The sequence below is a fragment of the Podarcis cretensis genome (genome assembly GCF_951804945.1).
Source record: "Podarcis cretensis genome assembly, chromosome: 1".
NCBI classification, from domain to species: domain Eukaryota; kingdom Metazoa; phylum Chordata; class Lepidosauria; order Squamata; family Lacertidae; genus Podarcis; species Podarcis cretensis.
In genome coordinates this window covers 76,681,720-76,753,808 of record NC_137170.1, presented here as the reverse complement: position 1 = coordinate 76,753,808, position 72,089 = coordinate 76,681,720, and the positions used below count along the sequence as shown (strand labels likewise).

At 42.9% G+C, this 72,089-nt stretch overlaps 1 long non-coding RNA gene across 1 annotated transcript; it reads left to right on the top strand.

Annotated features, from left to right (window-relative positions):
- Window positions 1-16,912: 16,912 nt before the first annotated feature.
- LOC307211525 lies at window positions 16,913-49,624 on the top strand. Its single transcript, XR_013836505.1, has 3 exons — window positions 16,913-16,975; window positions 47,914-48,048; window positions 49,560-49,624. It is a non-coding gene; the product is annotated as an uncharacterized lncRNA (long non-coding RNA).
- The last annotated feature ends 22,465 nt before the right edge of the window (window positions 49,625-72,089 follow it).

The following is a 72,089-nucleotide window of genomic DNA, read 5'->3' as shown; positions in this document are numbered from 1 at the left end:
TGCAGCCTGCTACCCCCATGCACACTGGGTGACTAGGCAGTCATGTGTCAATGCCCCTGTCCTGTAAATACCATTCATAAAAATTCACCAAAAACAAATTTGCTTGATAAAGCTGTGCTCTGGATCACAAGGATGATTCTGAATCCATTCAGCTGAACGTTCTTAGGCTGTGTACACATTACAATTTACTTTGGCTCCAGTGTGTTCCCCTCACTGGTGTTTAAAGATATGTGCACATGACGTAAGCCACAAGCCACAGGTGTCCTGTGGTGCCTTGAAAAGTACTGGTGCGTGGCACACCTTCGCTCAAACCACTTCCACCTGATTTGAACATGTAAGCCACTTTCACTTTATAATTAAGGTGTGTGCATTTGAGACAGCTATTGCACCTGTGTAGATCACAGTTTCATGAATAGGAGACTGTTGCAGGTGCATGGAAACCAAACATGCCATGTGCAACAGTTAAAGACATCCCCACTTCGTCTCTGCTATGTACAACCTTCCTGCATTCTAAGCCACTAAGAATGCCCAAGAATGCATCTTCAGATCCATCTTCTGAACATGAGAAGGCCCAAAGTGGCGCTAGCACACCTGAGTACACTGGGGCAGTGCATACGTCCTTCCCCACTATTAGTCTCTTTCAAGCAACTACTTGAATAGAGCTTCATTCTGCCTGGAAAGGGCAGGCTGTTCCTTCTTCCTTAACACACCTGCATTTGTCCAGCTTCATTGCCTCAGTTTGATTTAATTGGTGGGTTGCCTGCCAGCAGGCCTGCTTTTCAAGGGCTATCCCTTTCAAGCGCGGCCAGAGGGTTCCTTTTGCGTCTTCCATTTCAGTCATTGAACGGGCCCATTTAGAAAGAACTCAGCCACTCTTTAGAAATTAATCTGTTTGAAATAATATTCTTTCTCTCTCTTTTTTTGTTTTTCCAAGACAGGAAAAAGGAGGTTCATTTATGCCCTATCTTAAAATAATCCACAGAACTGGGTCTGTATTTCCACCATCTCAAAACCCTCAAACAGTGGAGAATTCAGCCAGGGAGTACATGCACCCTGCCCTTGGGGAGTTCTCATGCCAATTCAAGCTTTCAAAAGAAAAGAAAAATATCCCGATAATATTATAAGTGCTCAGTAGTTGGGAGAAGGGCAGAGAAACAACTTGGGGTGGGGGTTAGGGAAGAGAGAATGGCTGCTGTTTCTAGATGGTTCTTGAGGACAATTGAATTATTGCCTTGTCTTCTTATGACCTCTTCCTGTAAAACTCACTTTCTCTTAACCAGCTAATAAATGCTGGAAATGTGGTCAGTGGTAGCATTACCAAGAATAACCGCCCTTTAGCACATGTGGTGTTGGCATTTGGGATTTTCTTTGACATTTAAAGCCTTCTGTTACTTTCTCAAAGGCCAAAGGGATGAGGAGTTGTGTTGGGTGGGTAGAGAAACACCCTGCAATTGAGCAGGCACTGCTGCTGCAGCACAGTTTCCCTTGCTGGTTTTCTTTATGTATGTATTAAACTTGTTGCCTGACTCACTCCAAAGGCTCAGGATGAGTAGTAGCAATATATAAAAAGCACGAAACCCAACAGACTATATGAAATAGACCAAACCTTATAAACATTAGAACTCAAGCCTTTGATGCCCAGAATAGAGAGTGACAAAGGTCCTTCCTCTGGGCCTCAAGTGTTTTCAGCTGCTCCTCTTGCTTTTGAATCTCTGGACTATGACAGGTCTTGGAGAAAATAGCCCTCACCAGGCATGGAAAGGAGTTGCTCAAATGACTTCTTCACCTGGACTGCTCCCATGGGTGTTTCTCACAGTTTCAGCTCCTGTTAGGCAGATGCAAGAGGCACTTGAGCAAGCTGAGAGTGTTATGGGTTGTACAATCAGCATCTTGAATTGATACCCACCACTGCTTGCAGAAGCTAGTCAGAATTCTTTCTTCAGTTCACATTTGTTGTTGTTGTTTAGTCGTTTAGTCGTGTCTGACTCTTCGTGACCCCATGGACCAGAGCACGCCAGGCCCTCCTGTCTTCCACTGCCTCCCGCAGTTTGGTCAGACTCATGTTTGTAGCTTCGAAGACACTATCCAACCATCTCGTCCTCTGTCGTCCCCTTCTCCTTGTGCCCTCCATCTTTCCCAACATCAGGGTCTTTTCCAGGGAGTCTTCTCTTCTCATGAGGTGGCCAAAGTATTGGAGCCTCAGCTTCACGATCTGTCCTTCCAGTGAGCACTCAGGGCTGATTTCCTTAAGAATGGATCGGTTTGTTCTTCTTGCAGTCCATGGGACTCTCAAGAGTCTCCTCCAGCACCATAATTCAAAGGAATCAATTCTTCGGCGATCTGCCTTCTTTATGGTCCAGCTCTCGCTTCCATACATCACTACTGGGAAAACCATAGCTTTTACTATACGGACCTTTGTTGGCAAGGTGATGTCTCTACTTTTTAAGATGCTGTCTAGGTTTGTCATTGCTTTCCTCCCAAGAAGCAGGCGTCTCTTAATTTCGTGGCTGCTGTCACCATCTGCAGTGATCATGGAGCCCAAGAAAGTAAAATCTCTCACTGCCTCCATTTCTTCTCCTTCTATTTGCCAGGAGGTGATGGGACCAGTGGCCATGATCTTCGTTTTTTTGATGTTGAGCTTCAGACCATATTTTGCGCTCTCCTCTTTCACCCTCAATAAAAGCTTCTTTAATTCCTCCTCACTTTCTGCCATCAAGGTTGTGTCATCTGCATATCTGAGGTTGTTGATATTTCTTCCGGCAATCTTAATTCCGGCTTCGGATTCATCCAGCCCAGCCTTTCGCATGATGAATTCTGCATATAAGTTAAATAAGCAGGGAGACAAAATGCAGCCTTGTCGTACTCCTTTCCCAATTTGGAACCAGTCAGTTGTTCCATATCCAGTTCTAACTGTAGCTTCTTGTCCCACATAGAGATTTCTCAGGAGACAGATGAGGTGATCAGGCACTCCCATTTCTTTAAGAACTTGCCATAGTTTGCTGTGGTCGACACAGTCAAAGGCTTCATAGGATCATAGAATTTGTAGAGTTGGAAGGGACCCCAAGGACCATCTCATCCAACCCCCTGCAATGCAGGAATCTTAAGCAAAGCTTCCATGACAGATGGCTATCCAAGCTCTGCTTAAAAACCTCCAGGAAAGCAGAGTCCACCACCTCCCAAGGTAGTTCTTTCCTCTGTGGAACAGCTCTTTTGTCAGGGGGTTCTTCCTACTGTTTAGTCGGAATCTCCTGAAACTTCAACTGGCACAGAATTCAGCAACCAGCTTGCTCCTTGGGGCAAGATGGTTTGAGCATATGACACCTGACTGTACTGGCTGCCAGTTAGTTTCCCAGCTCAATTCAAAGTGCTGTTTTTGACCTATAAAGCCTTAAATGGCTCAGAACCACAGTACCTCAGGGAATGCCTCTCCCCATATGAACCGACCAGGACTCTGTGATCATCATCTAAGACCCTTCTTCATATGCCTCTTCCATGAGAGGTCTAGAGGGTGTCAACATGAGAACGGGCCTTTTCTGTGGTGGCTCCCCATTTGTGGAAGGCTCTCCCCAAGGAGGCTCACCTGGCCCCTTTGTTACATATTTTTAGACACCAGGTGAAAATGCTCTTCTTCTCCAAAGTCTTTGGTTAATTAAACCATTTATGGCCTTTTAAACTATGTGTGTGGTTTTTGTTTGTAACTATGTTATGCATGTTTGTGTTTTTATATTGTAAACCACCCTGTAATCCTCAGATAAAGAATTTGAATTAAATTATCATTATTATTATTATTAGTAGTAGTAGCAGCAGCATAGTTGATGTAATAATAATAATAATAATAATAATAATAATAATAATAAATTTTATTTATATCCCGCCCTCCCCAGCCGAAGCCAGGCTCAGGGCAGCTAACAACAATAAAACAATACAAAAGTACAGCACAAACAACACTCTAAAATCATTCATTATAAAATTAATTAAATTCAAGCCACTGGCCACCATTGGGCCAGAGCTCTGCGAAGATTGCCAAGGGAGAGAGTCAGGCTGTGCCCTGGCCAAAGGCCTGGTGGAACAGCTCTGTCTTGCAGGCCCTGCGGAAAGATGTCAAGTCCCGCAGGGCCCTAGTCTCTTGTGACAGAGTGTTCCACCAGGTCGGAGCCACAGCCGAAAAAGCCCTGGCTCTAGTTGAGGCCAGCCTAACTTCTCTGTGGCCTGGGACCTTCAAGATGTTTTTATTTGAAGACCGTAAGTTTCTCTGTGGGGCATACCAGGAGAGGCGGTCCCGTAGGTACGAGGGCCCTAGGCCGTATAGGGCTTTAAAGGTTAAAACCAGCACCTTAAACCTGATCCTGTACTCCACCGGGAGCCAGTGCAGCTGGTATAGCACCGGGTGAATGTGATCTTGCAGCGAAGACCCCGTAAGGAGCCTCGCCGCGGCATTCTGCACCCGCTGGAGTTTCTGGGTCAGTCTCAAGGGCAGCCCCTTGAGATGTAAAGTAGATGCACATTTCATTTTCTGGACACCTGTATCTGTATGCATGATATAGCCCATAGGCAATGTACTTATTAAAACTAATAATGAACTGTAAATGAACTCCACAAATTCACTCCCTAGTTTCAGAAGTAATAATAACCATCTCCGCAGACTTTCCATTGAACCAATAACCATGTAAATGCCCTTATGAAATATAGATATGAATATTGATTTGGTTTTCATCCTAGACTTTGATCTATGTCAGGAAGCTTCAGCTGAGGCCCATGTGTGGATCATGTGTTCAACAAGTTCTTACGAAAATCTGCTTCAGGAACTTCCAGGCCAAAGCACCCAGTGGGGAGTTTAGCACCCTTCCCCCTTTGCTCATTCTTCTGCCCACAGCAGACTCCTCAAAATTAATGAAGGCCAGATGTGAGTGTGTGGTCACTACATTTGCAGTAGGATTTGGCACGCTGCCCCTTGTCTTCTGTATCCTCAGCACAACTAACAGCAAGCAGAGCCTGCCTCCTTTAGCTGAGGTGGACCCATTTCAGCCTCAATGGCTCTGCAGTTTCAAAGAATTTCTGCTCCCCTCTGCCACATTTGAAAACCAGAAGATTTTCATCTCTCAGCCATAGATGTTCTTAGAAGCCTCTGGAAGCAGCATGCAGGAGGAGAGGCAGATGGATTTGGCATGACTCAGAACAGCTCACATGTTTGCCACTGGAACATCAATGTTACAACATTTCTTAACACGAGAATATAAGAAGACTGCCAATGGCCCATCTAGTCCTGCATCCTGTTCTCACAGTGGCCAACCAGAAACCCACAAGCAGAACCCAAGCAGTAGTATATGCATCATTATACAGCTTTGGGCACACTTTTTGTCATCTCAGAATTTAGATGAGGAAAGTGCAGTTACCCTTTGGTTGTGCAAATGTCTTCCTAAAATAGGCATGTCCAATATAGAAGCCAATATCCAAATGTGTATTTGATACATTTGACTAGTCTATCCACTTCTGCTTCTCCTTTTTCCTATTTGAAGTTTAGTTTGCTTCATTTCTGCATCACTTAAAAAAAAAGGTTGCATAAAAATGAATATGCATTTTTGTGAGGACAGTTGGTTCAGTTCACTTATTGCTTCAGGGAATTAGATACAATGAATTTCTCTCCCATATGAACCTCAAGCTGCTGAGAAATGCACTGCATCATTCAAAAAAGGACAAAGTTTTGTGCATAAGTAAGTTCTAGTCTGTATCTGAGAAGAGTGGCTCAGGGCATTTTATTTTGGAATTTACAGAGATTTCTCAAGCATCCTTACATTCCAGGTGGTTGTGGTAGCCTCATGGGAGGCCTTAAAAAAAATGACAGGAAGGTGGGTTATAAACATATTGAACAAACAAGCAAACAAACAAACATCCAACTCAGCTTCCCTTCTGCGCCTGTGGTTCCAATGTACCTCTGACCTTTAGGCAGGTTCTGCATTGGCGTGTGATCCATCTGGCCCGCAAGGGAAACTGATCCAGATGTTCCACAGCTGTAAGGAGAAATGACCATGCAGAACTGAGCTTGAGGATCAACCGCACTGCTAAGGTCCTGCTTGAATCCATCCTGTGTCTTTGAGGGAAAGGTATCATCCCATAAACATGTGGTAGCAGTTGGGCAAATGACCTCAACAACACATAGACACCACTGTTTCTCGGCTGCTTACAGAGTCTATCCAAACTCTTAGCTTGACTTGGAAACTCACTAGGAATATTTAATGAGCCATTTTACCCAACTTCTTCATCTACGTCTTTCTTGAGTTTCGGACACTCCCTGCATGGAGGACATCTATGCCTGTATTTGTCTGTAGGTAAGGGGGAGAAGGGAGTAACATTTAAACACTGAGCTCTCTCTCTGTTAGACACTCTCACTTTCTTTCTTTCTTTCAGTCACCTTGTTAGAAATACCTGTGGGTAGAAATAGCATTATTGGAACAACCGCTTTGAGTATGGTAACATTTTCCACTCAGATCCCTGACTTTTTATTTCATGTTTTCCTTGGACTGGCACACATGCAAACGGGTGAAAAATATTTTCAGCCAATGTCTCTCCAACAATTGGCCTTCCCCGATTCTGTCCCTAGAGGGCAGCTGAAATATAACGTATCTATTAATAATGTGTTCCAGTGCAAACACTATACTTCTATAGTAGGGAGTCTTGAAAGTTCGTCAATAACACACTCACTAAGAGTTGATTCACAGGGTCATTTCCCCTCCCTCCAGAAGCAAGCCGTGCTCCCGAGTTTTCCTTGGAAGGCTGCTGTTGTGGGATATTGGCATGGATGTTGCTGCAGCGATTCCTGGAACAGCAGTGCTGCTTTGACAGTTGGGATTGCTCCTGGCTGTGTGGCACGGTGCACTGCCACACTTACGGGGCTACCACATGATTGTGAGCACAAGTGGGGCCAGGGAAAGCTACAGTCAGTGGTGCAGCTAATGCTGGACCCCAGGGCCATACCCCAGGGGCTCCCCAGAGAGCAGCAGTGGATGGCACCAGATCTAGCACCAATCAGCATGCTGGAATGCACCAGAGCTGGCATCTTTTCCATATATATATATATATATATATATATATATATATAAAATAGGGGTAACTAGCTAGTTAATGAACATGGTTAAGTTGGGTCAGTTACTTTCTATAGGTCTACTTTGAGTAAAGCTTCATTGAATACGAGCCTTACTATCCTTTTCTACAAATTCTTCCCAAGTTTTAAAACTTTAAGTAGCTTTAAAATGCATGCAGAGCTAGTGCTCTACTCCTGAGCTGCATCCTAGGATTAATGGGTTTTTGGTTTTGTTTCTCTAGCATATCAAGAAGGTAGAAGTGGTTGTAAAGCATGGGATGGTTGTGAGGAGGAGCAAAATGTCAGATGTGCATTTATTACATCCAAGGTCTGTTCCACTGCCTACCATTTCTCATGGCGGGGAGCAAGTCGCTGATGGATGTGGCCTGAGGAGGGGGAATAGCTTAGGGAGAGTCCTGAGAGCCAAATAGAGAAGTCCAGAGAGGCCCAGATCTGTGGTGACCCACCACTGGTCTATAGAAATAAAATGCTGCTGTGGTTAACAATGTTTAAACCCTGATCCTACTCAGTGGAGTGTCAGTCTAGCCCTGGCTTCTGAAGGGGCCTCAAGGGGCATCACAGTTCTCCTGCTTCCACTCCCACCCTGGAGATGATGTAGTCTTTTATGGTATGGTATGGTATGGTATGGTATGGTATGGTATGGTATGGTAATACAGGGAAAGAAGGCTTCACCTAGCACTCGAATTAATGTTTAGGTAGCTCCAGCCATTGGCAAATGTACCCATATTGGGTTTTCCAATAATAATAATAATAATAATAATAATAATAATAATAATAATAATATTTTATTTATACCCCGCCCTTCCCAGTTCAAGAACTGGGCTCAGGGCGGCTAATGACAAATTTAAGACACTTTAAAACACTTAATTATAAAAGCAGCACAAAATACAGTATAAAAACTACACCGAACTTATTTGGGAAATGATACTTCTGATGTAGAATGGTGCAACTGTAAGTTTATTTATCCAGCTCTGGGAATGTTGTGCAAGTTGAGGAATTTGAAGGCATCTAATTAGCAAGATTTGACCCATCTGTCCAGGCTTGGTTAAATTTGCAGAAACATGAATAAGCATCTGCCTGCTCTCATATGAACCCATCCATTGACCTTGGAGGTCCTGCTCTCTGCCTTGTCTTTACGTGAGATCAGGCAGGCAGGAGAGTCAGAAAAGTGGGTGGGAAGATTCTTACGCAGAAAGTCAGAAAGTGGGTGGGAAGATTCTTACGCAAAGTTGTAGATATGCAGCCAGGAGGGTTGTCAGTGGCTTTTGAAGTGGCTTGTCTAAAGGTAAAGGGACCCCTGGCCATTAGGTCCAGTCATGACCGACTCTGAGGTTGCGTGCTCATCTCGCTTTATTGGCCGAGGGAGCCGGTGTACAGCTTCCGAGTCATGTGGCCAGCATGACTAAGCCGCTTCTGGCGAACCAGAGCAGCGCACGGAAACGCCGTTTACCTTCCCGCCGGAGCGGTACCTATTTATCTACTTGCACTTTGACATGCTTTCGAACTGCTAGGTTGGCAGGAGCAGGGACCAAGCAACGGGAGCTCACCCATTGCGGGGATTTGAACCGCCAACCTTCTGATCGGCAAGTCCTAGGCTCTGTGGTTTTAACCCACAGCATGGTGATAATGTCATGAAAACCTTTAGCCTGTGATCTGTGCATATCAAACTCCTGTTAAAGGCGTTAAGAGAAGGCCAGGTGATTTTCTCCCTCCCCGCCCCCTGTTTTCAGGCCAGTTGGCAGTTGAGGCAGCCAACTACTGCATGAAAGCATCTCTAGATTGTGGTCAGCGTGCTTAATGCTGGAGAGCCTGGGGTCCAGGTTAGTTGTTTACCTTCTCTCTTTCTGGCACCATCCTGGGCATGCATTTAAATGGACCAGAACCAGCCTAAGCTCAAAGGTAATTTAATGCTTAAAAGAATTAAGGCTTCAATACCAACCAGACATATTTGGGAATAAGTGAAGCTTGCTTCTCTGGAAACATGCATAGGGCTGGACTGCAAGCGGTTGGGTAGCAGAGGACCCCCCCCTCACTCACCATCAAAACATCGCCACAGCTGCTGAAGAAGCGAGGGGATGTTGCAATGCACTCAGCAAGAATGTGCCACACATTTGGGGGGTAAGACAGGAACTGATGAAACTGTCCTGTTTGTGGCAGGACAAGATGACGAAAACAAGAGCAGGGAAAGCAGTCGGTGCAAACCCCCAAAGCCGTGTATTTTCTCTGTTTGGTTGCTTTTGGAACAATGTGGCAACAGCCATCCAATATCCTAGGGCTCTTGTTTATCTGGGGTTTTTTTTTTTCGTAAATGAAAAAAGACGAAAAAATGAGAGAAAAACAAGTGTTGCTTCCAAACGGAGAGTCATGTGTTTTGATTCAATCTAATTATACAAAATGATATTTTTATAACCCCTGGAGTTGCCCCTGCTTCTTTGTGTCTTTCTTCATTTGTTTACGTTTATCACAGTCAAAGATCCAAGTCTTAGTGACTTTTGAAGGAAGGAAGGGGAGGGGGGGAACTTTGCTGGCCTTTGGTATTTGCTACTCTCCATTTCTTCTGGCCTTGTAAACAAACATTATGTTTTCCTTGCTTCACGGTCCTCCTTCCTACTTGCTGCGGCCTCTATTTTCATTCTTCTCAGGAGCACCTGAACAGCTTTCTAGAGCACTGAGGCCGTCCCTGGATGCATTGCCCCCTCTCAGCCAACTGGCAAGTCGGTTGGACAGCTCCCACGAGGCACAGAGCATATGTGGAACGGTGCTATGCGTGTTATAGGCACCATCAACTGGAAACTTAAGGGCCAAATATGCACCCTCAGACCCACTTGCTAGCCTTTGTGGCTATCCAGGGGCAAGAGAGGTGTGTGGAGGTGATTGCATTCCTATCTTGCAGTCCATTTCAGAGAAGAGGACTTGGTCTCCGCTCTTTAAAATGGCTCTTCTGTAAAAACTAGGCCCCATCTGCACTATACACTGGAAGCAGGATGGTACTGCTTCAGAAAGCCAATGATTTCCCCCAAAGAATCCTGGGAACTGTAGTTCGTTAAGCACCCTGAGAGTTTTTAAGAGACCTCAATTCCTCCCACAGAGCTACAGCACTCAAAATTGTTTAGCAGTCAATCCCTCTTCCCAAGAAACTCAAAGGATTGCAGCTGTGTGAGGGGAATAGGGACCTCCTAGCAGCTCTCAGAACCTTTAAGAAATTGACATTCCCAGGATTCTTTGGGGGGGGGAGCCATGACTGTTTAATATGGTATGTTACTGGTTTATATGTACAGTGCAGATGGCTCCCCAGCTGATGAGCTAGGGAAATTATTGTTGTGCTTACCTTTTTTCCTTATGGGCTCCTCTTCTGCATATTGCACACTGGTTGCTAACTCTCCTATTTGAACTCTGTCCCTCACATGCATAGTGTGTTTCACTGAAGCACAAGGCTTCTACTTGGCTGGTTGGGTCACATTTTTGTCTCAGGATATTGTAGGCTTGTCCTTGCTTGCCTGCTGTTTTCTTCAGCTGTGCATCCTTTTCCTCCTTTGCTGATTGTTTGGCCTGGGCTAAGTATTTTATTGATAGTTCTCTTAACAAGAATTGCTGATTGGCTTGCTTGATGCCCATGTATGGGTTGGTGTTATTCATATTAAATGCTGTTAATTGACTTACTGGTGTGCTTTAGGCTTCCGTCCATTTTCAACATGATTTAAATCAGGGATGGAGAACCTCTGGTCTTTCTGATGTTGTTGGACTACAACTCCCATCATCCCTGACCACTGGCCATGCTGGCTGGGGTTGATGGGTGGGACAGAGGTTTAAATGAACTATTCATTGCTGAACTGTCAATGTTACATTTGTTAAGTATTACCATTTTTGTGTGCTACTTGGATTTTCTATGAGCTACTTTGAACACAATGTGTTTGTAGGAAATGCAAATACAAATGTAACCATCACCTATAAAGAAACAGTTGGTGTTTATTGGGTTCCCCAGAAGACATCAGCCTCTGCTTGACCACAGGAGGGCAGTACTGCTCTACATGGAAATGCCATAGGGAGACGATGGGACACGAGAAAGATGTCCTTTTGCCTGTGGAGATCTAATAAATGACTGAGAAGTTTGGAAGGTAGGTGGTCTCATTGGCTGGCATCTTAGCATATCATTCATCCTCAGTTTGGCTGATAGCACTGAGGCACATCTAGTTCCAGATAAGGTCAGGTATAGAAGGCTTCCTAATTCTGTGTATCTTCTAAGAGAAACGGTCTGTAGTTCCTCTGAAGTTGCTTTTGCTTTCAGGCAAGGGTGAATGCAATTCATGGTTGCAAGAATGTGAATGCAAAAAAAGAAGAAGAAGAAGCTATTTTGTCAAGTAGTTTACGCTCTGCTTCTTGATAATATTTGTATTGCTTCATTTTCATAGAATAGTAGAGTTGGAAAGGGACCCTGAGGGTCATCTAGTTCAATCCCCTTCAGTGCAGGAATCTCAGCTAAAGTATCCACAACAGACCCAATCTTAGCATAACAGCCTCAAGTGAAGGAGAGTCCGCCACCTTGTGAGGGAGCTTGCTTTACTGTCAAACAGCTCTTACCACCAGAAAGTTCTTCCTGAGATTTAGCTGGAATCTCCTTCCTTGTAACTTGAAGCCCTTGGTTTGGGTCCTACCATCCAGAGCTGGATAAAACAAGGTTGCTCCATCTTCCATGTAATGTCCCTTTAGATATTTGAAGATGTCTATCATATCTCTTCTCAGTCTCTTCTTTACCAGGCTAAACATACCCAACTCCCTCAACTGCTTCTCATCAGGCCTGGTTTCCAGACCCTTGATCATCTTGGTCACCCTCCTCTGCACTTGTTCCAGCTTGTCAATATCTTTCCTAAATTGTGGTGCCCAGAACTGGACACAGGACTCCAGGTGTAGTCTGACTGAGGCAGGATAGAATGGTACTATGACTTCCCTTGACTGGGACGCTATACATCTGTTGATGCAGCCTAGACTAGCATTAGCTTTTCTTTTCTTTTTCCTGTTGAATCACACTGGTGACTCATGTTAAGCTTGTGGTCTACAAAGACACTTAGATCCTTTTCATTTGTACTACTGGCAAGCCAGGTGTCCTCCATCTTATATTTGTGCAGCTGGTTGTTCCTGCCTAAGTGTAGAACCTGCCATTTGTCCCTACTGGAATTAATTTTGTTCCTTTGGGCCCAGTTCTCCAATCTGTTAAGGCCATATTGAATCCCAGTTCTGTCTTCTGTGGCATTAGCTGCCCCTCCTAGTTTGGTGTCATCTGCAAGTAAGCATGGTGCTTTGTAGATCTGGTATGACTCTTTGCAGCAGGTAGTCCTAAATTCTGAAAAATGGCATTGAAGCTGGAAGATCTCATTGAAGAGATCTAGTTTAAGTCATGCTGATGTGGAAATAGGAAATTCATTTGTTCTGGAAAGTTCAGGTCCACATCAGGAATATTTGTTGCATATGTGTATTCCTCATATAAGAGTTGTGCACCAGCATGGAATGTGTAGTTTTACCTAATGCCAACAGTTACTGTGCATTTGTATTTCATTTTCCTGTATATTTTATTAAGTTGCATATAAACAGACATAATGTTCAGCCACATTAAGCATGTAACATAGAAGTGTCTATACACTGATTAACCTTTGATGTTTATGTTTTGAAGGCTGTTACATGTAGCAAAGATTACTTGCTCTGGAGCAACTACTCCCCATTGCTTCTGAATATTAGTGCTAACACAATTCACAACCACCACTTCTACACCTAAGCATGCAGTGGAAAATCTGTTACTCTACCACTCTGGAAATATAAGCGGGTCTGTAGCCTAAGTGATTATGCAACAGGCTTGCTGTGGTTCAGCTTATGGAAGGTGAAAAGACACCATGCTCCCTCACTATCACTACCTTTGCAAATTTTGTAGAATCATTGAAGAGACGGAAGGGTCTCAAAGGCTCATCTTAGTCCAACCACCTTTGCTGTCACCTTCATTCTTGACTTTGACTTTGGATTACCATATGGCCGGGTATCTGTGTGCCTGATTCTACAAACCAATTAATTCCCTGGCTCCTTTCCTTCCATGGAAATCCTAGTCATATATTTCCTCTTCTTGATACCTAGGCAGTACCCCTTTGAAATAAGTGGGGCAAAGAGAGGTATTTCCTGACAATCTCTCCACCATGAAACGCATACAACCCAAGCCCTTCTTCCACCATTCATCTTGCTTCATCTTCCCAGGATTTTGGAGTGGAAGGTACTGACTGATTCCATCTGCCAGCTTGACTGTGCTTCAAAGGCAGCAAATCCTGGGGACTTTTAAACTTACAAACAGAAACATGCATTGGAAAAAGGCTGAAAGAAAAGAACAGCTCTCTCTAGGCAGGCTGGCTCGAGCCCCAGAGCAATCTAAAGCAAGCCCCCCAGGAGCCACTCTTCAGTGACAGCCATGCAGCTTTCTTTTTGTCAATAGAGCCTGTGCTGCTTGATGCATCCAGTTTTATTCCTTAGGTGCTCTGTGAATATGATATAGAGGAAGCAAAGGGAGGAATAAAGAAAAATGACTATATCTGGTGTTGTGAAATGGACTTCCATAAGCAATATTTTAAAACTACATATACAACTTAGGATGACTAGAAAAAGAGGATCAGGCCTGGAACATCACCACTGACCTCATTAGATTTCCATCCCCCCGGTTCGTGAATCATATGCACCCTAGAAATTGAACAGTTAAGACCTATAGAATGATTGATCTCCTGGAAGGGAGCCATATTCTCTTTATTCATATGGAAACTTATGGAAGAAAATCAACCCCATATGCTGCTGTTTTACTATAGTGCCTCTAACTGCGTCATTTCTTATCTCAAGATTACATGTTACAGCAAATTGCACATCCCTTAACATGGTCCAAAGATGTCGTAAGTTTCTCCCAGTTGGCCCTCAAAGGCATATTGCTCAGGACCATCCGAACAGGATTTTTTGAAAATAGAAAAGGAACCCCAGTTGATGAAAGAATGGAAGACACATGGACTTACAAGAAACATGGAAGGGTTTGGGGTTTTTTTGTAATTCCTAATGGAATGGAATAACATGATAAAAATAAATAAATTAGCTACTGCTATCTTATACCGGTCAGGTACCATACAATCAGAGGGGAAATAGGCCAATTTTTTTCTAGGGAAAGTGTGAGCAATTAGGAACATATTAACACACATGGTGGGACTGCTCCTGTGTGCAGTCATTCTATGGGAAAGATTTAGGCAAGAAAAAAAATCAGCTGCAAAGTGAGACAGGGTCCTAAATTCAGTCTCCAGCCTTTTTTGCTCAGCAATGTCCCACCTAAATGCAGAAGGAGTTTTTGTTATAGTCCAATGATAGCAGATCAGTTGTAAAACAAACAGGGACAGGAAGTCCTTCCAACAATTAAATACTTGACAGTGATTCCATTGGGAAAACTCACACATACCAGATCAGAGATGTAAGAGAATGGGGTCTGATGCTGATTTATTTGTCTCCTGGCTTCCCTTTATTTTGTACACAAAGGCTTATTACATAGATCAAAAGCCTCCAAAATAACGTATAATTTACCTACGGTTGAATACAATCTAAGGAAGCTCAAATCTGTACAAAACCACTGACATGTTTTAGTACAAATGACACCCTATTTTCCATTTAGCAAGCATCAATCTGAGGGTTGATTGCAGTCTGGAAGCTCTGATTGTTGTTGTTTTTTGAAATTGTTATTGTTTAATTATATTTGCTGTCATTATCGGGCTTTGACAATATGCAGAGTCTCTCCCCACAACCCCTGAATATTCCAGGATAATAACTGACTGTGACATCAGCACCAGCTACAACCTTCCATCACTTGCTAATATGGTAACTGGTATTAAACAAGAGAGCTTGCCAGTCTCCTTTAAAAGCCCAGAAGCAGTGAGCAGGGATGATGATTGGAACTCCCATTCTATTTCCCCCCCCTGGCACTTTCATTCAGCCTCTTCTCCAACCAGATATGGGGCAAAACTAAAGCCGTGCTTGCTACTGCAGGCAGAAGTGGAGTCAAATGTTGGATGGGTGGGTTTTGGTGGTCCAGTGGGTATATATTCTGTCATAAAGCAAACTACATATCACAGGTTCCATATTTTTGTAACATGTCCATCCAAAATCTTAGCCAGCCACCCATACTGCTTAACATCTTGGAGTCTAATCTGTCCCCTGTTCTTCTTTTGGTAGTTTGGAGTATAACCTGTTTATACTTCTATATATATGGTGAAGCAACATTAACCCTGTTTACATACTACAGTTGTGTACACTGTACACCTATTGAATGGGATGGGGGAGGGAGAGAGGAGATTTCACTCTGCTCTCCCTTCCTTATTCAGATTGAGCACATATCTCATGAAAGCATCTTTACACCTAGAAACTGTACACACAAGCTGTGGAGATGTGATGGGGAGCCCTGTTTTTGCAGCGTTCTCAACCTGTGAAGAGCTTGTGCAGATGCCTTTTATATCCATATATGCTATTTTACCAGATGCTGAACTGACAAAAGGAGGGAAGTTTCTATCCTTGCTCTATGCATGCTCTGTACATGACTGCAAGATGTGCAGAGGGCTAATGTTGCTTTGCCCCGTCAAAAGAATAGTGTGACTAGGCCCTTAACTGCTAGGAGAGGGGCAGGGGATAGGATAGACTCCCAAACATTGTGTATAAGAGAGGGGCAGAAGCCAGTGGGTGTGGGACTCCTCTATGCCTGTTCAGTGGACATGATCTCAACATACATTGAGTTTCTCTGGAGTGGCAGCCAGCCCTGTGAATGCATCCTCAGACTTCTGTGTTTGCAGCTCACCAGCTTCCCAGAAAACCCTTGGCTTGAGCCAAGAGGTAGTGAGCCATGATCTTCTTGGTACACACTGGAGGTGTGTTGGATCAATGACAAGACAAGGCAGCACACTAAAAAGATCAGCCTTGGCCTGGGGGAGGGATAATGGACTCATGAGTCCCGTCTCATGAACTCACTCCTGTCCTCTTCTCAACCTTGTCTCATGAGATGTTCATGAGACATTGTTTGCTGCGACACTCCAGTGTGTTGTGAGTGTCTGCCAGGTTAGGTGCCAGGATGTTACAGCACAGCATTCGGGAAACACCACTCTTGTGTCTTTTTATTTTTTAAAAAATCCACACTGTAGCATCCAGGAGTCTTTGAGTCCTTTCACACCCACCCAAACGCTTCTCTAATATCATACAAATGGCATGCTGTCCGTGTGCTTTCAGCATGGCTCTCTTGGGATGTGCCTGGTTTGTTTTCCAGTAGGTAAAATCATCCATGACTCAATTCAGCTCTTCAGGAGCTGTGGGATTGGAGAGGAGGTGGAGAAGAGGACTATGCACACAATACACAGTTTTATGCACCAATAAGCCACAGGCATGAGTCTCTGGAATGAAAAAGGCCAGCAGTTTTGTGGTGGGGAGGATGTTCACAAGAGCTTTCCAAGCTTGCAGAACACAAAGGAAAGATCTGAAGTATCATATGATCATTGTCAGTAGAGCACTGCAGGCTACCAGGCAGTACTGGCACCAATGGGAATTTGTTCACTAAGCCTCCTAGCTGCTTGAGGAGGGTTCGTTCTGATTGTGCTGGAGAGCAATGTGATAAGCACACTGCAGTCCAATGAGGATCCCTTTTCCAGCTGTGCCTGTAATTAAATAAGCAGAAACTTGCTATGTAGCTGCATGCTACGTATCAATTGAGCAGCTACAACACTGGATGTTGTACATATGTTTGCTTGTTAATAAATTATCTGTTCTAATTTACTACATAGAATCTGGACCTTCATGTTGACGACGGCACATGATACAAGCAGTGGAATACGTTGTGTGAAGGTACTGTGGAATATTTGAGGCCTCTGCATCCTTTATCTCTGTCACATGAGGCAGCTGAGGTCTGGAAGAGGGAGAGGTTTGAGTACAATGAGAAGGGAGTGACACTGAAAGGGAAAAGGGGAGTGTTTCAAACAACAGCAGAAGCTTGAGTAAAGTGATGAGTGGAGGGACACTGAGAGCATGCTTTTAAAGAAAATAAAGCCATTTTAAGAAGGAGAAATAGCAGAAATGGGAACAACAAAGAAGCTAAAATTACTTACTTACTGTACCTCAAACATTGTTTAAAACTGCCACTTTCCTCCCTATGCTTGCTCTACTCAACCCTCTGCTGGGTTCTGTTTTGTTTTTTTAAAACAACACCACCAACATCAATTCCCTCCTCTCAGTGTCCCATCATCTTTGTTTTATTCCAATCTCTCCAGTTGTTTAAAATGACTTTCCCTTTCTCTGTATTCCTCCCTCCCTACTTTACTCAAACTTCTGCCAGTGTTTAAAACCACCACTTTCCACTCTCAGGGTTCGTCGCTACTCATCAATAGCAAGGATCCATTCTGAGTATCTTTGCTTCCTTGGTAGATAGGGAAAGAATAGGAAGAGAAAAAGAGAAGCTAGAATCTGAATCATAAATCCTGCTTGCACAGACTGTATCTGTGACCTATATTCCTGCCAGAGGCAGAAGAGTCTTTTACACTTCTTTATGGTATCATCTGAAACTGTTCCCAGACATGACAAATCACAAACTTGGTAAGATAACTTTAACATTTCATTCACATTTAAAACATATGGCTTGGTTGGAATATTTTGCGAATGAAGTGTTATTTGCGTCACACCAGATTGTAAGCACGATACTTTGTTTGTGTGTGAAAGCCACTGCCTTTAGGTTGATACGGTGGATCATGTGCTGTGATTTGAGGGATGGTGTTTCATACTGCATATACTGGCTAAAGAGGGATTCTGCTGCTACCTCAGTAAGGTGCAATCAGAGTTTGTCTGCTAGATGAAGTTTGCCCTATCTAGGCTCAAAGCTCAGAAGAAGCAGAATGTAGCAACAGCACTTCAGGTGGAGCAGAATCGCATCAGAGAGAGCAAGGCGGTGGGTATCAGGACCTTGGATAGCATACTGAAGAAGGTGCTGGCTGGAGAATTCTCCCAAAAGCAGAGCTATTGATTCAGCAGAGTGATGAGGCCTACTGAAGGCTGACTGGTCTGCGCTTGCTGTTAGCTTCACCCCTTATGAAGAACTGCCTCTGTTTGTAAAAAGCATTTCATTCCTACAATGTGGGTCTGGTGGGGACTGTTTTGGAAATGCAACTTCTGATTCCAAGGAGTCCAGAAAGGCCACATACCCTAGCCCAGAGGGTCCTGGAATGGGAGGTGATGGTTTCCTGAGCATTGCCTCATCCGTATTCCTGTCTTCTTTTGAAGTTGAAGAGTAGCCATGATGTGATACAGACATCACAAGTAGAAACTATTGATCACCCTTTCCACAAATGATGTGGGGAGTGAATGGAAGGATCATGTTCAGGGTTTTTAAAACTCCTAGTCACTTGAGAGACACGTGTGTGTGTGTGTGTGTGTGTGTGACAAATGACCAACAAGATCAATAAATAATTTCAATAGTTGTTATCTTGTGAACCACACTAAGATCTTTGGATGAAGTGTACATAAATTTAATAAATAATCATCATCAAGATAAAAATCTCTCCCATGTTGGTCAATGAACACCCAAGCCCACCTTCCGTCCCCTGAGCCCTTTATCCTCATGGGCTTATGCCCACTTGACTTTGTGTAGGAGGATGCAACCCTATCTACAAACGATGCAGTATTTTCTCAAGTGTCTCTTCACAGCCACAAGGTCCTACAAATGTTTGCTTTAAACTGGGGATAAGTCCTGAAGTTGGAAGACCCAAGGGGCCAGTTTCTATTCTCCAAATACCAAATTCCACATGCAAGTGCATGGAATGGATACAACACTGGCCCAGCAATCTTATGCTATGGGAGCGAACCCTGTTGAATTCAGTAGCGCTTCCTTCCTAATGACATACATTTAGGACTGCACTACACATGTAGGGTTTCCTGCTTCAAGGCAAGCTCATAATTGCTATTTCACAAATGAAGTTTGTGTGTACACGCATGCCTGTTCTCTGGCAGCAACAAGGGAAAAGACATTCCAACAGGGATAGCAGTAAACTGAAGGCAGTGCTCAACATGCGAATACACTCCTCAGTTATCAATATTTTACTAAAGGGATGTCCTTTGACATTTGTCAAGAAAGCAACATGTCTTGTTCACTAGCCTGAGAAGTGTTGATAAAAGGATAGTTGAGAGTAGGAAGCCTCAAGAAATTAAAGTGGTACATTGCTGTAACTCTGTCCTTACCTTACCTCAAGCAACACAGGGCAAGTTAAGGACAGGAAAGCAATGGGAATGACTGCATTACCATGCTTGTTGTGGTTTGAAGACAAACTCATAATGTCACTGTAACACAGTTTGATGAAATTTAATTTCCTTGGTATTATTACCATTATATTTTTATGCAGCAGTAAAAAGGTTGATCCTTTTTCTTTCTTTGCCTGAAGACACATGGGCACTTGAGCTTCTCCCCTTTAAAAGTAGGTTAGAACATTTGGGACTTCTAAGTTTGGAGGGGAAGGGTCAGAAAGGGAGGATATTGTGGAGATATCCAAAATTATATGTGGATGATTTGGCCAATGAATTTGTTTGTTAGGCCTATCCAAACAAACAAATAACAAAAGCACACCAACCCCAGGACAGTGTTTTCCTATTAATTTCTGCATAGGGTTGTTTTTATATCTGTAACCCATCCCTGTGGTAGAACTTTTCAAGCAAAGGCATACCTTATGTATAGCTGTTGGAGGGCTGCAGCTTTGTGTGTGCTTTTCCTATGGTCCTCCTGGCAGATCCCTTGCTATCATTACTCATGTTGACACATTCTGCAAAGTAACTGAGGCAACTTTTGGGAAACAAGGGTTTCTAATTTCCCTTTCAAACTCTGAAGGGACAAAAAAGAGAATCTGCACACACACACACACACACACACACAGAGAGAGAGAGAGAGAGAGAGAGAGAGAGAGAGAGCGCAAATAAAACAGATCATTTAAACTGAAATTTCATTGTGGACTGCCTCTGCTTTCTCTGTCATACAAGGGAGCGGGAGTACAAAAACCCTTAGGTCTGGTTAGTAAAGGAGCCAGCATTTCTATACCTTAAACCTCCAGAGGTCTAAAAATTCCTGCGTTCAGATCCCATTTCAGAAGTGTAGTACAATAAAACACTGTGTTTTGTTTAAAACATGGCAATTTGAACTTTCAGGCTTGCCTTTCAAGCAGGATTTTGTAGTAGTGCTGAAAAGAGACAGCAAAAGGTTTTAATAATAATAATAATAATAAAGTTGTATTTCCCCATTTGCCTCTGGCATGCTTGGAAGTGGGTTTGCTTGCTTCAGAAACACCATAACGTTAGTGCAGTCTCCTCCAAGCTGGTGCCCTCTGGGTGCTTTGGACTACAATTCCCATCAGTCCCAGCCAGCTGATGGGTAAAGGTAAAGGTAAAGGTACCCCTGCCCGTACGGGCCAGTCTTGACAGACTCTGGGGTTGTGCGCCCATCTCACTTAAGAGGCCAGGGGCCAGCGCTGTCCGGAGACACTTCCGGGTCACGTGGCCAGCGTGACATCGCTGCTCTGGTGAGCCAGAGCCGCACACGGAAACGCCGTTTACCTTCCCGCTGGTAAGCGGTCCCTATTTATCTACTTGCACCTGGAGGTGCTTTCGAACTGCTAGGTTGGCAGGCGCTGGGACCGAGCAGCGGGAGCGCACCCCGCCGCAGGGATTTGAACCGCCGACCTTTCGATCGGCAAGTCCTAGGCGCTGAGGCTTTAACCCACAGCGCCACCTGCTGATGGGAGTTGTAGTCAAAAACATTTGCAGAGCACCAGGGTGCAATAGTTGCACTGGTGAGTTAGATGGGCCCTGGCTCTTTTTTCTTTTCTTTTTTTAAACAAACCTTCAAAATGACTGAGACAGGATGCTGGTGTTTACAATAAAACAGGTTTATGGACCTTGTCATTTGACATCTCACATAGGGATGACGGCAATACTGAACTGCAAAATAAGCTGCAAAGAGAAAGTCGTCATGTACTGTTCGGAGGTCACTCTGATGGATAATGACACTTTAAAACATGTTTTGCACTTTGGACTATAATTTTTTCTAAAAATGGGACAGCATCAAATACATTTTTTGGCTAATGAAAAACAGAATTGTAAATATATTAGCAAACAGGCCATCTGAATAGGCCCTGCTGGTGGTCTCTGTGGAGTCATATAACTGGGGCTGCTTGCACTTGGATAACCTCCTGGTAGCAAGAGAAAATGTTTATGAATCTAGAATGGCTCACAAATGTTAGAACAAATGATTACTTTATCCTGAAAAACTGAACTGCAAGTGACTTCTCCTGGCAGTTTGTCATTGCTTTGTCTCCCACTTTAAAGCATTTGGTCACCCCGCCAATAAGCAAAGATAACGTGGCTGAATGCTGACATGAGTTGCAAGCAGACATTTGCAAGATGGCAGAGTGAACAGCTCACAAACAGAAGGCAGCCTATGAATGGATCTTACTGCCAAGGAAGGAGGAATGGCAAACAAATGGGAAGAACCCATAGCTGGCTTCCAAATCCTCTGCCCAAGCCTTGATGCCTCTGCTTGTACAAAACGTCTATAGTAGGTTGAGAGAGATGTTCCAGGTGCAGCCTATTAAAGATGATCCATGTTTGTTACTTTGAGAGCTCCTCACTCTGTTAGTTTTAAGCATCGTAGTATGTGAGTGTTTTGCAATCCTCAGCATGTTTACCCCAAATCACCCTGCAAGGGAGGGAAAACTTGTCACTCCCACCCGGACAACATGGAGAACTGTATGACTCAGATCACGCAGGATCTTATTCTCAGAGGAGGAAGCTAAAAGCAAGGTCTTGACCCTGAATGGTCTTCCACCTTGCTTCTCTGACATGGCTTTTAGATTTTCTCTTTATCTCCGTGTTCAGGAGATGGGAGATTCTGAACTTTCATTACATGTGTCAGGCAGCATACTGTTTCAAAAGAGGCAAAACCAGTAACCCTGAACTGGACATTGCACTCCCTGCAGTTTAATGCACCACCAGCCAGACATTCTAAATAATCCCTGATGCTCTCATTCCAAACCCCATGGCAAGCAGTTTCACGTCTATAAATAGTCATACTACAAATAACAGTTAGCATCAGACTATTAACATATGCAAAGGCCTGCAAAGTTATCGGAGGAAGAATACAACAGAGAGGCCAGGCACCAATGCACGATTACTTCCATTTAACAGACTTCTTGATCTGTTCTTCCCAAGGCCTGATTTATGCATGACACAGGGCAATGCCAAAATGCTTACCCATGTAAATGTTTCACACGTGCCTTGAGACATTTAAATGCATCTGCAATATGCACCATTTGTTTGCATGAAGTGCTAATAGCATGACATAAGCAGGCCCATCTGGGTACCCATCACTAGCAGGCTAATACTGCATGGCAATGGGCTGCCATTTGTGATGGTGAACTCCCTTGTGATATAGGCAGAAATTAAGGAGTCCAGTGTGGTTGCATATGAATTGCAACAAGATACCATTTGGCAAACGGTTGTCTTTATTCACACTGAAAGAAATGTTAAAGTAATGAGAGAAAATATTTATGCACCCGTAGAGAGAGAAAGAGAGAAACATGTAAATGTATCCAGAATATGGCCCATTCCACTTCCTAGAGGCAAAGCACCATGGAGAGAAGAGAATTATGGGGTCTCTTTATAGGAACCCACTGAACATACATCTTTGAATGTGGAAATGGATCATATAGTGAGTTGGGAACAGTCTTGGTCATAAAAACATGCCTAACTCAAGTCCAACTAGTTTCACAGTAGGCCGATTGAAAACACAACTAAATCCAGATACAACTCAACCTGTAGGAAGTGTAGAAATAAGGCATGCCCTCCTGAATGACACTTATATAAGTACCATGCTGTTTGCCTGTGTCCATGTGAGTTCAGAAAGGCGATTGAGGGTGGAATTCAGTGAAGCACGGGGGGGGGGGGGGGGATAAAGTCTGCTTGTGTAACAGGACTTCCGCCTCTCCTCCTCCCACACCCCACACCACCTAAGCCTATTCTGAGGCTTCCCCCAACCCTCCAGAGCAGATTTAGGGAATGCAGGGGATGATGAAGTCCTATCGCATGAGCAGACCTCATTCCACACACATATCAACTGTAGCTGAATACCACCTGGAGTGTATGTGTGAGAGAGAAGCAGGATTGGGGAGGGGGGAGAATCTGAGCTTTATTTCTTCAAAATGGGTCTCAAAAGGACTTCTGCAGAAGGAGAGAACCTGATGCAAATATCATTGCATATTGCCTGTCTCTGCATCTCCATTGTCTTAGGATTGATGTGCATGTTTGTGGACCACTGGCAAAGGAAGAGGAGTGCAGGGGGAGCGCACCACCCCCGACAGCACGATCCCAGTGGGGTGCCATTGTGGCTGCACCCCCCACCCACGCTGGGTCCCACATCCCAGCAGGCAGCGTGCCACACTCCCAGGACACATGCCAGCCCCACCCCTGCCTGTTCTCCACCCCTCGGTGCCGGAGCATGAAGCTCTGCCACTGTTGTGGACATCACTTAATATCTCATCATTTGCACTTGGAGGCAATGTCAGGTGATATGGAAGCAGATGATATGTGATGGCTCTTTTTTTACAAATGCCATCACTTCATAATACAATCTGGATGTGCATGTGCTAACTCATCCTTGCTTTCCCTGTCTCATAGATTTCCTTTCTGACTTCCATGACGTGCAGGCTGCTCAGTATGTTCAGAAGCAGAAACTTAAGCCTGCCAAGTTGCTTCTCTACTACTACCTAATATAGCTACACCTTTTTTGGGGGTGGGGGAGAATTTTGAGCTGCTTTGCTATCCTCTTCCTGTCCCTGCCATGCATGCATTGCACACTTTATGGATCACCACTGGTCATTTAATGACTTACTTTCCTTGTAGTGGGTGGTGGTCATCTGTAGCCACTGGTAAAAGCAAACATTATCCCACCCCATCCCTTCCCCCTTCACATCACGGCCAGAAACGACAGACGATCACCTCTCTATGCAATCAGAGCCTCCATATGGTATGTTTTAAAGTGGCCACTTCATGACTGGCTGTCATTGGATTCCACTTGCAGTCACTGGGAGACTTTCTTTCAAGAAGAGCACAAAAACTATCACAAGACCTGTCCTGTTTTCAGGCAAGCAACAGGAATCTGTAGGCACGGGTTTAAGTCCTGGCTAATGTGCCTGTGATGCTTGCCTGTGCAGAGGGGCCATCTTTGTACAATACAAGGCTTTTCCTCCCCTTCTTAGGCACGATTCTGCTTTTTATTAGCGCAAACTGGCAATGAAGGAGATGGGGATGGTGTGTTGTGAGTTACTGGGGCGAGGGAAGGGAGAGCTGGTGCTAGTTCCTTCTTTAATGAAAACCAGCTTTTCCAGAAACAGAAAAGACCTTGATAAACCTCCTGGCTTCCTGCTAGGGGGTTTATTCACCCTTCCTCTTGGATCAAGCACCAGTTTTGGCTGGGATCTTGTTTTAAGACTTTCCACCTTAGGTAATTTATTTCGTTCACCACGGAGAATAACTTTAGGGCAAACAAAAGGATTTGTGCTTTACTGGTTGATCCAGTATGGACCACACATATATTTGGATGCTGTTATTGAACATAACATATACCCTCCACCCAATAACCAAGCACCATAGGATTTATCAGCAGTGGTGTAATGACCAGTGATGCATAGAAGGGCATCTCAAGGACAATAAGAAGCATAGCCATGGTCCCTCGGCTGCATGCTAATATTTGTAATTATTGTAGGAAATTATTTACATAGTATCTACAGTTATCTGCAGTGCAAGAAGTGGAGCATTATTACACTGCTCAAGCAGCAGGTAGGGGGAGATCAGTCTGGCTATTAAAAGCAATGGGCTGACACAATCATACTAGGTTAGGTTGTAAGCCAAATCCGGTCACACTGTTCTGTAACTCTGCCGTGTCAGTATAGGAATAGCTCCTGAGCATGAAATTCTAATTCTTAAATTATTATTGTGGACATTTTAAACAGGGCCAAAGTAGTCATGGCAAGCGAGCACAGAAAACAGCAACTATGTGTCTAGTTCCCCTCTCCCCTTCTTTTCTATAACACACCCTGGTCAGCAAACTTTTTCAGCAGGGGGCCGGTCCACTGTCCATCACACCTTGTGTGGGGGCCAGGTTATATATATTTTTTTTTTGGGGGGAGGAAATGAACGAATTCCTATGCCCCACAAATAACCCAGAGATGCATTTTAAATAAAAGGACACATTCTACTCATGTAAAAACACGCTGATTCCTGGACCGTCTATGGGCCGGATTGAGAAGGCGATTGGGCTGCATCTGGCCCATGGGCCTTAGTTTGCCTACCCCTGATCTAGTAGATAAGACCCCATACTGCAATAGCAGGACAGCCTGTGTATTTTGACCCAAGCCTCCCTCACATGGTTGGCAGTCTGAGATGGGAATGGAGTAGATGCAGAAGACACAGAAAGCCATGACATCATGACATGAAGTAAGCTCTGTGATGATCTTGACTTGTATTGACCTAATGGCCAGGCATCCATTTTTACCACTCCCTGACTCTCCCAATGACAACACTTTAGTGCCAGTGGAATATTGGTTCTAGTCTTCCTCTCTGCAAATTTGTGATCTTCTGGAGAAACACACACTGAAACTTTCTGGGTGTTTCCCATTTTTTTTTATTAATGTGTTCCCAGGGTGAAATTACCCAGCCATGGGGTATGAGTAATTCCTGGCCAGGCTGACCCAGAGATGATAATTTGGCCTTCTTCCTGATACCTTCTTTAGTATGGAGATTGGGAAACCATATTAGTATAGGCATTCCTGATTGGCTTTTTACAAGCCCCGCCTTTGAGAGATTGGTTGGTCTGTGTCACAGGGAATGGGTAATGCCCTCTTCTCCATCCTGAATATTCTGAGGTTTAAAAAGAGTCCCTATCTCTCTTTTGGCTTCCTGGTTTCTGTGTCAAACATATTGGGCTGGTGCTTCTTCGGAGCCCAGGGAACATGTGCCTGTTGCCATTTCAAAATGGCCTGAAACAAAGACTCTCAGAAGGTGTATGTAAGTTTTGGCCTCTGTTTGATATTCCCATATCTAGGCTAGGAAGGCATCACATAGGCATTTTTGTATTTAGTTAGCATAGAAGCATAGAATTGTAGAGTTGGATATATTTAAGTTACTTTATCTGCTTCTTTTCCATAGTAAGCTAACTTTCTTTTTAATAAGAGTTTGATCTAAGAAAGGATTCTGTTTTCAGCTGTGTTTAATGAAAATGTCTACCTGGATTGTTAGGCTATGTACTTTCATGGAGAGGGTTTCATGCCCAGATTAGCAAAGTGAGCTTGGCTTGGGCATACAAGTGGCTCCCAGGTCTTAAAGCAGGTCTTCCCCCGGAGCTTATGTTTACTTTCAAGTTAGCATGAATTATGTTGTTGGAGGTAGTAATGAAATATCTGCCCATGTTGCTAAATACCCATGTTGCTAAATTACACTGAAGTATGGCATGGACGCAGTGTTTTCCTCCTTCACAAATTCTAGCACATAGGTTAACTGCAGTTACAAAAGGGTAGAAAACCTTGATAAGTTCTACATTACGGAGTAGGAAGGGGTAACTATACACTTGGCATATGTTCCTGGTGACAGCCAACCACCCCACTATATTCTGTTATATAGTTTGGTCCACAGTGGAAAAAAGCCCATTAAGACCATGGCATTGAAGTTTCCAGTGTGGAGCAGGGGGCTAAATGTTAGCAACTGTATTAGCAACTTAAAGTTTCACTGCAAACAGCCCTAGGTGTTCTATATAAAAGCCTTAAATGTAAATAAAATAGAAAGATGAGGTAATGCTGGCCTTTTAATTTCTTAGGCCAAGTAAAGTTGGCAAAAAAGGACATAAGTAATGGAGAAATGTCTGGGCGGGAAACTGATGTGTTTTCTGTCACCCATCTCTTTCTAGTATTGGTACCACCATGATACAAAGTACTTCAAGTCTTGTTTTGGGAGGCTGGAATAAGCCTATGGGGGCTTTCGGTGCATTTTGGGTGACTGGAAGGGATTCTCTTTTCTGCTGGGAAACGTTGTGTGAAAGAGAAAAAGGGCAAAGTGAATCAGCTCGTAAGGCAGAAACATACATTGGAGAGAGGGAGAGAGAGAGAGAGATGGCAAATTCAAGATGAGAAAAGAACTTTGAGAAAATGAGGCTGCAAATGGGGAGAGGGAGAGGAAAGATGGATAATGGCTCGAGTGTATCTTGCCCAGCTGGAATGGTCTGAAGGACTATCTGTCTTGCCTTTTTATTGTTTACTGCAGTGGAAAATCAGGGTTAATAGTACAAACAGGAATAGTACAAAGAGGAACAGCACGTTCCATGAGGAAATCTAGAGATGGTTATCCAAACCTGACAACTGCCTAAGAGGCATCGCAGGGGAGGCAGCCCTCAGCGCTGCTGCCGTGGGCAGTTCAGGTAGACACACACAATTGCCTCTTGCAGAATGGATGGCAGAGGAGAGAGATGCCCAGTGGGAAGCAAAGTGGGGTGGTCTGTTTGGCTAGGGAGCCCTGAACTACAACTTGGGGCTATTTTGCAGTGACCTGGTGGAGTCTTTCTGAGCTTTTCTTTTCCTACCTCGTACTCTTTTCCATTCTAAACTGTGAGCTCCCTGTGGGCACAACAAATGTGTTACTATGTGTTTGCATAGCTTCTCATATTATGGTGACCTAATCTCCACTGGGGCGTCTAGGCATGACTATAATAATAAAGGATAATAAAGGAAGAATGCCACAATAGAAAAAGGAAAGGAAGGAGGGCAGGGTAAAACAAGTAGTGGGGTTGGGGGCTGCAGAAAAGTAAGTAAGAAAGATTTCATGGGAATATTTGACTTTGAATGTATGCAAACCAAATGCAGACTCTCAAGGATACAAGCCTTTTAGGAATAGTGCTTGTGCATATGACAAAGAGGTTTGCAGCTTGTAAAATTCTACTTTCCTCTCCAACTGTTAAATCTGTCAAGTTTCACACGTGCAAAATTTGAAAGCATTTCTACACAATTGTACAGGTTTGTCATGAGTCCCTTTCAGTCCCAGCAGCAGCAGCAGCCTGCACCTTTGTTGTCCAAAGTACTGCCTCCCCCTTTCCTTCCCCAAACCTTCATATTTTCAGTGGCTGACCTGCCAACACACTGAGCCAAGGAATTTGGTTGATGATGGACCAGTTCTGTCTAAGTGGTTTGCATCTCTGTTGTTGTACGGTGCCATAGTTATTGCTTCCTCCCATCCATTGCTGTCCATCAGTCAAAATGTTACATTCTACTATGATCTTCGGCCATATCCTCACTTCCAGTAACTGCAGCCTTGGCATGACCTAAGAAAATAGAATTGTGAGGTCAATCGAGCTTCACAGTTCAGGAACAGTATGACCCAGAAAGACCTTTGCTAGCAGACAAGAGCACAACGATGATGGTCATTGTGTTCTACCACTAGCTGAATCCTACCACCTTGGCTTCATCTCAAAATAACAATGTGGTGCACATCATCCAGTGGCAGTTGTGAAGTCGCTGCACATCTGCCCCATGTAAAAAAAAATCAGCATGGAAATATGCTAAATGTTAAAGGGCTAGAAGTGTTAACGGAGAAACCGCTATTGTGACAGCAGCTCCTGTATGCTGAATCTTTTCATGGCCACACTGTGACTTACAGTGAAATATCTTCTGATTAGTTCTTAGAGCATCAGGAGAGAGAGAGAGAGAGAGAGAGAGAGAGAGAGAGAGAGAGAGAGAGAGAGAGATATGAGTGGTTGAGGAAGCGGTGGCAGCTAGTAGCATGCCCCTATCATCAATTTCAGAAGTCTGGAGTTTCTAATTCCAGTGACTTTGGGTCTCAGCTGCAAAGTCTCTTGTTCAAAACTGGCTCCTGTTGTGAACTTAAGGACAAATGAAAAGCCCTACCAGATCAGGCCACATGCCCATCTAGTCCAGCATCGTGTTCTTAGCAATGTCAATAAGATGCCTCTGGGAATCCCACAAGAAGGATTCGAGTTCAACAGCGCTCACCACTTCTTAGCAGGGGTACCATTCAAGAATGGCAAGTGAGACCACTGACCCCTCCTACCTGTCTTTCAAACCTCATAACTATTTCTCAAAAGTGTTACACGGCATAAAAAGTGACTGCCACGAGTATTGCTAAAACGTGCTCCCCCCTTTTTTTTGCGGCAATTCCATACCTGTCTATATAAGTATTACTGTGGATCTGCAGAGTGTTCTTACTACACTAGTCCTCAATGTGAGGGTCACATAGCTTGTAGTCTCAAACTTCTTTAACCACCTGTGCATTTACTGATAATTTTCTGCTGTAAACAGTGGCTAACATGTTGCTTGCATTTAACCTCCCACCCCACCAATGGAATTTTTCCTTGCACAGTGTCCCTCCTATGATTGCATTAATGATATCTAGTCACCATTTGTGCCTTGTCTAGAGGAATAATATTCAGATCACCATATCCCCCCCCCCGTTCTTATCCTGCTGTTCCTTGCCTGTAGGCACATCTGCTCTAGTGTCCCTTGCTTCCTCCTGAGAAGGCCTGTTTGTGGCACATGATAATCTGGATGAGTACCGTTAAATTGTAAGAGAAGAGAAAGTGTGGCGTGGGCATGCCTGGGCAGAGCAGGGTTGTTTTTATTTCATGTAACAAAATGTATATAACGCATGATTATAAGGAAACCTCTGAGTAGTTTACAAGCTAATTGTGGACATCTCTGTCTGGCCTCATAATACTCCGAGAACGTTGTTTAACCTCTTCCCCTCCCAATTTTGCTGGCAAATCAGAAAGCTTGTGCATTCCTTACCTTAGAGTCAGAATGTGTGTGTTTATATGTGTGTGGTGGGGAAGGGGGAGGGTGTATAGTTAGTGGCTGTTGGGAGAGCCACACATATGGAACAAGTTATTTATTATTTTTTAAGGTTCCATTTGTGCTTGCATACAGCATATTAGTTACATTTTGGGCTCTTCTACAATTTATTGCATAAATGTAGTTGAGTAAGACAAGGTTTCCTAAAGGCAATGCCATTTGTCCAACACACTTGTGCAATAGGCCTCCTGGAGTCTTTGTCAACTTTTATCCTTTTAACACTGCAAAAATACATAAGGCTGTGTGTTTTACAAACTTCTTGCTTCCCTTTGGAAGCCACAAAGAAGTAGAGTAGGGTTTGATGAGCCCAAGATGCTGGGGTGTTGTTCTGGGGGTTTGCCCCCCTGGTTTAGGGGATGGTTTGGTCAGAGGCTCCTTGATTTGGGGCAGATTATGCACCTGGCTCCCTCACTCCCACTGAAATCAGTGGCACTTCAATGTGCCTTGCTGGCTGGATTACAATTTTAGGTGTGACCTGCATGTTGCACAGCAGGCAGCCTTGAGTAAGGAAGCCTTGATAGCAAAGATGCCATCAGGAGGATGTGATTGACCGCAAAGAAATGATGGAAGCTTTAAAGAGTACGTTTCCGAGCACAATTCAAAGTGCTGGTTTAAAGCCCTAAACAGCCTCGGCCCAGTATACCTGAAGGAGCGTCTCCACCCCCATCGTTCTGCCTGGATGCTGAGATCCAGCGCTGAGGGCCTTCTGGCGGTTCCCTCATTGCGAGAAGCAAAGCTACAGGGAAACAGGCAGAGGGCCTTCTTGGTAGTGGTGCCTGCCCTGTGGAACGCCCTCCCATCAGATGTCAAAGCGATAAACAACTACCTGACATTCAGAAGTTATCTTAAGGCAGCCCTGTTCAGGGAAGTTTTTAATGTGTGATTTTAGTGTATTTTTTGTTTCTGTGGAAGCCGCCCAGAGTGGCTGGGGAAACCCAGCCAGATGGATGGGGTACAAATAATTAATAATAATAATAATAATAATAATAATAATTATTATCTCTTCCCATGCCAGTCATTTGCCTCTTGCAGTTTCCCTTCACCTCAGGTGCTCTTACACATTTAGATCTGTGTTTGTGAGGATAATCCAGCAAGCAGGGGAGAAGATGAATTGGAGGTCCGTATACCGTATTTTTTGCACCATAACACTCACTTTTTTCCTCCTAAAAAGGAAGGGGAAATGTCTGTGTGTGTTATGGAGGGAATGCCTACGGGTGGCATGCCTACGGATTTTCCTCTTCTAAAAACTACGTGCGTGTTATGGTCAGGTGCGTGTTATAGAGCGAAAAATACGATAGTTAAAGCTATGCTATGGTTTTCCCAGTAGTGATGTATGGAAGTGAGAGCTGGACCATAAAGAAGGCTGATCGCCAAAGAATTGATGCTTTTGAATTATGGTGCTGGAGGAGACTCTTGAGAGTCCCATGGACTGCAAGAAGATCAAACCTATCCATTCTTAAGGAAATCAGCCCTGAGTGCTCACTGGAAGGACAGATCCTGAAGCTGAGGCTCCAATACTTTGGCCACCTCATGAGAAGAGAAGACTCCCTGGAAAAGACCCTGATGTTGGGAAAGATGGAGGACACAAGGAGAAGGGGACGACAAGGATGAGATGGTTGGATAGTGTTCTTGAAGCTACCAGCATGAGTTTGACCAAACTGCGGGAGGCAGTGGAAGACAGAAGTGCCTGGCGTGCTCTGGTCCATGGGGTCACGAAGAGTTGGACACGACTAAATGACTAAACAACAACAACAACAACAACACTTGGAGTCACAGTGAAGCACGGGGACTTTGATCTGCAATTCTTAGTCTTGTCACATGAAGCAGCAGGATGCAGTCCCAAAGGTTCCCATTTCTGGACTTGGTGGAATCTTTCTTGACCCCGTCATTATACCAACTTTGGTAACCCAAAATTCCCAGTTACCCAAACTGCCCCTGGTGCCCACTATACTTTCAACTGTTGTTGACTGAGCCTTCCTTAATCTGATTTGTTGGTTATCTAAATATCTTTGGCATTACACCCCACCCCTTTCTCTGCCCAGCACATAAATGAGGTTGCATTGTATCGTCCCATCTAGCTAATTAGCTGTTGGTATTGGAATTAAACAGCTATCATTAACGAAAAACAGAGGCCAGGCTATTTCCTGGCATAAATTGATTTGGTATGGAGTTGAACAGCTGAGTGAGACACCAAAACAGGAAACATATTTTTATGAATTGTTCTCTCTCTCTCTCTCTCTCTCTTGTTTTGCTTCTTGTCAAAGAAGAAAAAAAGAAATTCCCGAGGAGTAAAGAATAAGGACAAAAGCATTTTCAAAGTGTTTGTTAGATTTTGGAGGACTCAAGTTGTTTTTGTTTACTGTGTGAGGTTCATCCCCCTCCTAGTTTCCCGTTCTCTGCCTTTGGGGCATGCATTCCAAACCAGGAGGGAGCCCACAAAAGGAATGGTCTTTCTTGTATCGCTCCCTCCTTGTGACAGCAAAGAAGTGAGTAAGCATGGGAGCCAAAATGGGAGAGGGCAAAGGAGGAGACAGCATGAACCAAAAGGTACAGAGCTACTCATACCTTTGCAGAAAAATAGGGCAGAGGGTCAAAATGACCTGTACCTCACCCCCCCCCAAAAAAAACACCAGATGGGCTAAGAAACTTCATGCTACCAGGAAACCAGGAAGCAGAGAGTGGTGCACAAGCGCAAATTCTCAGCTGGGTGAGGCTGGGGAGTGAGGCAGAAGAAGGGGAGTAAGTGATATAACTAGGATCTAAGAGAAGAAGGAATCAGCCTCTAAGGACATGCACTGTCAGACGCACATCCTCCAAGCTCACTTCCTATCTCTGAAAGGGACTTCTAATTAAGCTGTGAGAGTGATGGTCCCCCCCCCCACAACAACTTAATGGATTGCAGGGCAGGAAGATTTAGCCATGCAGGGCATTAATCTTCAGTGACAGGATACGTATCTTGCAAAGTAAAAGAGTATGGTAGACAGCCTACATGCAGTTCTCTAAATAAGCTCTTCTCCCCCTTTGATTCACGATCCAGTTTGTTTGCTACAGCCCAGTCTCGGTTAGTGAATGAATAGAAAACAGTATGAAACTTCTGCAGACAGTTAGCATAGAAGGTTGAAACACTGTACTGTATTCTGGACACTATCATTTCAGGGTTGCAGAAAAGAAGCAGTGCTGATGGATCTATTCTAGTGCTCTATCTGTGTATGTATGTGGAGTGGTGGGGCATGGAGGTTCAGACAGATTGCCATATGGCCAGGAATTGCACCCCCCCCCCCTCTGGGTACATGCATACTGAACTGAGTCTAGAAGACCCTGTCAGCGGTAAGATTCATGCATTAAGGTTCAAGGACCTACTCAGCTGGAATTTACACACATATTAAAAATGCTGTGAAAATGTGTTTTTTTTTAAAAAAAAAGCTTTGAAAAATACATTGGATTCTGCATAGCTCTCTGCCGCCATCTAGTGTCACATTTGTATATTGCACTTTACAACATGTTTAAAACGTTTTATTCACAGCTGTTTAGCTGAGTCCTCAGTGTAATTTGAGACAACATTTTTATTTGGGGAGCATTGTGTGTAAAATATTTTTAATACTTCATAATAATAAGCAGAGATATAGGTGTTCCTGAGGATTAACCACATTTCACTTGCATAGAACTTCCTTCTGCCTTCCTTTAAGAGGTGGTTCTGCTAACCCAAATTAGAAACTCATGCAAACAGTCCATTTGAGTGAGCAATGGAATAACTCAGGTGAACGGGCGATGACAGCATGTGTTCCCTGTATTAGAAAAATCAAAAGATAATTACTCTGATCATAGAAACAGCCGGTTCACCATGATCTTCCACTTTGGATGTTAATTGACCATAACATTGGTTAACCCTTTCCCATGTGGGCTATTTTTCCTAATCGATACCTCCATCCCCCCCATTGCTTACCCACTGAAATCTATGGACTCAGTTTCCTCCATCGCATGGCATGGCAGTTGGATAGAGGAGATTATCATAGCTTGAGGGGAAAGGATTGAGTAGTCCTTTCCCCTGTAGCTCCAATCAGATTTGTAGCTGCCCGTGGCCATAGTTAAATAAACAATACAAAGCAAAACAAACAACAACAAACACTGAAAGACCGTACAGTAGGTTAGGACTTATACCTTAGTTAGCATTTGGACTTACACCTTAGTTAGCATTTGATTGCAAACTGTGACCCATATGACTGGCTCTTTAGATGGAACCTTTGTCAAGGTTCACATTCCCTCAAGGACCGCATAACAGTGGTGTGTGTAGCAAACATTGGTACAACCACACACACAAACAAACCACCCCCTACTGTCTGTGCAGGCAAGCAAGGTACCGTATTTTTTGTTCTATAAGACGCATCAGACCACAAGACGCACCTAGTTTTTGGAGGAGGAAAACAAGAAAAAAAATATTCTGAATCTCAGAAGCCAGAACAGCAAGAGGGATCGCTGTGCAGTGAAAGCAGCAATCCCTCTTGCTGTTCTGGCCGCTGGGATAGCTGCGCAGCCTGCATTCACTCCATAAGATGCACACACATTTCCCCTTACTTTCTAGGAGGGAAAAAGTAGTCTTATAGAGCGAAAAATATGGTATATTATTACAGTTCCAGGACACATCCCAATTAGGTAAAAGCACAAAAGGATGAGGGCCAGTGAGGGTTGTGGCCTGGGAGGGTCTGGCCAGCACAGAGTTTTGAGGGCTGGATAGAGAAGCCGGGTTGGGGGGGGGCACATTTGCCTGCTGGGGCTGAGGTTCTCCACTCCTCCCCTAGGGAAAAGCCACTTCAAGGGGAGCAAGCAGACACTGTGTACCCCAGCAGGGCACACACAATGTTTGTATGTGTTCAGAAAATGGCTACAAAAAAATCTATGGGTAGGGCAAGGATCCCACACCCCTCAGCCCTGAGTACTTCCCCAAGGCACTATCTGCACGATACATTTAAGGCAGGAGTACCACACCACTTTGGACAGTATTGGCTTCTAGGAACAGTACTTTGTTAAGAGTGATGACAGTACTTTGTTAAGAGTGATCACACAGCTACAATTCTCAGAGTGGCTTAACAGTCAATTTTTATTTCCAGAGAATTCTGGAAATTGTAGCTCTCTGAGAGGAATAGGCGTCTCCTAGTGACCATCAGCACTCTTAGCAAAACTACAATTCACAGAATTCTTTGTTGGAAGCGGTGACTATTTAAAGTCGTAAGACACCGCTTTAAAGTTATCGTGCAGATGGGGCCTAAATTATGAGCAGCTGTCCTTAACAGAAGCATCTGTTAGGGTTTTGTTAGTGCATTAGAATAATGTGTGGTTCCACCCCCCTCCCATTCATAAGATTGTTTTAATGGAGTTTCCTCTGCAGTGACATCCACACTGCTTACTCGTTTAGATTTTAGAAAGGAGGGCAAGACCTCGGGAAAGCTTTTTAATGAGCAATTCATTGCCAGAGTAGAGTTCAGTTTTTAAAAAAGAAAGTTATTTAAGGACAACTGATCTTCATAGTGTTGATCTGATTGCTTCTATTATTCACTGCTTTAGATTTTTGTAAGAAATATAAAAATACATAAACATATATACCAAAACATTTTTTTAAAAACCCCACACCATATTTAATTCAGGAAAGTGTGAATGATGGAAGTAAAAAACAAAAAAACAAAAGTAGGAAAGGGTGGAAGTATATTGCAAATCTTCCATAATCACCCCAAATAGGCATAAGGTAAAGGTAAAGGGACCACTGACCATTAGGTCCAGTCGTGGCTACCCTATTTCCACTGAATACTGACAGTCATTGTAAAGTAACCATCTGTTTTTTCTGATGTGTCTCTGAGTTCCTTGAGGTTCAGAAAATTTATTTGAAATCCGGGCCTTAGCTAGGGGGTGGAGAGGTGGGCCCCCACCAGGGATGCAGGGGGGGGAGGCGCAAAAGCGGCTAAAATTATGTCCATAAATATGTCTGTAAATAAAAATATTGATTATTGCCTCATAAGAAAAGGTTTTAAATAGAGGGTGAATTGAATGGTTGGTGGTGTGGCGGTTGGAGGAGAGGCGGAAGGAAGAGCTAACTTGTCCGTGGCCAAGGGGCACAATCTGGATGGTTCTGCCAGGGGCGCAATATCATCTAGCTATGGCTCTGTTTGAGATTTCCATTAAGTCCTTTTCAGGCGTTCTTCCATCACACAATTATAACTATATAATCATGGGGGGGGGGAGTGGGACTGTGCTCCCTGGCCCCACCCTCAGCATTGCATCCTTGCTGCCTCTCATGGTTCACATGTTCGGGGGGGGGGTGGACATACGTATTGGGTGTGTGATTAGGTTTCTAAATCACACAGGGAGTCTCTGCATGTATGCTGCGTGTGGCCCTGCTCTCTCCCTCATGCAGCTGTAATTGTGTGAGGGGAGGATGCCCAAATAGGGCTTCAGTGGTCCAGGGAACTGGAAAGTAGGACATGAGCTATGCACTATTGGAAGGAAGGAAATGGGCAGGCCAGGGATATATCGAAGATGAGAGACTGTGGGCCAAAGAGTTATGAAACACAGTCTCTAGACCCTCACAGGAGAATCCGGCCATTTGTATGTTTGATAGTTAGTCCAGCATTGCGACCTGGTTAACCTGAAGGCGGCAACAATGCCAAATAGTTGTGTGTGTTTTTGAACTATCCCATCAATTCTTTGGCTTCAGGATTCTAGTATTTTAATCATCTCTTTGACAGCTGCATAAGGGAAGGAGAGGATAGGGAAAGTATATATTATAGCCTATGAACAAATGTGCCAAAATACAAGAGGGCGGCCTTGTCAGAGAATAATTTACAGCAGCTGACGTTTGAAATATATTGAAGCAGAAGTTAAAATTCAAGCTGGGAACTCAGCCCAGATTTGGTCATGAAGGGAATGCCTCAAAAAGTGTCTGGGAAATGAAGGGAGGCCCAGCAGAGTGAAATCAAAGTTAACAGACCTTCTTCCTTTAGCCCAGAGCACTGACCAAAGTAGAAGTAAACAGCGCTGAGAAGATTAGAACAGCCAGGGAAATAAATGGGGCACAGCATTGGACAACAAGGCCTTAACAAGACCACTGGGCATCAGCTGGCAAAGGCAAGGGTGGTATAATAGTGTTGGGAGTCTGGCTGTTGGAGTACTGTGAACGAGTCTGCCACTATAGTTTCTCCTGAAGTGTCACCTAATGAAAGTCAGGGATTTGGCAAAAGAAAGTTAATGTTTCTTTAATGGCTGTGGATGTTTCCTGAATGGGCAATCCACCTGCAGGGGGTCTAAGTCTGAGACTTGCACTTATGCAGATGTTTTTCAGTGGAGAAGGAGAGACATGAATTAGCTGAAACTGGAGTTGCAGCCATGGTACAAGTTGCTCTCTGGGGACCTGCTGCCTGCTGTAGAAGTGCCTGTTTGTCTCCACTTATGTTCTGCCATATATTTGTAAATAAAACAGACATTACAAAGGCACCTTACGTCCGTGCTCTTTTATCCCCCTCCCTCCAACATCCTGTAGTGCTGCTTCTGGAACTTCTCAGTGCTTGAGAAGAACGCAATGCTGGTGTTGGCAGTGGCATATTTTGTGTCCTTGAAGAGAAACTGTGGGCTTATAAGTGAGCCATCCTAAGATGGAGCAAATGACAGCTCCATCTTAAAAGGCAAAAACTCATCCAAAGTCAGTAAAAAGCCCTCCTACCCAGGCCATGCATATTTCTAATTTTCTTAATTCCTCACTTTTTTGCCCCTTGTTGGAGAGCAATTGTCCCCATATTGTATACTTCTGTCAGCCTTGAATATTTGCATATAGCTTACTGATCCCCTGGGTATGCTGGAACCTCCCTTTTGTTGGTGGATGGCCCCATTTGACCAGAATGGGTTCATCTGAATATGGAATTAGAGGGAATGATTACTCATAGAAGGGAGTCCAGTCTTTTCCCACCATCAGCCACCTCATTTTATGAGGAACGGTTGAGGGAGTTGGGCATGTTTGGCCTGGATAAGAGGAGCCTGAGAGGAGATATGATAGCCATCTTCAAATATCTCAAGGGCTATCTCACAAAAGATGGAGCAAACTTGTTTTCTCCTGCTCTGGAGGGTAGGACCTAAACCAGTGGCTTCATGTTACAAGAAAGGAGATTCCAATTCAACAACAGGAAGAACTTTCTGACGATAAGAGCTGTTTGTCAGTGAAATGAACTCCTTGGACGGTGATGGACCCTCCTTCATTGGAAGTTTTAAAGCAGAGGTTGGATGGCCATCTGCCATGGATGTTTTAGTTGTGATTCCTGCATTGCAAGGGGTTGGACTAGATGACCCTTGGGTCCATTCCAACGCTACAATTCTGTGATCACTCAACGAACACTTTAAAGGGCAAAGACAGGATGATATATATGTGGCTAGTCACATCTGATGCAATACACATGCATCAATGTGTTAGCTAACTAGAAGTTGATACAAACTATTGGGGTAAATAAACATTTTCTTTGGGCAGCACATTCCACTGAAATTAATGGGATCCAGAGCTGCAACTAACTAAACTTACTTTGCGTGTTGCAAGTTGAATGGTGTTATATGGGGAAGGATTGTAGCTCAGTGGTAGAACAAATGCTTTGCATGCAGAAATGTCCCTGTGTTCTGCTAGTCTGTGTAGGCAATATTGAGCTAGATAGGCTTATGGAGTGTTTCCCAACCTTGGGTCTCCAGCTGTTCAAAAACAGTTCCTATCATCCCTGATAGGACTACAGTTCCTATCATCACTGGCCACTGGTCCTGCTAGCTAGGGATGATGGGAGTTGTAGTCCAAAACAGCTGAAGATCCAAGGTTGGGAAACACTAGGCTAATGGACTGACTCTGTATGAAGCAGCTGCCTAGGTTCTAATATACGAGATCTCCTTTATATATTGATGGGATGGATGAAATGCTGAATAAGCTCAAAAAATGGAAAAAGAACCTCTGTTAAAATCAAGCTCTTGTCTCGACTCTTCATTCTTTCTACCCCAAGATATATTACCATGAAAATAACACAGCAAGATTCATTTCTGGGATGCAGAGGCAAGGTGGGCAAATTCCAGCTAACACCCATTACCTGTGATTGACACTGGCCCATTACAGTGGACAACACAGTCAACTCCCAGAGTTTCCTACCCCATAGATCTTAAACAAACACTCTGCTTTGGTAAACCTTCATTACAATTATGGAAACAACCCACAACCCAGAAGCACTAATGAGAAGCTCTCAAGATGGAATTTGAGCAATGTATCTTTGTATATCCTGACATTTGATATTGTAACCCTGAAATGTGAAGCAGTGTACGGGTAACCCCAATGTGGGCCGAAGAGTGAGTCATTTCACAAGGGGAGACAACATTGTTTATAAATCATTGTTTCTTTGAAGTAGAAAAAAATGAAGAAAGAATCCCCTAGACAGAATTATGAATAACCATCTAATTGTTCTGCTGGTATGCTTGCTTTAGGGCTTTCCTTTGCTCCATGCACATAAAGAATTTGTTTCTCAGCTTGCCATCCTTGCACCCAGATGATAGTCATTAAGAAAGGGGCCAACTGAGCAGTTGTATATTTGTAATCCTATTTTTTTATATATATAATATTTATTAAATTTTAGTTTAACAATAAAATACATAGATAATAACACAATCTTTTCCAAAATCCACATTTCATATTCATCTTTGGACTTCCTCACAACCCTTGTTCCTGCTTTCTAAACTCATAAATTTTACCAGCAAATTATTAACTTGGTTTAATTCATATAATATAATTTTTCAATATTAATATCTCAAATTTTAAGATTTAACATACTCTTATTGAAACTTAATTATAAAATGTTACTTATCCAAGATTTATCTTTTCATCTTCCAATTAAATTTAAATTTATATTCTTTATAACTAATTTGTTGAAGCCATGTTTTTGCTAATCTTACATCTTTCTTAACAATCATACAATTTACAATATTTTTGTAGATAATCCTTGAATTTCTTCCAATCTTCCTCCACCAGTTCTTCTCCCAGGTCTCGGATTCTGCCAGTCATCTCCGCCAGTTCCATATAGTCTATCAGTTGCATCTGCCATTCTTCCAGTGTGGGTAGTTCTTGAGTTTTCCAGCTTTTAGCGATGAGTATCCTTGCTGCTGTTGTAGCGTACATAAAAAAGGTTCGATCCTTGTTTTGCACACTCTGACCAACAATGCCCAAGAGAAAGGCCTCTGGTTTCTTAAGGAAGGTATACTTAAATACCTTTTTCAGTTCATTATAAATCATTTCCCAGAAAACCTTCACTCTAGGGCAAGTCCACCAGAGGTGAAAGAATGTTCCTTCAGCTTCTTTACACTTCCAACATTTATTATCAGACACATGGTATATCTTTGCAAGCTTGACTGGGGTCATGTACCACCTGTATATCATTTTCATAATATTTTCTTTCAAGGCATTACATGCCGTAAATCTCAAACCTGTGGTCCATAACTTTTCCCAGTCAGCAAACATGATGTTGTACCCTATGTCCTGTGCCCATTTTATCATGGCTGATTTGACCGTTTCTGTATATTTGTAATCCTAACACTCTCAGTCCTGTTTTCTTCATCTTATTCAGCTGAATCTAATACTGGAGCAATGAGCTCCAGGAGTTGCTCTGATATATGTTATTCAACTGTTCCACCTTACCAGCCCTGGCTGTGGATAAGAAAACACTTGGGAGGAAGATTCTGTGGAGCTAGTGGTTCAGTTGTTGTTATCTTGGATCATGGACAACAGGCGTGTTGGCTTGCCCCCATGATGGAAGGGGCCAGCGTCACATGCAGGCCTCATGTCACACACACATGCCGTAAGATGTGCTGATATGTCGTGTGCACACTGTGTGGCTTGAGCATGTGACATGTGCATGTTGTGTGACATGCGCTAGTGACGTGAGCACGTCACATGGTGTATGCACATGGCATATGCATGTCACTGCAGGATATTCAGGGGGCCCAACCCTCTCCTTGAATTTATTGGGGGACCAAGGCCCCTCATCCATCCCCCCCTCCCGGTGCCCCTGATGGACAACATGATTTAGGGGGACGTGGTTGTGGTGACAGCGCAGGTGGTGCAGTGGTCTAAACCACAGAGCCTAGGGCTTGCCAATCAGAAGATCAGCAGTTTGAATCCCTGTGACAGGGTGAGCTCCTGTTGCTCCCAGATCGGCCCCAGGGCCTTAGTTTGCCTACCCATGCTCTAGCCCATTGTTTTGAAATATGCCCACACATCCATATTACAGTCCCACAGAACTGAAGAGCAGGGTATTATATAATTAAATCATAAATTTAAAAATACATTTTGACTAAAGAGCATAGTGCAGCTGCAACAGTTTTTCCTTTCCTACTGTCCTTTGACTACCCTTTACTATTTTTGGCATTTGTGGGGACATTTAGGACATAGTGAATGTGATAAGCCTGTGGAGTTCATGGAGTGAAGCCATGGCTGGCCAGAGATGGGATCCATGTGTGCCCGACATCACCAATGTGGTGACAAGGGAGTGACTCCAACACCACCACACATGTTTTGCTTAAAGATCAAAAGAGACAGTGCGTACACTGAAGAAAATGACCAGAATCTCAGGAGCAGAGTAAAAGAATCCAGGAGGAGAAACTATGGGCTAGGTAAAATCCAGCAAGACCAACAGATAGTTCTGGAAATCATTTTATGAAGGTGTCCTAAATTTCTTAGTACATAACATTAATTCTGCAGGGGAGCTAATAACACAAGTTTTTCTTTTTTTATTATTCCAATAAGGATAATAATCTTCATCGCCTTCTTTCCTCAGTTCAGTTTAGTAGTAAGCAAACCCTTCTCAGCTTAATTAGGAATTGGCTCAATTGCAAGCTTTCTTTAGGAGCATTTTTTTTTTTTTTTGGCAGGGGGAATTGTCTGTCCCCCCAAACTTCTTCCCTAGCTTGTAATGATGGCACATGCGTGTTAATGGTACCCTGTGTGCTGGGAAATAGAGTTCCCAGCATCATCAACCATGGTCATTTGGAAATTCACCCCTGATTTCCAAAGTGAAGATACTAAGGAACAATATAAGGGACAAAGCAACCACATAAAACATTTGCCTGAAACTATAGAACAGAGAATTGGTCCAAATAGAGAAGACTATAGAATTGGTCTAAATAGAGAAGATCCTCTCCCTCTCTCTCTCTCTCTCTCTCTCTCTCTCTCTCTCTCTCACACACACACACACACACACAGAGCGCCATTGAGGCATATTTCCAGTTTTCACATGGGGAAGCATAAAGGCTCTAGACCTACCCCCATGAAATACTATAAAGTACATTGGAGCCCATTTGTGCCACATGTAAATGTTGTTAATACACAACAGATGCAGTCCTTCAATTAAGACTACTTTAGGCAGCAGATTTTAATATATCATTAGCGGGTAGTGTTGCCCATTATTTTTATTATTCTATTTTCACCACTGTGGGAGCAACACTGGGATATTTTGCCTCAGTCACCAAAGTATCAAGGGCTGTCTTTGACATGTGAAAGACTAGACAGAGCATGGAACAGAGACTGAATGCAGACTGTAGCCAATGTAGAATTTATACATCCATTATAGACCAACTTAAGCCTCACACATGAAAATCCCTTTCATGTAGGAAGCAAGGATCACAGTATCTTGGACTGTCAATTGATTTATAGGTACAGGGGCAAAGGTGCATAAGCTGAGCAACATTTCATTCTCTTTCACAAATGCTTGCCCATTTCCCTCAAATGGCTAAATTTATTCTGAGGTCACAGTTATGGCTCGGCTCATCTGCAAAAGCAATGACAACAGACCTATACAATGCGTTCCAAATGGAATGTTAAGCCAGCCACACTGAAGCACTAACATCCTTCAGAATGGAATTTTGATCTCCTCAGATCTCCTCCAGACCCCAGTGAAGCAAATGTGATCCATGTTATTGATTTCTGTGGGTTGTGGAGCAGACCCAGAAAGTTATAGAGAGTTCAGAATGAAGCAAGACAAGCCTGCGCCAGTTCCTACTGTAACTGAATTATGCATTTCAAATGATATGAATGAAACCTCATTTTGGCTAATTTGTTTCACAAACATCTGCTTGCATTTACACATTTTTATGACATGATATCAGGCCGATTATGCGTCTGCTGTATCTCTCCAGCATATGGTACGTGCTACAACAAATCGATCACAGTTATGTGATCAGAGTGTGCGGTAAACATCTTCACAGTACATATAATACTAGCATGGCTTTCCAGAACTCACTTTGCAGTTTAATCTCTAAAATATTCTTGGAAAGATTAACCAGTGGTTTTCTGAAATGCTTGTCACTTAAAGATCTTTGCCCTGCCTGGAAGTTACAACCTAAAAAGTTGGCCTCCCCTGAAAAATAGAAACACACCTTTCTCACAATCTTTCAGGAAAAGTCTGGGGCCCAGTCACAGCACGAACAGCAGCACTGTCATTTTTGTAAATAAATAGTTGTAGTGATCTTAGAGGGTGCGGGGCCTCTTTCTTTTCTTTGTCTGAGGCACTGGATTTCTTCAGTTTGACACTATACAGCAGTATTATCTGAGAAGTTTTAATTTGAGCAGAAAGAAAAGACGCCATGTTCTTAGAAAGAATCTAGAAACAGTAACCTTTTATTCAGATGTTGCTTTGTTATTGGGCACATGGTGGCTGCCTGGTAATTAAAATAAATCTGCACAGTGTTTGTCCTGAATTCCTGCCTATCTCCCTTCAATCATACCTTGTTTTGTGTGATCTAACACTGCAGTCATTCTAAGTCAGATGACAGTAGGAAAATGGAGATGGTGCTATCTTATAAATATAGCAGCAGCACCATGCGTATTTATCCCCATCCAACATGGCACTGCTCAGTTAGACACAGATGCCACCATTACAGATGTGGAAGTAGCATTGCCACCTTATCTGTCCTAATCCAATCTAGTGTCTTCTCTTCTCTTATGGAGAGGCACAGAGAAAAGGTAGAGTCCAAGCTGGATTTCCATGCCAACCAAGGATGAGTAAAGGGAATCCAAAACTTGCAAAGCTCCTGAAAAAAATTAAATCTGCTCCAAATGAACATAATTTGCATTGGCTATTGCTGATCTGAGCTTCTCAGAGAAAGGTATAAAAAACGGATTTGTGTTGTTGTTTAATGGGAGATTAATCTCTTCATTTCCCCAATTATTTTCAGAAACAAAATGGGATAAGAGTAATAATTTCTAGGTGTAGGATTTCAGAGTTCTAAAGCTTGTGACATATTGGATATAAGTTAACATTGTGGATAATACACCAAAATGGAAAGTCACCTGCTGACCCCAAGCCTTTACAGGAGAAGCTTTGATATTGTGGAATGCACGCCAGCATTCTGATTGCTGAAAAAGAAAGGATTGTTCATGCACTACTGGCAGAAGACATTCTAGGGTAGGGTATTCCAACAGTGCCACCACATCACCCCTGCCCCTACCCTCTGTTCTTCCAAACTACCAGAGGGTCTATATAATAGCAGGATCATAGGTTCTGGTCTTGAGCCAGAAGCACAGGAGATAACCAAATTGAATGAATTCAGTCTCCAGAGAAAACCACCTTGTGCACTTCAAACAGAATGGAAAGTCACTCAACACACCTCTTCATTTTGTATATGGCTTAGAGAACCCTGGCAGGGGCAAAGCCAAGCCCATGGCATCATCCAACTGAGCTTTGGTGATGCATGTCAGATTCAGGTGGCATCCCATAGTGTAACTACAGCAAATCTGGATTTATTCATGAAAGACCCTGAAATGGGGGGGATTCTACATGCAGTGAAGGCAATGAGCAGTAGCACCTTCTGCAGTGTCTTGGACACATCTCTCCTATTGGTTGTGTCTGTCATGCTGAAGTGTCTCATGTTCCTCTTCTGAATGCCCCTGTGATAAAAAACAAAAACAAAACTATGGTAAAGAATTATAGCAAAAGGGGGAGCACCATAATGTAAACCACTGGCTGGATTCTTCCTTGCTTGAGGAAATAGACACTGTAGAGGAGGAACTGGGAAGACATCTTGTCTAAAAAAATGGCACTATGTCTCCCCTTTTGATTAGATTATAGCAACAAAATGTCTGAGTCGATACAAAGTGATCACCTGCAGGCAAACCAAAACCATGCATTTTTCAGCTAAAGAGTTGGTGACTGTGGGGAGAAGAGGACCCATTTATTTTCATTCTTTTGGCTAACCCAAGTTTCTTCTATTTCTCATTAAGCTTTTAAAAATAGAGCTAGCTTTCCTGAGGGAGAAACTGTGCCTTTTCTCATCACCCTTAGCTTTCTTTAAATAGCCACGTGCTGTTGGACAAGTGATGGGTAGCATTTTTGCTGTTGGTGGTAGATGGAAAAGGTTCAAGTATTAAATGCTGCCCAGGGAGTATTGGAGGGTGAAGTATGCATGTGCTTAAGGTAAAAGGTAAAGCATCCCTGGACGGTTAAGTCCAGTCAAAGATGACTATGGGGTTGCAGCGCTCATCTCGCTTTCAGGCTGAGGGAGCTGGCGTTTGTCCACAGACAGGTTTCTTGGTCATGTGGCCAGCATGACTAAACCGCTTCTGGGGCAACGGAACACCGTGACAGTAACCAGAGCGCACAGAAACACTGTTTACCTTCCTGCCACAGCAGTACAGTGGTACCTCGGGTTACAGATGCTTCAGGTTACAGACTCCACTAACCCAGAAATAGTACCTCGGGTTAAGAACTTTGCTTCAGGATGAGAACAGAAATTGTGTGGCGGCGTTGCAGTGGCAGCAGGAGGCCCCATTAGCTAAAGTGGTACCTCAGGTTAAGAACAGTTTCAGGTTAAGAACAGACCACCAGAACGAATTAAGTTCTTAACCTGAGGTACCACTGTACCTATTTATCTACTTGCACTGGCATGTTTTCGAACTGCTAGGTTGGCAGGAGCTGGGACAGAGCAACGAGAGCTCACTCCATTGCAGGGATTCGAACCACCGACCTTCCAATTGGCAAAGCCCAAGAGGCTCAGTGGTTTAGACCACAGCGCCACCCATGTCCCTCTAATGTATGTGCTTAGGGCTTGATCCTTAGTTGGTCGCAAGGGTGGAAGACTTTGTCTTACCTTCAGTGAATTTGGACCAAGCTGTGGGTAGTGAACACAATCTAAGAATGCAGGGCTGGTGCCAGACTTCAGTTGGCTCTCAGCAGGGTGCTTAAACACACAGTTTCAGTGCACATATTCCCAAAACATCTGTGGTATATTTTCTTCTCCTATTCAGAGGTGGCACATCTGCCTGCCCACCACTAGAATAGCTGTACGCTATGCAGAGCCCTGGAGGAGAGGGCAAGGGGTGCCAGCAAAGCTGGTGTGGGTCAAAGTGTGGGTGCTTCTGTTGCCCAACCCAACAGATCTGCATTAATGTAACGGGCAGCAAAGACAGGGAAATAGGCAGTAGGTGGAGAGCCGTCTAGAGGTATTAATCAGTGCTCTGTCCTCCAAAAAGAGAATATAGACATATGAGGGCAGTTGAACATGCATTTTTTTCATTCCTGAAACTGGATGCAACCAGCCCAAGATAAGAGAGCAAGATATGCTATTCCCGCCCATTTAAATTGGCCCTGCCATGGAAGAAAAGCCTTAATTTACAGCCTTAGCTTAAGAGATCAAAGCTGCAGATCTTTCATCTTCTCTTGCCCTGGGAATCACTTGTAGCAGATTCATGAGTGAAGCAGATTCACCTTTATTTATGTGCAAAGCCCAGTGGCCAGTTGGCTTCCAGGCGGAAAAGTGTGCATGCAATATATCCCGAATTCAGAATTTTCCCTCTGCTGCAATGTCTTTGAAAGTCAAGCTTATGATATGTTGGTCCAATGAGTTCAAAGGTCAAGGCTACCTAAGCCTAAAGAGAGGTCTTGGAGGCCCAGTTCACAGTGGTCATATCAAAATAAGATTAATGTCTCAGCTTTTTGAAAATTCCATGCTGATGGTATGCATTAAAAAACAAAACAAAACTGTGTGGCCAGGATAATCTGTGGAAAAGTCCTGAGTATGAATCAGTGAATACTGCTGCAAGTTCTGTGGTATTCTACAACAAGAAATAATAAGTACAATGGCAGGACAAGTGCAAGAGATCAACTTTTCAGATATAAAGTATGGTAATATTCTGCAACAAAGGGCAACCCTTTAAAACCCTGGATCACCAAGGGACCCCCAAACTAGATAGCATGGGGCTGAATGCCACCTCCTGGAATGAGTCCTCAGGGTAAAAATGGAGCCACCGAAAACAGTGCTTGCAATCTCCAACCCACAGAGTTTTAAGTTGGGAGACAAAACTTTGCCAATGGTATCAAATACTGCCAAGAGATCTAACAGAACCAACGGGGTTGGTTCTTCCTGTCTCTCCCACTGTACAGTATGTAATTCATTTTGGCAACCAATGACATTCCAGGTTCAAATCTGGGCCAGAATCCAGGTTGAAGTCAGTCCAATCAGTTTCATCTACTAGGTCTTTGGGTTGACCAGTAACCACTTGCTCCCAACAAGTTACCCAAAAAAGGACACCTGTCACTTGCCATCAGTAGTTATAATCCTCTGGGTTCAATAAGGATTTATTCAGGAGTGGTCTGCACAGTGCTTGGTGAGGGGCAGCATGGGAGCAATATAAAGCAACCACCACTTTCTACTTACCATATGTGAAACTTAAGACAATCATTGTCAAGGGTGGGAAGGAGGGCTGAGGTACCTAATGAATTAAAGGTGTATATTGCTTGGTATAATCCCTTCACCTTTTTTGGGTGAAGTTTGCATACTTTTTTTTAAAAGTATTTTGTCTTTTTTTTCTAGTGAGGATGGATAATCTAAAAACATGGCAGCTCTCCCTCCTCCTGTTCCCATTGCTATGATGACTCAGACTACATTACTGAGATCAGGGTCACCATGACCTGGTAGGCTTCTGATGAGCAAGACCCATCTTGGAAGGTGAGCAAAGTTCCAATAAGCTAGAGGCCCCATCTCTCCCATCTGCATTGTTGGGAATGGAGGAGGAGTTAAGATTTTTTGAAGAGCCATTTAAAACTTACTGGGCCAGCAGGGCCCAGGTAAATATTTAGTTTGTATCCACAAATAAAGTCTATAAAACACCACCATAACAGAATATTTGTTGATTTTAGGTCGCTGCATTGTGTTTTTCAGGTCAATAGTCCAATTTATCACTGTCTTCTACATTTCATATACCAACAATGCAGTCCTACATATGTCTACTCTGAAATAGGTTCCATTGAGTTCAGTGGGGCTGACTTCCGGGTAACCAAGCACAGGATTCCAGACGGAGAATCCCTATGAGAAATTAAATGCTATCATCCTTGTTCCACTTATGATAATGGGACAGGGTTTCAATAGAACCCATTTTGAATTAATCAAGGGCTCTTTTGAAAATGTAACCCTGCCAGATAACAACAAATCATATAATTTGCTGATGATGCATTGCAGTTAAGTACTACATTCAGATTCACAAAAAAATACCTGCAGTTAAGTAGGAAAATTAATACAGACACCCCAAGTTTCATCACTCTCATAAGAATGTAAGAGCAGCCTGCTGGATCAGGCCAATGGCGCATGTAGCCCATCATGCTGTTATTAGAGGGGCCAACCAGAAGCGTGTGGGAAATCTGCAAGTAGGGCCTGAGCACAAGAGCACTCTCCCCTTCTATGGTTTCCAGCAACTGGTATTCAGAAGCATTCTGCCTCTGACCATGGAGGCAGAGCATAGCCATCGTGATTGGCAGCCTTGTCCTCCATGAATTTGTCTAATCTTTTAAAGCCATCCAAGTTGGTGGCCATCACTGCCTCCTGTGGGAGTGTGTGCGTGAAGTACTTCGTTTTATCTCTCCTGAATCTTCCAACATTCAACTTCAGTAGGTGCCCATGAGTTCTAGCATTATGCAAGCGGAAGAAAAACTTTTCTCAATCCACTTTCCCGATGGCGTGCATAGTTTTATAAACTTCTACCATGTCCCCTCTTACTCGCCTGAACAGCAGGTTGAGCAGGCACACAGGCCACCTAGTCACAGTTTTCTCCAGAGTGGTGAAATATATTTCATTTCTATTTCATTTATAGTAATTACTTCTAAATTTATAGTATTCATTTATAGTAATTACTTCTAAATTTGCATCTACTACATATAATTTATCATATGTCAATGCTGTGCACATTTGTGCCTTCTTTTTGATGAGGAATTTCTTCATTTGGAGCAATGCCTAAGTGGTCACCCTAATTGGTGACTCTCCTGCATGGCTAATTTGGGAACATCATCTGCGACAGGCCTCTTGGGCTACTTGGGCTACCTTGGAAGGGTCTGTCAGTGTTGCTAGGCCGACACTTGTTTCAGTAGCTGTCATTGTGCTTCTGACTTAGCTGCTGGTAAGATCACAACTAAACTAACCCTGGGGTGGCAGTAGCAGGCGTGACTATCCTGTTAATCTCCTTTCAGTCTGCAATAGCCTTTCAGCATGACCAGGGACAACACCTATGCCCAGCTGTGCCTCATGCAGATGCTGTAGGTAAGCATCGTGTTAAAATGTCTTAACACAGCAGTTACATCCAAGTAGTTAAGTGCAAACGAGTTCTAAAACAAAACGGCAAAGCTTGAAGCCAACACAATGCTATTTTCTGCTTTGTTTTCTCAGATGCCAAAGCCACGACTTTGTGTCTGCCTTTTTCAAGGCCCGGTGCCTTCCTCTCATTTTTTCCAATGAGAGGTAAACAGCTGGGGGCTCTGCCAATTCAATTAAGAATGCTCACACACACATTATATAATGAGGCAGGAATTTAGCCCCCTGAAGCCTAGTCCTGCAATCTAATCTGCTATTTAGTGGCCCCCAAAGATTCCTGAAACCTTTGTGGAGGGCTCCCCGCCTCCCTTTGCACACGCTGGTCTCTCCACACTTTCCCCTCTGTTTTTCTTTCCTCTTTGGCTTCCCTTCTCTGTATTGTTTTAAATTGGTGGCTGGGCTGCCTGCCAGATTAAATTTCATCTGCTTCTCCTCCTCCTCCCCCCCACCCCCAAATCTTCCCCAGAAGTGATACTGTTTACTTTCTCTGCTCCTTTTCTGAATGTCTTTGTACACATTGCAAGGGATATAATCACCAGCTGTGGAGAGCTTTGTCAAATGTTAACTTACTCCTCAATACCCTAGGGCTAGTGAGTGTTTTTACACACACACACACACACACACACACAGAGAGAGAGAGAGAGAGAGAGAGAGAGAGAGAGAGAGGTGTGTGTGTGTGTGTGTGTGTGTGTGTTTCAAATACAAAATAAAACAACTGCTTCTAAAAGACATCAACATATTTGCTACATTCCAATGCGGGGGGGGGGGGAACCCCCTTCCTTTCTCCTTTCTCCTTCAGGTGGAATTCGTGTGTGTTCTATTTACTCCTTCAGTATATTACGTGTGGAAGTGTGAGCTTATAAGGAGCCCATTGTTTCCCTCCACAAAACTTTGAGGAACAATGGGAGGCAGAAGAAAGATTAAAGTAGAAAAGTGTCTCTTCCCCTCCTTTTCCTCTTTGGTGGGTGAAAGAGAGGTCAAGCTGTGCCCATTGACCTTTGCCCTCTGGCCCCTGTGAACCAAAGGCGAGCCTTTTGAAGTAGTAAAGTGCCCACGAAGAAAAGAAAACCAAACAAACTGCCCGGCCTTTTCCTTTCCACCGACCAAACTGAGTTGGCAGATGCTTGAAAGACGATGACACGCGGTGTGGTGGGGGGCAGAAGGGAGGCTTCTTGCACTGACCTCCCACCTACCCCAGCTTGCCGTTAATTGGCACCGTAAAAAGCAAAAAAACCCACCCACACACTGGGAGAGGGGGTGAGGCAAGCCTTTCCTCCTCTTTCCCAGTCCCTACCTCCCGCCACCTAGCACATCACCGACAGGGGCAGTTCTTTGAACTCTCTGTGCTCTGCTAAAACAGGCACAAATGGGAATGGTATATGGAGGGTTAAGAGGAAAAGCTTTGTATGGGAAGAGATCAGCTAGATCACCAAAAGCTTTTCCTGTTGTCAAACAGATAGGACTTGTCAGTTGTGTTACCTGAATTGATGCCGTCACATGCATGACCCCTGCTGGTAATATGCTGGAAGGTACCTTTGTACACTTTAGAGATTCTTCCTGCCTCTTCCTCCCTTCATTTGACCCTTAAATTACAACAAGGGAAATGGTTTGTTTTCCAAAGCTAGGGAAAAGTGGAATTTGAAGGCAAAACCCATCGCAATGGTTTGTCTCTTCCCTGGATCCCAAACCCAGGGCGAATCCAGTTGTCAGTTTTAGGATGTGGTTGCAACTTACGGTAATTTAATCAGGACCAATCTTACAGATGTTTCTGTTGTGTTCTGCGGGTTTCCCAAACATCTCACTGTGCATCTGAATGAAGAGGGAGGGCAAATGGGGCAAGGACGATGAGAAGCAGTATGCTCAAGCCAGCTTGTAGGATATCAGGACAGGTAAACAGGAACTAAATTATCAGCAAAGGAAGTTTTATCATAATAGCACATGTAATCATTTACTTGGCTGTATCATGCTATCTTTGGGAAAGCCTGCTGCTAACACCTGCAGCTTCGGGGACCTTAAGGAGAGGATTTTCCTTTCTCTGATTCCATTGCTTTCAAAGGGTGCAACCATGACTCCTTTCTCTGTTGAAGGGACAACGACAAGTACCAGGATACAATTCAGAAGATAGTGCTCTGACTTTGTGGTGGTTCCAAAATGCTCATCCAAAATTCTCTCTAGATTTTTGGGCTGGGTTGTTTTACCAGTGCACAGGAGCACAGGTGTCCTTAGTAAAATGCTTCACAAAAGCATACAAGCTCTGATCAGGTGTTCCTCTCCCCTACCCTGCAATTAGCATCACATGATTTATGCTCCTGAATACCAGTTACTGGAAGCTGCAGGGGACGAGAGGGCTCTTGTGCTTGCATCCTGCTTGTGGTTTCCCACAGGCATCTGGCTGGCCATTGGGACAACAGGATGCTGGACTAGATGGGCCATTGGCCTGATCCTGCAGGCGCTTCTTATGCTCACTCTCAAAATTGTAGTGCTGTGTGTGGAGGACCTTTAACAAACTATAGTTCCAAAGATTTGGGGTGAGGTGGGGAGGCAAGGTGGCATGACAGTTTAAAGTAGTATGGTACTGCTTTAAATGCATGGTGTGGGTGTGGCCTTAGAGAATAACTCTCCAACTTCCTTACTGTAATTCTAGCCTATGAGGATCAGCAATGGAAGTGTGGATGTTCCCACTCAGTTTATTGAATGTAGGCCAGATTTCATTTTTGCCTTTTTTCTTCTTTTAGCACATATGGAACAGAATTTGAGGATCTTGGTCTGACTGCACACAGTATTCAGTTGGGTGCTGTGTATCATGCCAAAGTGTACTGAACTATGTGATAGCAGACATTTCTTCATTTAAAACAATTACATTTGGACCACTTTTAACCACATTTTCCTATTTAAAAAAGGTATCTTGCAGCTGCACGCTGCCACTGCCTTTGGACAGTGTCTGTGACATCTGTGGCAACAGGTTGTAGAGCTGAACCTGGCTGTAGAGCTTCATATTTTAGTGGAATGTAATTTTAAATACCTGGATTTTATATGCAATGCTCTCCCCCCCATCAGCACCCAACTGCGCCTTCAGAATGAACCACTACTTAAAATGTTCTACGAAGGCACTCCACACCTCTGAGAATAGATCCTTGGCATTTCTGAAGCTGTACAAATGTATTAGATAGATGAAATCATCATACATGGAAATAAACAGTTTGGTTCACCTCCAGATCACAGTGGATCTCTGTGTTCTTTTTGGATGGCAGGCTTTCAGTTTAGGTTTTGCTGAAACAAGCTTCACTATGCATATAGATAGCTCTGGGAGACAAAACAATGGCGCCAGTGCCAGGATGTTGGGGCCCCTGTTATATGCCACCCTCTCATCTATTGGGAATGGCATTTCAGTTCTTTATGAGTGACCGCAGTCAGGGCCAGCTCTGGGGTATGTTGTTACAGGGATAGACACACACATTTGAACAAACTCTCAAGGATTATTCCTGGAGTGTTTAAGGGCAAGCTCAAACTTGCCTTGGAAATAGTGTTGACTATTTAAAGCTTCTGAGGATGAGCGGAAAGGATCAGATGGCAGAGGGAGGGTAGGGAGGTATGAAAGCAGGGAAACTGCTTTACCACAGCCTCCCCCAACCTGGTGCCCTCAAATAATTTGAACTACAGTGCCCATCAGTCTCTGCCAGCACAGATGTGCTACTTGGAGTCATTGGCAGTCACACTATTGTGTGGCAGTCACACTATTGCCCTAGAAGGGCTACATTCCCAAGTTGGCAATCCCCATCTGTCCCTCACTTCCCTGTGCAGCTTGTGCAGAAACTACCTTCTTAACCAATGGACCCACTATTAGTCTCAACCACTCAATCTGCCAGAGCCTGTCTTCACATGCAGAGAAAGTCCCTAACTCATTGAGGGTTTGAGACCCATTGGCTGCCCTTACCTGGTTTAGCCAGCCAGTTGAAGCCATCCCAACGATGTGGCCATTGTCGCATGCTGACAAGAGCCACAGATGAGAGCTGTGTGCAGGGTAGGGACCAAAGGTACCTTAGAAGGAGCACAATGTGTCCCCCACCACAGGTACTATCCCTGCCATGCATACTGAATTGAATTTCTATCCAATCCTGAATAGTCACAGGAGATTTTTGTACAGTCTGATCTTCCAGACATACCATATTTGCTTAGAATTGTAGTGTGTCACTTTATATTGGGGAGGGAGGAAAGGAGGGGGAATATTAAGAATGTCACTGGCTGATGTTCCTGGTTCTGTCTTTTGTAAATTTCACTTTATTTAAGAAGGTCTTTGTTCTCTTGTAAGTTAGGTGGTACAGAAATAGATGGAATAAACAAACAAAGTAATACTAAAGAGGCTATTTCTGTTTGAACCACTCTTAGCATTCAATATTCCTATGCATCTGCATAGTCACTTGACAGCTTTTGTTTTAGGTTACTATTTTTTGAAGTAGAAATTGATCTATGTTGTCTTGTATACAAACAACAGGCATGGTGGGGACAATACATGATTCTTCTGATTGAAACTATGGTAAGGGCAATGAGCTAAAAATATACAAGAGGGAAAACAAAAATTTTGGGCCCTTAGTTTGAAAGTGATGGAGGAACAGCCAAATATAAGGGGATTTCTACGTACTATTTGAGGGACTCCTTAGTATGCAGAAGTATATTCATTTGTAATTTGAAAAGAAAGGAAAGGAAAAATAGACAGAATAGGAAGAAAACTGACCTGCTCAAGCTCTTAACAGCTTATAGTATATTTCAGGTGGGGATTAGGTTCAGTGGAATATGATTGGGAACATCATAAAAATCTGCTTCATCCTTTAAGGCAACTTTGCCATAGATGCCAAAGTCAATTTGATTCTCCCAATATCACCACTCCCACATGTATAAAACATGTTCCATGTCACACAGTTAATACATTTGACATTCTAATAGAAATTGGCAAGTGGAGTATTCTCTGGAGTTGGCTGGCTAGTTGACTAACAGGCTGTGAATCACATTCATAAGAACAATAATCTCAGAAACAATGAAAGATCAATCAGGAGAACTGACTCAGACTCTCTGTTTGCTTTAACTGGTCAACTCAACACATGGCTTGGCTCATATTAATGACAACCTCTCATTTTGATTTCTTCAGTTACATGTATTCTTCTCACCCTTCTAGCTTCTTCTTTGAAAGAGGATCATTGAAGTTTATTGTGCTAAGGAAGTGTTATGGAAACTGTCTATGTGTTATTTTTTTAAGGGAAAAATGTTTCTGCGATTTAGTCTCTCTAGCCCTGAGCCCCTATTTTATTTTTGTTGTTCCTTTTTGTTCTTGACCTCTTCTTTTCCCAGGTCCTTCTTGACTTATCTTTCTTCTCTGCTCACTCATCCCATATCACCCTGCAACAAGGAATGAATGAAGGCATTCTGATTAGGTGTTTTCTTTTGCCAGTCAATCTTTTCACTAATTTCCTGCAAATGATTAGGTATCATATTTTAACATAACATGATGAATTTCATAACATTTTTTTCAGTGACTCATTTATATTCTTTCAGTGTTTGGTTTCTCTCTTTTTTCTGGGAAGCTTTAAATATTCAATCACTCCTTCCTTAAACATTTGTATGAGAGGCCTGCAATAAATGTATTATTATAAACAAGGCAGGACAAATTCATATAATTGAAAATTGCATCTGCTAATGTGCCCAGTGTTATATTTGTTCCTCTTATCTGGGATAGGAAGATCCCTTGGTTGTTAAAAGGCACATATAAGCATTTTAACTTGAATGGGGGGGGGAGAATTAGCAAGAGTATGAAACATTTGACTTTCCTAAAGATTTTGTAAACAGAGGTCTTGGAATTCTGTTCTCTCATGCACCCAGAACAATGAGTTTACATGTAGTGTGTGTGATTGTCTAGGTCTAGGTCTCTAACTGGTGGGACCTTTCATGATCTCCCCCATCCCTGTCAGCCATATTTGACTGTTGGGTGAGGTTGTCCACCTGTCAACCACCAGATTTGATAGGGCGGTCAGCTGATTCTTTTTTGCCCACATGGTTTGCCATCTAGCTGTGCCATCAAAGGCAGAGCCTTCAAAGTTCCCATCAAAGGGTTCTGCAAGTCCCCATTGGAGATCAGCTGATGGTCTGCTATTGATAAGCCCCTTGCAGAGAGAAAAATCTCCAGTGCAAATTAGGGCAATTTCCATAGGGTAATGTGCGTCGGCATCGGAAAACCTTCAGCTTGCATGGGGAATATTTTCTGATGCCTTAGAGGGCGATGTAGTTTAACATGTTTATTTTGCTGGTATTTAGTAAACAAAGATAAAAACTGATACTGTATTTGAAATTGGCATCTATTAATTTTACTAATGAATTTATGAAAAGGGGGGGGGGGGAATCTGCAGAAATTCAGAACACTGTAAAACTCTCCACCCCCAATCACTGCCATGGTCCTATTATAATAGTGCTACAAGAGTTTCGGGGGGGGGGGAAGAGAGAATTTTGGCTATTATCTGGGGGAATTTCAAATGTGGACTGTGTGGAACACACAAGTGCTCTTGCTAGCTGAACCACTACCTGCCACCACATTTCATTGCCCATGGAACAATAACAGGTCACATGACTGCACTATTCCAAGGGGTGCTGTGGGAAGAAAGGAACACCATCTCTACCGCTGTTGCCGCTAGTAAAGAGTCGCAGCAGAATCCTTCACACACACACCCTATTTTTTCACCACTTTCATGTCCTCAGACTCCCCTTTACCCCAAATTTTCTTGAAGTCCAAATCTGTGAGCTTCTGACCACCCCGGTTTGCATGCAAATAAATCCTGTTCAGCAAATAATGCTGGCATCTTCAATATTACATGTTGAGCCTGTTTTATTGCTTCCTGATGATTCTGGCTGGGGGATTAAGGATAACTAGCCTGTTAATTGCCCCCTTGAATAGCCTTTCTCAATTGCTCCAATGACAGATTCTGTTTCCACAGAGAAGATGGCTTTGATTACTCATTTCCTTGAATTTTTGTTCTTTTCATTTTTTCCTAGCAAAATAATGCTATTTCGCTATTCAAAGAAAGAAAAAACACACACAAGCTATTCAGCTATTAGAGTCTACCCCTCCATGAGAACAGATACTGAAATTGGGGCAATTGGGGGAGTCTAGTCAAAAGGTGATTAGCTGTCCATTCATCACTGATCCCCTGGCCAAAATTAACAGGAAGAAATATAGTTAATGGGCTGAACCTGAAAACGGCAACATCTTAAAATACAAAAGCATAGAAGTCCTGAAAAACCTTGTGAGAGCAATCCTACAGCTGTCATTCAGCTAGCCATGGTGCTGTTGCGATTGGTGTAAATGCCACTTTGCCAAAATTCACCAGTAGGATGGCGCTTATTTCCCAAGGCGCACTGGTATACCCTCTGAAAGCTCTGCATGTGCAGATGTTCGACTGACCAAAATGAGGTGTTGGGGGGGTCACCCAAGATTTGAAAGATGTTAAGCACTTTTGTTTCCCTAGCAAACTAAGGCGCGGGGGCCGGATCCGGCCCAATCGCCTTCTAAATCCAGCCCATGGACAGTCTGGGAATCAGCATGTTTCTACATGAGTAGCATGTGTCCTTTTATTTAAAATGTATCTCTGGGTGATTTGTGGGGCATAGGAATTCATTCTTTTCCCCCAAAAAAATATAGTCCGGCCCCCAACAAGGTCTGAGGGACAGTGGACCAGCCCACTGCTGAAAAAGTTTGCTGACCCCTGCCTGAGCAAAAAATGAGATCTCAAGTATTCCAGCACTGGATCTGGTGTAGTTCATTCCTTCCCATGGATTGCCAAAGAAAAAGAAAATATGGAGCAGGGAGGAGGGGGGAGGAAAACCATCCCCAGCCTTATGTCCTGGCCACCAAGAGCTGGCAGATCTTAAGAAGTGGCAGTAGCTCCGCCATGGAATATCCCCCTCTTTCTGCCATAGCACTATGCATGAGTGCTGAAATTGCCTTTTATTACAACTGCAGATTGGGGCTGACAAAGCATAATTTGGCATTTGGGCTGTCTGAACACTATATTAAAAGTGAGTGAAGAAAGGATGGCAGTTCCATAGAAAAGGCTAGTATGGCAGCAATTGCATGCCACAATTCTTTGGCAGCATGAAATATGCCATACATATTAAGGAGCAATCTGTATGGAAGAATTCAGCCTGGTTTTCCAGGAAACTTATTGGAACAGGCTCCTAACTCCATTTGTCCACATAACACAGGAATGCAAGTGACTTGTCTGATTCAGAAGGGTTTGAATAAGGCCTGAGAAATAAAATGATTTTCTTTGTGACCAAGAAACTGCCAGATAGCAGGACCCAACTGTCATGACTACCCTTTGGAGTTTCTTTTATCTTGCAGGAGAAGGTGGAAAATTAAAGATTGAAGCATCACGTCTCTGAACCTGGGGTTTCTTTTATCTTCTGACTCACACAGAGAAACAAACTTGACCTAGCTATGTTTGGCTGCCACAGAGACGGTTTAAGGATCACATTTACTTCATGGAAGAGCAATGATGAAACATCCTTTAATATTCCAGTAAATGTACCCATCTCTGATTAAGAATATTGTTATTCTGACTTGATGTGTTTATGTGTGTGTATTTACTGAGCTGTAAACAGGAGTAAAAGTATGTCAAAGGGAAACTGAGATGTAAATATCCCCCGTGCTAACACCATTTACAGTATATTATATTTTATATATGATCTCTGTAAATCACCTTTCATCAAAAGATTCCAGAGAAGCATACAAAAGTCTGGGAGAGGGGAACTAATTCAGGCACAATGTATAAATACAATTTAAAACCAACAAATGAACATAATAATGTACAAAATAACCAAAGCAAACCGAAGCATAAGAGAGAGCAAATAAGCAGCAAAAATAACCTAAAATCTAAAATGTCTGGGCAAATAAGAAGGTGTTCAGATGGCAACAAAACACTTGTATTATTGTAGCTCAGCATGCCTCTTTGGGAAGGAAATTCCAAACCGGAGAAAAGGTTACCTTCCTTATGTTTATTTAAAACACTTCCATATTTTTCGGTATACTTTTAAGTGGCAGAGAGGCGGTAAGGTGCCGATAGATTATCTGGAGTGCTTCCCATGTAGACAATGCAGATGCCAAATTTAATATCAATGGGCTTGTTATCATCACGAGTACACAAGAATTGATGTACACCCTAAGGGCACATTTGGACTACATGCTTTCTTCAATGGGGTCCACTTTGTAGGATTGTTTTTAGGAAGAAGAAACACCAGGACATAATTTCCCCACTTTAGATTTATGTGAGAATGTGGGGAAAGAAACAGGAAGGAAAGGGGAAAGTATACCACTGTAAAAGTGCGCATTTGTTTTTTTTTTTTTTTTTATAATGATTTTTATTAATTTTCCACACATAAAATAAAGAACAATGTAACACAGTATAACTTCATAATCATCGGTTCATAGCCTTTTTCTTTGACTTCCCCATACCTCCCTATCCCTGCATCCTTGTTTAAAATTCTTTAGCAACCCTTAAGTCCATTGTCTTAGTTCTTTTTCATAAATATTTCTTAAGTTTTTTTGTTTACTGCTGCAATTCTTTACTTCTTACCCCCTGACATCTTAACATTCCTCAATTTTACAATTATTTTTAAGATATATCTTGAAATTCTTCCAGTCCTCTTCCACTGTCTCTTTCCCCTGGTCCCGGATTCTGCCCGTCATCTCAGCCAGTCCCATAAAGTCAATCACCTTTGCTTGCCATTCTTCCAGAGTAGGTAGTTCTTGCGTCTTCCAATACTTTGCCAGTAGAATTCTTGCTGCTGTAGTGGCATACATAAAGAATGTCCTATCCTTCCTTAACACCACTTGGCCCACCATACCCAAGAGGAAAGCCTCTGGTTTCTTAGGAAAAGTCCACTTAAGGACCTTCTTAATTTCATTATAGATCATTTCCCAGAAAGCTTTAACCTTTGGGCAGGTCCACCAAAGGTGGTAGAAAGTGCCTTCAGTCTCATTACATTTCCAACACTTATTATTAGGCAAATGATAAATTTTTGCAAGCTTGACTGGGGTCATGTACCACCGGTAGATCATTTTCATAATATTTTCTTTTAAAGCATTACATGCAGTAAATTTAATACCGGTGGTCCATAACTGTTCCCAGTCAGCAAACATAATGTCATGACCTATGTCTTGTGCCCATTTAATCATAGCTGATTTCACCGTTTCATCCTGTGTATTCCATTTTAACAGCAAGTTATACATTCTTGATAAATTCTTAGTATTGGGTTCCAACAATTCTGTTTCTAATTTTGACTTCTCTTTCTGAAATCCTATTTTCCTGTCCTGTTTAAACGTCTCATTTATCTGATGGTAATGCAACCAGTCTCGAACCTTAGGTTTTAGTTTCTCATAACTCTGAAGTTTCACCCTTTCACCATCGTATTCTATAATCTCATGATATTTTGGCCATTTAGAATCCATATTAAGCTTTTTTACTTCCCTAGCTTCCATTGGTGACACCCACCTAGGGGTTTTGCTTTCCAACAAATCTTTGTATCTAATCCAAACGTTATACAATGCTTTCCTTACAATATGGTTTTTAAAACTTTTATACACCTTTACCTTGTCGTACCATAAATATGCATGCCAACCAAAGCTATTGTCATACCCTTCCAGATCCAAAATGTCAGTATTCTCAAGAAGTAACCAGTGTTTCAACCAGCAGAAAGCTGCTGATTCATAGTAGAGTCTTAAGTCCGGCAGGGCAAACCCCCCTCTATCCTTTACATCAGTTAAAATCTTAAATTTAATTCTGGGCTTTTTGCCCTGCCAGACAAATTTTGATATATCTTTCTGCCATTTCTTGAAACAATCCATCTTGCCCACAATCTGCAGCGTCTGGAATAAAAACAGCATTCTAGGCAATACATTCATCTTAATAGTAGCAATTCGGCCTAACAAGGAAAGTTTCAGCCTTGACCATATTTCCAGATCCTTTTTAACTTCTGACCAACATTTTTCATAATTATCCTTAAATAAATTCACATTCTTAGATGTTAAGTTTACCCCTAGGTATTTTACCCTTTTTGTTATTTCCAAGCCTGTTTCATTCTGAAAACTCTCTCTTTCTTCCATTGTTAAATTTTTTTCCAACACTTTCGTTTTTTGTCTGTTCAATTTAAAACCTGCTACTCGACCAAATATTTCAATTAGTTCTAAAACTCTTTTAGTACTAGTGTCTGGCTGTTGCAAAGTCAATACTAGATCATCTGCAAATGCTCTTAATTTATAATGTCTAACTCCGACCTGAACTCCTTTAACCAACTGGTCCTTTCTGATCATGTTTAACAAAACCTCCAGGACTGATATAAAAAGTAAAGGGGATATTGGGCAACCTTGTCGTGTACCTTTTTCTATAGGTATTTCTTCTGTTACCACGTTATTTACAATTAATTTGGCTTTTTGTTGAGAATATATTGCACCTATACCGTTTTCAAAACCTTGACCTACCCCCATCCCTTGGAGATTCTTTTTCATAAAAGTCCAACAAATGTTGTCAAAGGCTTTCTCCGCATCCACAAAAATCAAAACTGCTTTCCTATTAATGTCAACGTCCAGCAGCTCCAAAATGTCTATAATGTTCCTCACATTGTCTGACATATGTCTACCTGGGAGAAAGCCTGTTTGGTCCTTATGAATCTCTTCTGCCAACACTCTTTTCAATCTTTTTGCCAAAATGTCTGCAAAAATTTTGTAATCCACATTGAGTAAAGATATAGGGCGGTAGTTTTTAACTTGGTTCTTCTCAGTCTCTGTTTTCGGTATAAGTGAGATGAAAGCCTCTTTCCACGATTCAGGTGCCTTTTTCCCCTTCAAAATTTCATTGCAAACTTCCTTCAATGGTTGTATCAGCCATTCTTTCAGCATTTTGTAATATTTGGCCGTCAGGCCATCTGGTCCTGGTGATTTTCCCAGTTTCATATTTTGAATGGCACCCTCTATTTCTTGTTCTGTTATTTCCTCGTTTAAGATCCTTTTGCTTTGTTCTGAAATTTTTGGTAAACCGTATTTTCTGATGAATTCTTCTATTTCTTGCTCGTTGGTTGGCCCTTGTGCATACAATTTCTTAAAAAAGCTTTGAAAACAATTGTTGATCTCGTTGGGTTTGTGGATAATCTTTCCATCCATTTCTAAACTTGTTACCGTATTCATTTTCTGCCTTTTTTTCAATTGCCATGACAGAAGTTTCCCACATTTATCCGCTGATTCAAAAGTTTTTTGTCTCATTTGCTTTATCTTCCATTCTATTTGTTGGTTCATGAGTTCCATATATTGCATCTGATGAAACTTTATTTCTCTCAAAATCTCATGAGACTTTGGTTTGGACCTCAACTTCTTCTCTCCTTCTTTTATTTTTTCTAAAATTTTTTCCTTCTTTTCATTTTGTTGCTTCCTCTTAATAGAATTTTGTTGAATTAGGAAACCTCGCATCACGGCTTTGCTTGCGTCCCAAATTATTCTTTTTTCCACATCTGTTTTCCTGTTGATCTCAAAATAATCTTTTAATGTTTTAAGGGCCTTCTTGTGGATCTCTTCGTCCTTAAATAGGGTGTCATTCATTCTCCATCTAAAGGAACCAGTAGTTGTTAGTTTCATCTCCATCTTGACCGCGTTGTGGTCGGAGCACGTTTTTGGGCAGATTTCTACTTTTTTTGTTCTTGACGCCAGACTGCTAGAAATCCAAATTTGGTCTATTCTTGTCCATGTCATTTTTGCTTCTGAGAAGAAAGTTCCCTCTCTCTCTAAAGGATTCTTTGTTCTCCAAATGTCAATCAAGTCCATTGTTTCAGTCATTTCAAAAAAGATCCTTGGTAGTCTCCCTTCTTTCGAGATCACTTGTCTCTGTGCTTTATCCATGTTTGTTGAGACAACTCCATTCATATCTCCCATCATTAGGATTTTATAATCTAAAAAGTCAACTAATGTCTCATGCAACTTCCTAAAGAATTCAGCCTTCCCTTCATTTGGGGCATAAACTCCCACAATTAATATCTTTTCTCCTTGAATTTGTATTTCAATTGCCAGGTATCTTCCTTGTTCATCTTTAAATATCAATTTTGGAGCCAACTTTTCCTTTGCATAGATCACCACACCTCTTTTCTTTACTTTGTCTGATGAGATGAATTCTTGACCGAGTCTCTTATTTATTAATAATTTCCTGTGTATCCTGGCAATATGGGTTTCTTGCAAACATATTATGTCTAATTGTTCTTTCTTCAAAATATGAAAAACCTGTCTTCTTTTCCGAGGAAGGTTCAAACCATTACAGTTCCAACTAAGGAGTTGCAGAGACATTTTGTAATTAGGTAGCTATTCCTCCAACTGCTCCAAGCTTCTGCTCTTCCTCCGATGGTGGTAATGAAAGTCCAAATGACAAATTTGCTATATCGGGTGGTTCCCTCTCCTCCACGGTTCCTTTCTGCAAGTCCTCCAGATACTTCTCTAGAAATAGTTCTTTGTCCTGAATTGTTTTTATTTTAATCTTCCTTCCATTGAAGTTAAAGGACAATCCTTGTGGAAATTCCCATCTGAATGGTATAGTGTTTTTCTTCAGCAGGTCTACTAAACTCTTGTAATATATTCTCACCTCTAAAATGTATTTAGGAATGTCCTTAAAAATCTGTATCTGACAATTTTGGATCACCAGTGCCTTTTGGTAATGCAAATTCAATATTCTATCTCTTTCTTCTTTTGATCTCAATGTAATTAGGCAGTCCCTTGGTTTTTTGTCCTGCCTTCTACCCAGTCGAAAGGCTGATATTATCTCAAGTTCCTCATCTTCCTCCCATTCCTCCCGCCAAAAAGTTATGATGTTCTCTGTGAGAAATTTCACAAGGTTGTCCCCTTCCACTTCAGGCACCAATCTAAATTTTAAATTCTTCTCTTTACGTTGAAGTTCCAGTAAGGAGAGGGCTGCATCATGCTCATTCACTTTTTTAATAATAGGCCCAAATTTTTCCCTTGTCTCTTCAGCTGTTATTTTGGCACTTTCTGCAATCCTTCGTGTTTCTGAATTTTCCTGAATTAATCTATTTATAGAATCTGTGTTCGATGCGACACTAGCCGTATTTACATCCAACCTTGTTGTCAACTCTGTTAATTTTTTAGAATTCTCTGTCGAAAGTTTTGTCAATGCTTCCAGGGATTGATTTATTTTAAGTAGAGCCTGAGTCATAGGATCCATAGAAGCTGGTGTTTTTTCCTGCACAGCTGCAGTTCCTGATATAGAGGCCCTTTTCTTGTGAGATTGTTTTGCTTTCTGCCTTGTTACTATCTCTTCTGTAGGGGCACTCATATCCTCAAGGTCGTTTTCACAGAGTTGATTCCCAAGTGGAAAATCCCACTGTTACTTTTTCAAGTGCAACAGTTTCAAATAGAGTCCTCTAGAGGGAGCATTCAATTGTATCCAAATGGCAAAGATGGAAAAAAAACAAAGAAGCAAGGGAGTATAACAGTAGCCAAAAGTTTCCAATGTCCAAATTGTAAAGTCTCTATTTTTCTATGTGGCCAAAATGCAGCAAAGTACATCTAAGGTCCGATAACTTTTTTGCAAACAAGTCCCCACTTCTCAAAGTTTGACAGTCCACGTCCCAGGTGTCTTGTTTGGGCAGCCCGACCCCAGGGGATTTGGCAATGGAAGGTCTTAATTTTCCATTAATTTTCCAGCAGATTAACAACGTTCCAATCCCTTCCCCCCTTCTCCTGCCAGTCTGGGGGGAGGTTTTAAGTCCGATGTCAGTTTGACAGCTTAAAAAAATTAGAAAGGTTCCCTTTAAGTGCAGCTTGATTTTCGTTGCTTTATTCCTTCTGCAGTTCCGGGGAGGCAGACTTCCTTAATTTTTGCCTTTCCCGTTTTCAGCCAATTTTGTTTTTTTAAAAGTCCCGTTACTTTTCCAATCTTACTCACGGGTGTTGTGGTCAGATTCCAATTGCAGGAAGGAATCGGCGCTCTCCGCTCATGGCGACGCGGCTTCACTCCGCTAGCTGGGTGACGACTCTCAGCACCGCGCTTACCCCGATGCCGCTCAGAAGCCTTTAAAAAGGCTCCCTCACAGTACCGGGGGGCGCAAAGGGTGCCCACCGAATCTCCTTTGTTCACAGGCTCCGCGCCTGTGATTTTAGGGGTCCCCCGCTTGCCGTAGCGGGTAAGACCCGAACTAACGGAGCAGTCCTGCCTCGGAGCTCGAGGCTCGGACCGCCATTAAGCGCTGGCGCCGACCGGAAGTCCAAAAGTGCGCATTTGTAACTCAGGTCTAGGGTGAACCCCAACTTGTGTCAAGCTCTTCAGCAAAGGCATTGTATTTAAATCACTTCTGAAAATGCTCTAATGGATTATCTTCAGCAAGTTTTCTAAATGAGCCCCATGCGACAATTTGTTTTCTTATCAAGTGAGGGCATTTTCACAAGACCCTTTGACACTGAGAGGAAAAGCCACTCCACAGGGACTCATTCATCTCAGAAATGGCCTGTGTGAAAAGGCCACTTGATGGAAAGGGTGACGTAGTGGTAGCCTGCTTTAAATTAATTTATTTAAATATTTATTGGCCGCACTTGCACGAAAAATGTAGCAAGGCAGTGTATACCACACATTTTTTTAAAAAGCAATAAAAACTGTTCGGTAAAAAGAAATTCACATTGCAAAGGCCTGTCTGAATAACACAGTTTTATGGAGATGTCTAAATGAAGCCAGGAATGATTCCTGTTGAATCTCTCCTGGCAGGGAGTTCCCCAGGGCAAAGCCATGCTAAAGTTCGCTCCCTAGTAATAGACAATTGAACTTCAAGGCATAGGCAGTGGCGTAGCGTGGGGGGTGCAGGGGGGGCCGGCCGCACCGGGCGCAACATCTGGGGGTTAGGGAAATCCACGGGTTAGGGGGCGCAAATCCACGGGTTAGGGGGGCGCAAATCCATGGGTTAGGGGGCGCAAATTACTTGGGTGCTGATAACCCACGCTACGCCACTGGGCATAGGGAACCACAAGGAGTGCCTCATCAGAGGATCTCCGTGACGGAGACGGAGCATAAGGAATAAGATCCTTAATGTACTTAGGGAGACGTTTCCTGATCAGGGAGAATGAACTCTGCTGAACCACAGCAACACAACCTCCACAACCCTCTAGCCTGGACTACCCAGTGGTAATCCACACATACTTCTGCATGAGCTCTCCAGAAGATTGCCTGTGACGGAGGGCAGCCCTTGCTATAAGGAATGGGAATTCATAAAACTGCCATCCTAACCCTGCTCTTCTTGATGCACTGGTGAGAAGGCTAAGCAAGACACACAATATGCCAATACCTGAAGGATCGCCTCTCCCCATATAAACCACCCTGGACTCTGCGTTCATCATCTGAGGCCCTTCTTCATGTGCCTCCTCCATGTGAGGTCCAGAGGGTGGCAACACGAGAACGGCCTTCTCTGCAGTGGCTTCCCATTTGTGGAATGCTGTCCCAGGGAGGCTCGCCTGGTGCCTTCATTATCTACTTTTAGGCGCCAGGTGAAAACATTCCTCTTCAACCAGCTTTTGGCTGATTAATATTCTACAGCTTTTTAAATGTATCTGTGGGAAGGGAGGGGTTATTGTTTTGCTGTTTTGTTTTTATCCTGTATTTTATCCTGAGAGCCGCCCTGTGATCTTATGATGAAGGGCAGTATAAAAATCTAATAAACAGACAAATAAATGATGAAAATATGTCTCTGAGTGTGGAACCCCACTCAAGTTTTTTTTTTGTTTTTTTTTAAAAATAAGCATGTAGAAACTCCTTGCTTAGTGCATCAAGCAATAGGCAGGAGCCACTGAAAAACTGGGAGATTTGACAAAGTAGAATTTTAAAAGAGGCTTCCCCAGATTTCATAACCATAAAGATTTCTGTATTGTAGAGATCCATAATATGACCCCTAACTAACATGAATTATTACATTTGAAGTGCTTCTAATTAACTTTGCTTCTCCCCCCCCCCTTTTTTTAAGAGAGATAATGTTGAAGGGGATTCTGCAGTGAAATAATCAGCATTTTCAAGATTTTGAAATTTTATTTGAGGCTTGTTCCTTTGTTCCAGTGCTGAGAAACTCATTTCCAGATGTAAACCACACTGTCCTTTCCCTGTGGTTGGGAAGAGAAGGATAAAATTAAAGTGATGAATGAATTAATGAAAATAATTGAAATAACAATGGTCAGGAATCTCCTTTGTTCGCTGCGAGTGAGTCAGCACAGGGACTCCTGCTGCGAGTCCGCCTCTGATGTTAGCCACAGACATTACAGCAGGGATGCATACAGTGAGGGAGGCTTTGTTTCTGCTTTGTTTATTGTTTTGGCTTTGCATATTGGTAATGGAGAAGTCTTGGAAAGGGACTTAGGCACAGATTTTTCTGCCATGATTTGTTCACTCCAGACGAAAATCTATCTTCATTGAAATCTTTCCCTTCTTTGAAAAGGCATCATCATGGACTTCCGGGTCGGCGCCATCGCCGAATGGCGGACTCCCTCCGAGCTCCGGAGGGAGTCGGCTGGGTAGGGTCGGGTCCTGCCGTGCCGGCGACGTGGGGACCCTCAAAAACCATGGGTGGAGATGCCCATGGACCTGGTGACTCGGCGGGCACTGTTTGAGCCCCCCCGACCCGCGAAGGAGCCTTTTTAAAGGCTGCGGAGCGGGTGACGGGGGTGTGTGTGTGGTGCTGTGAGTCCAATGCTTCCCCTGCCCAGCGAAGCCGCATGCCATTCGGCGGAGAGCAACGACTTCTTCTTTGAAAATTTCGGATTTGGACTAAAAGGAACAACCCGTGAGTAAATTGATTGGACTTAAAAGGAAAATTTGATCTTTGAATTTGGAGCGAGCGGGGGGAGTGCAAAAAGGAAGTCCACCCCCCCCCCTGTTGTAGATGGCTCAACGCAAGGATTTGACAACTAAGATCGAGAGATGAACTTGTTTACCTGAAAAAAAATTTTAACTTCACGAAGGGAAATTACAATAATTGTGCTGGAGGAGAAGACTGATTTGTGGGAACTAAAATGCAACCCCCCCCCCCGGGAACCGGGAACGATCCGCTATGAGAGACTGGTGAAGAGACACAGAAACTTTGACAGCTGTCAGGGTAGCTGTCAAAGCAGGAAAATAAAAGAGAACTTTGTTACGATGGCTTTGCTGGTTAGATTTGTTACAATTTGGACATAAATTATTGGAAATAAAGGCAACAAGTTATTTGACTTTTGGGTCTGATTTTGAAAGAAATTAAGTTACCATATTCCCTCTAGAGGGAGGCTGGGACATTGCAACAGTAGCAGCAAGTGGAAAAATACTATGAATTTGAGCAGGATCTGTTATCTCTTGGGAAAGCTGCAAAAACGAAGCATTATTTTGTCTACAGAGGTTTCTATACTAAAGGAGACAATGGATTTATCTATTGAAGAAAGGAAGGGACTTGACGCAAGTTATGTTCCTGAATAACAAAAGCCTCTGTGGAGAACAAGAAGTTTCTGAATTAGAAGGTTTCTGCAGCAGAACAGGAAAAAGCAACCTGAGGAATAAGAGCTGGACCAAATTTGAAGCCAGAGTATTTGGAACATCCAGACTTTAAAAGGACCAAGAAATAGAATTTAAGTTAGACTCTTAAACATAGAGGTCTGGATGGAAGAACAATGACTTATTCTGAGAGTTTTTTCGAGATTGGACTTTCTGAAATTAAAAGCTATCAAAAGACGGCAAAGATATAGACGTGGATACACCAGGCTGGCAGTAGACAATGGATGAACTTTGGGGATTGGAACCGGGGAATGGGGGGGGGGGTGGAGATTTGGAATCCAAAGGCTGTAAAATTATATATTATTTCTTTCTTTACTTTTTTCATGTTTGTTGTTTGAAAATAGGGGAATTCGTGGAAGGGAAATGGGGTCGATCTTAGGGAATTATATAAAATATAAGGAGAAATGGTTCATTAAGATAAATAAGATAAATTAATTTGGAATAAATGGGTTATTTAAAATTACAAATAAGGTTTTAAAATTTGGGGTAAGAATCTGTGGAATCAATTTAAGGGAAATGGAATACAAGAGGGGGAGGGGGGGAAGTCCGGGAAAGATGCCACTGAAACCAAGTGTAAATCATATTTGTTTTTTCTTTCTTTCTTGCTATCTTTCCTTTTTATTCTGGAAATTTTTTAATAAATATTATTAAAAAAAAAAATGAAAAGGCATCATCACTGGTCCTGAAGTAGGGACAGGGACTCTCAGGACCAGGGGCTAGCTGGCAGTAAATCACACCTTGCAAGTTGGAGTTAACTATTTATTAGCCAAAGCATGATCTGCAAACCTGGTGGAGTGTCAGGCCTAAAGAACACAGCAACTCATCCCTGAAGGTCCCCACCTTCCCACAGCTTCCTAAGTCCCTTCCTCTCTAGGTTCCCCCCCCCCCAAGCAATCAGAGACTGCACTTGCATGCAGCCAACCTCTCCTCTACTCTTTTCATGCCTCTTCTGGTTTTGGGAGACAAGGGAAGAGGGGAGCTTGATGCAGTAGGAGGGGAACACACATGTCACTGTTCACCAGTCTGATCCATCTCTGCCTCTTGGCCTCTCTCCTCTCCTGCTTCACCTTCTGGGCTTCTCTCTGCCACAGAGTACCAGTGTTGATATATTGCTGGTCATGGAAGGGGAAAGAGGCATAGCAGAGAGGGTGGGGTGCACACATTTTTGAAAACAACAGAAGTCTTGGTTGGTGAGGGGGGATTTTCTACAGTGGAGGGTTCTGGCACAGATAAATGCTTAGGAGACCACAAGATCCCTAGAGACCACAAGTGGCCATGACAGTGGGTGTGGGAATCAGTCCAAATTTTCAGGCCGGGTTCACAGGCTAAAGGAGGAAGTTAGGGAGAGACAGCAGAAGGCCACTGGGTCAATGAGGTTATCAGTGTATATGTTGAAGTCACTAAGGAGCAAAGTGGGAGTAGGAAACTATGTGTCAGTGTCAGATAAGAAAGTTGAAATGGAGCCAGGGTGATTCTGTAGCACAGGAAAGGACCGCAGAGGCACGTGGAATGAATTTTGAAGCTTGGGTAGCAGTGAGAATTGGGAAAAATCAGGGGTTAGAGATGGCAGAACTTGGCAAGAATACCGACTCCACCACTGCAGCTCTGGAAGGGGAGTAGTGGTGGGTGTTAGTGGAGGGCATGGAGTTGGGAATAAATCTAAAAGAAGAGGTCATGAGGAACGTGGCTATTTTCTGGTTGAGGGAGAAGACCTTCAGAAGGAACAGAATAGAACAAAGGGACAAAGGCAGCTAATGGTAATAACTTCTGAGACTAGGGGGGAAAGCATCAAAAGGCTGGGTATAATAGTAAAAGGGATAGATTGGAAGCCCCAGAGAACCAAATTAGTCCCGTGCAAGAGATGGAAGAGGAACTGGGAAGAAAGGTGAAATTCAGTAGATGAGGCTCACTGAATGGAATGGTAGGCCCCTGTCGTCAGTATTATTGGAGAAGTCAAAGCACAGCTACCTCTTCATGCAAAGCAGTCAAGTATTGATCAAATAACAGGAAATTCACAGGTGAGAATTGCAACAACAATGAAATAGAACAGATCCGGCCAACTTAGAAATCCTTCTCCTCCTATTCCTGGTGCTTACTCACGTGAGGAACTGCTATCTCAGGTTCTTTGTTTAAGGTGTATCAATCATTGTGTAGGAATTCCTTTGTTAAATAATAATAATAATAATAATAATAAATAATAATAATAATAATAATTTATACCCTGCCCATCTGGCTGGGCTTCCTCAGCCACTCTGAGCAGCTTCCAACAAAATATTAAAATATAGTAATGCATCAAACATTAAAAGCTTCCCTAAACAGGGCTGCCTTCAGATGTCTTCTAAAATATATTATTTGAGACACAAGGTCCATATATAGGAAGGGTGCAGGATATCCAAAGTAACTCAGGACTGTCTCATTACAGTTGTCTCCCTTGTTATGTCAGTCTCTGGTTGCGTTTTTTCAGGATACGAACGCGGCAAACCTTGTTTGTGTATACTTCCGGGTATCGCCCCATGCATGTGCGCGAGGCATTCTGCGCGCTTCGTGCATGCGCAGAAGCGCTCTTTCATGCCATGCATGTGTGCAGAAGCAGCGCTCTAGTTGTGGACTTTTCGGGGTGCGAATGGCACCCCAGAACTGATCGAGTCCGTAATTAGAGGTACCACTGTATAGAAGTCATCATAACTAAGAGCTTTACTTTGGTATGAAGAGAAAGCACGTTGAGTACCATGCTGGAGACATAAAGTCTTTGATATGTTTACTGTCACAAGGAAAACTCTATATGCCCCTTTCTTTCTAACAGAAATGTTTTTGGAAAGTTGGGTAAGCAGGGTATCAGGGTTGTAAGCAGTCTACAACAGTGCAGACCCATTCTGCACAAGAGGTCTGATGGCTGGGGAAGTAAAATGGTTCACTTGAGAGATAATATATTCATGGGGTTAGAGTGATAGTCTGCAATGTTGAGAAAAATGGGTTCAAGTCCAGGCCAAGCTATAGCATCTGTGTGACATTAGCCATTCACTTAACCTCTCTGCACTTACATTACTGATAGGAAACAATTGAGCTAATAATAACTACAGGGGTGTTTTGAGGATGAATGCATTAAACAGCAGTAGGTGCTAAGATTCTACAATAACTGGCTCCATAAGCATCATTGGCAATTAGGAACACATACATCTTTAAAGGCCATGTAAGGATCCCATTAGCCTTCCTGGGCTGTTTTGATTCAAACATCTGTCCTGCCTGCGGCTTTGAAAGCTCAGTAAATATGTCAGTTGTTCAAGCTATTGCTCCAAAATCATGTGGCCCTCTAAATTGTTTCCTTGTCTGTGCTGAGGGATATTACCAAGGCAAGTGGTGGTATTATGTTCACATTTCCTCTTTGTAACAGAGGATGAAATGTTTTTAATAACCAGTTGTTACTCAACATGCAATAATAATTTAATTTGGAACACCTAATAAGACAATGGACTTGTAGTAGTATTTTGTGTGTGTGTAAAAGTATCTGTTAAAGGGACAAGTAAGAATAAAGTAAGAATCCATTATCCATGTTTGTGTGTCTGTAATTTCTAAAAGTATATTACAAGACTTACGGATCCTGCACTTAATGTAAACAAAGGGGTGATCTGAAACCTTAAATCCACAAATCCTTGGCCGTTTTATCCTTCACTTCAGTGGGGTATGGTCTGAGGTCCCTGCCGTAAGCATACTTGTCTTCTTCCTTTTATTGTATAATATACACTTAATTTTGATAAGGTGGGCCAAGAAGTAGGGTAGATATTGTAGAGCAAAATAAATACATATGAGAACAAACCCCACTGCCTT